The following is a 72,089-nucleotide window of genomic DNA, read 5'->3' on the forward strand; positions in this document are numbered from 1 at the left end:
CACTGAACAATGAGACAGCACGAAAATAAAAATACCAACGCAACACTAGTGACTATTAGAACCTTCCATCCCCACGCAGATAACAGGCTCCAGAACCATCCCATTAATGACCAGTCACCTTCCTCTACGTGAATAGAGTCAGAGATTTTGTGTAACTTAGAGATGGCCTTGTATACCGTTGGCGCATTATCTGGGATAAAAACACAGCAACTCGATTGGATCATCTTACATACTCCACCTCGATCTGCAAGTAACACATCAAGGACCATACGGTTCTGTAACGTCATGAGGCGATCCGCTTGATCTGAATGTGACTTGCCAAAAGCGTCAGCTCATAGCCTGATAGTCTAGCACTGGTGAGGTGCTGAGTTTTCGTTCGATTCATGAGTGTATCCACAGCATGTGGAACCATGACTACTAACATGTTGTTCATGACTAGTCCAGCAGACTGTCGGATAGACACTGCAGCTGCTGCTGTAGCTCTCAAACAACTTGGCAATGCTCTGGCTACCGGATCTAATGTGGATGAGAAATATGCACAAGGCTGCTGTTTGTCACCAAATTGTTGCGTTAATACACTCAACGCACAACCTTCTCTTCCATGGACATATAAAGTAAACGGCTTACTGTAGTCAGGAGTACCCAACACAGGAGCTGAACACAGCGCATTACGTAAGTCGGAGAAGCTCTGTTGACATTCATCAGACCATGGCAAAGGGCTCGGAACACCTTTTCCAGTCAGGGCTACCAATGGTTTCGCCATGAGAGAAAAATTTGGGATCCATTGCCTGCAGTATGACGTAATACCCAAAAACGCACGTATTCTCTCTGTGTGCTTGGTACAGTCATCTGCGAAATTGCTTTGATTCTCTCTGGGGTCAACCTTCTTCCCTCCTTTGACAAAAGATGACCTAAGTAGGTCACTTCTTGGCAACAATATTGCAGTTTAGAAGGTGAAACCTTGTGATGTAAGTCTGACAAATGACGTAATAAAGAAATTGTAGCTATTTTGCAGGTTTCCTTGTCATCAGCAGCCAGTAAAAGATCGTCTACGTATTGGATCAGAGCAACACCAGGAGGAAGCACAAGAGCATCTAATTGACTCTTCAATGCTTGGCTGTAAATTGAAGGGCTCTCACAATAACCTTGTGGAGCGCGTTTGAATCTGAAACTGCGACCTCCTAAGGAGAAACCAAAAATGTCTCTACTTTCCTCAGCTATCGGAATGCTGAAAAAGGCATTCTTCAAATCGATCACTGTAAACCATGAGGCTGAGGCAGGAATCAACGTCAATAATGCAGTGATATCTGGTACCACAGGAAACTGCGGAATCACTATTTTGTTAACTTCTCTGAGGTCAATCACAAATCTGTAGATTGGAGGTTTGGACGGGTCAGTGCGTTTCAAAATCGGCAGAACAGGACTATTGCAGACATTTCCTCTAGTTTCCTCTATCACATCTTTTTGTATTAAGTCTTTCACAATCAGCAAGAGTGCACGTTCACCTTGATTCGAAATCCGATACTGTGGGATTCGTGGGAATTTAACATTTGCTTTCAGACTTACCACATAAGGGGGAATTTCCAAGAGGCCTACATCGTTAGGACCAGTCGCCCAAAGAGTATCAGGGAGAGAACGCAGCTCCGGTGGGAGCTTATCCATCAACATATACATTGGAGAGATGACTCTTTTGCCTAGTGTGAGCTGTACTCCTGAAGGAGAACAGTACAGTGTCGCATGCAGGCGTTTCAACAGATCTAAACCAAGCAGATTCTCATTACAACCGGTTGTTAGAATAAGGGGTGCTTCTAGTTCGCATGGCCCAACAGATATTGATAAAGGACTAGAAACAGGATTGTGAACAGGGGCGCCTGAGAAACCTACTGAAGTGTTCGTTAAGCCAGACAAAGGTGCGCCAGGGAGTTTCACATGCATAATTGAACTTTTTGCCGCACCAGTATCCAACAGAAACGGTTCGACCACACCTGATGTAACTACTGCGACATAAGGTCCATTCTGATCAACTGGAACTGATACTACTCCCTCTCTTTGCCTGTGGCTGTCCTAGTACTCGCTTCTCTGAATCTCTTCATTATGATCATAATAATCTTCAACATGATACTGTGGAGATCTACCTGGTTGCGCAGGTTGTACATTTCGCTGATCGAAATAATTTGAAGGGCGATCAGCCTGTGGTGTCATTGTACCACGTCCTCTACCTCTAGGAGCTTGCATAAACCCAACATTACCTCTATGAGCTGGGACACCACTAGTCTGTGCGTGCAGTACCGGACACTCATTCTTATAATGACCCTCCTTTTTACAATAGGCACACTGATTCCATGCTAACTGTTGTCGGGAAAAACCATAATTAAATATTTGGGACGTCCCTTGCTGGAATTGTGGCTGTTGCTGAAACTGGGGTCGCTGCTGTGAATCTGACTGATTCGAGCGAGGCGGATACGCCTGTTGCAATAGAACTTTAGTCTTTAAATCTTTCGTTTTCTTTTCTGACTTTTCCTTCTCTTCTTTCTCTCTATTCTCGTAATACTGAGCAGTTGCAAGTATCTGTGCTGTCGTCGACACTGCCCATGCACTTTCAGAATCCTTTAACTTGTTACTAAGCTCAGGTAGTAAATTAAACACGAACTTGTCGACAAATAACCTCTGGCCTCCCTCAGGACTCATATCTTGCCCACTGTGGTCTACGAAGGTCTCTTCAAATCTAGTGAAAAAGTCAGAGACGCTTTCGTCCTTCTTTTGCTTGCATGCCGATAGTTTATCCCAATTTACTCGTAACGCTGGCATCAGCGTTTTCATCAGATTAATTATTCTGCCAGGTAAGGCAGCAATCAGAGGTTCAGGTTTAGCACCGCCAACTTGTTGCCCATCTGCTGCTACAATAGCTGGCCAATCACCTCCTAAGGCGACTGGGTGGTTCTCTTGCCGAATCTTGGCCCATATGGGCTGTGGCACTACATTGCCAAATAGCATTTCAATGTCTGCCAGATTCATGACACACGCTTGAACTGTCTGCGTTAACTCTTTATAATAACCAGTAGGATTTTTACGCGGGTCCGGCAACGCCTGTTTTACTGCTAATACTTCGGCCCGCTTCCAAGGGATGTGTATCCACACTCTCTGGAATTGTGCCGGAGCAGCTAAAATACCCTGAGCCGCATCAGCTTGAACTGCATCACGCCATATCGGTGGAACTTCCCTCATCGGATATTGACCTCGTCTTTTCCTAGTAATCGGTGAACCATCATGGTCCCTTAGCGTTCGAAGAGGGGAATCATCCCTATAAGCTAAAATCAGTTCTATCGCTCCTTTTACCTCTGAACCTATCACCATTCCTGCGGCGAATTTCTGATGAACATTTATCAGATCAGAGGGGACGGAATCTAAGTCATCATCTTCCCATTCTTCACGCACAAGAGAACACATCACGTCAAAAACGTAACGTTGAGTTGGCTCATTCCATTGCATAAAGGTATCTAACACTCTTCGTGCATCATACTTCACAGCTTTCGACATCCACCTAAGAGCTGTCGAATCTAACATTTCTCGTTCCTGGGGACCAGGAAGCTGACTACGTCTCTGTATAGAGTCAGAAACGGGGGTCCCAATTAAAGACCTGTAGAGAGGAGTTAAGATATTAGTTACAGAGTCGGTTATTTTCCGACGAACGGAAAGCGGAGTCAGAATGTTCACAGGGTTCGGGGACAGGGCAGCTGAAGCAGATGAAATAGTAAGGGTGGGAGTAGCAGGTAAAGCAGTTTGCGAAACGACAGGCAAAGGCGGAACAGGCGACCCAGGAAGAGGGGGTGCCGAAGGAACATCAACCACGGGAAAGACAGGAGCTGGAATCAAAGGAAGTGGAGCAACTATTCCAGGCTGACCAGCAGCTGGCTGTACAACAGGTAGTAACTGTGGTGTTGTAATACCCTGTGCATACGGTGGAGGTGAATTCAACAGGTAAGACAACAGAGGATCCTTTTCATGATCCTCCTTCGGCTTAGTAGGACAAGATGGCAATACGGGGTAACATTTATCAATTGCCAAATTATATTTTCTATTCGCCATCTCCATTGCTTTCTCAGTCTCGTTGACATGCAGCTGCCTAGCAGACTCCATTAAAGTCAACCCTTTCTCTTTCTGTTCTTTCTTCGTCTTCCTAATTTCTTTCTGTTTGGCTTCTTTGCGCCATACGCGAAAAGAATCAAACATTGCCGGCCGGGCTTTTTTCTTAAACAACTTCATTTCTAGATTGTCTAGTATTTCGGTTTCGAAGCTACCATGCGGTGGCCAACTAAGGACACCATCTTTCCTGGTATAACGGACCCATACTTCATTATACGTAATAGGACCCACACCATGTTTACAATAGAGCTCATATGTAGGAGTTCCAATCGGAGGAACCGAACACGAATCCTCCAACCGGGAATCCCCGTTGCAACGTAACCAGGACAGGAAACAATTACTACTGGTAGTCATGACGAACAAAAAAAATTCCAACAAAATGCGCAGAGAACTTAGGCCTATCAAAATAAACTAATACCAAAACAAAGATTATCTAAACAAGAGCAACCAATGATAATCTACGAATTAAACCAGAGCAACAAAGAACAACCAAACTGAGCGTAACCCACTTAACACTTAACTGAAATGTGGAAGACGTCACCAAGGAGAACCCGTCTACGTCTCGCCGTACTAAGGTCTGCACCTCGGGTCCAAGACAGGGCGACAGTCAGGGCAGCGGTCCTCTGTAGCCGTCTGGGAACGGGAACCCTCATGGAAGAGATCGTCGGGCCACTTTTACGACATGCAGGGATCGATGAAGCGGGGTACCTCCCTCCGGAATCTTCACACGAAACTTCTCGAACTTTTCAGGCTTTGGACCGGTACCGGATGACGTCGCCTCACGTTGGGCGCCAATTTGAGGTTCTGGACTTTTAAGAGTCCAGAGGTGTCAGGGAAACAACACCCGAAGACCCCTGAGTTCCTTCCTGTCTCGGTGCACAAATAAACAGAGACACGGGTTTCTCGATGGTGGCGTCAGAGACCAAGATTTATTCACTGCAGGGACACAGAAGTCATAGGAACCACACAGGGGCAGAATCTACGAGACTGTTCAAATTGCATTAAGTGGGTTGTTCCTTAAATACACGAAAAATGTCTTTAGGCAACATTACACGAATATTTCTCATGCCCAACCCGGTATCCCAAACAAACAGTAAATAGATATCAAACAAAAACTAATCATAGGTTTTCGGTATTCGATCAGGTCCCCTTGTCAGTTTTCCATTCTTTGCCCGATCCTCCCCATCATAAAAATCGTTACCTCCCCATTGTAAAAGCCCAGAAGGAGAGGAACAGAGCCAGGTGCAAAGGATTGAAAGAGTAGGATAAGAGGTGTTTATGGATCATAAACGGGCATGGCTACCGTCTTCGGCCTTTCAGTAAGGACAACGGACACGGGAACCAGTATAGCAGGACTGGCCTCAGGCAAGGGCGGCAGCTTGATTCTGCCTAGTCATGCAGCGTCAGCCTTTTTCGGGGCTCGAGCTTACGTGTCCTTAACAAAGTGACTCTGCTGGGGTCATCACCCGTTCATTGACTATGTGAGGGCAAGAAACAAAATGGATGCCGTAACTAAAATGGATGCCATGACTTTACAACAGAATGCCCTATTTCTCAGTGAATTCATGCTAGTTGCGTAGCGAAAACACTGTCATGCATATAATGGATCATTTGCGGTTCATTGGTACCGAAATTGTGTCAGTACTACGATACCGAAATCACGGGTTCGGATCGCTACAGAACCTCAAACTTGCCCAAAGATTCTTTACTGTAGTTGATGCTACCATTTCCAACGCCTAAATAGTGCCATACCTGTTTTTAATCTAGCACTTCAAGCACCACTTATGTTGCTCCTAAGCACCGAGTTCAAATATACTATTTTTACAGTTTCTTTTTATTCAGCGTAACTGAACTGAATACAAAATCGTGACCTGCTTACCACCACGTGTTTTAGAAGCAGATATTCAAGCCTTTCAGCCATGATTCTACTGACATCCAGGGGCAGCTGTAGTTGGTGTAGTTGGCAGTTGACTTTTGTGTATTCTTCTTAGACAGTATCACCTCGTGCACTGGGCCTGCCTGGACCCACAACAGGACCTGCCTGAGCCCTGCTGGTCTGTGTCAGAATCAGTTTCTGATCCCCAAATGGTGTCTCCCAGGTCATGGACCCTTGGTGTGACCTCAGTTGAACACCTCGTAAAAGAAAAAGAGAAATTCGGAAGTGTGGGGCTCTTTGCAACAGCGAATGAGCCATTCACACCAAGATCTTGCAGCCTATGCTGACTGCCAAAGTGACGGTTCAGTGAACCCAACATTTCACGCTTCATAAACTGTGTAGTATCCTAGTATCCTTTCCATGTTAATGTCATACCAATTTAAGCATCTACTCAGCCAGTGGAATGTTGCAGTGATGATGCGCCTAGGAATGTTGGGAGCCTGTGAGGAGAAGTCACAATTGAGAGTGGGCTGAGCAGCATATTGGCTGCTACTGGTGGGGCATATCTACATATCTTGTAACTTACTTTAATAAACATCTTGAACCTCATCTACCCGCGTGGACTTCATTATTACAAACTGCCAGCGACTACCAGCATTCCGGGATCTGCGGGATCCGTACTTCACGCTACAGCATCGACAGCCCGTTGTGACCACCAAAACGAAGCTTCAGCAACGACCGTCTGTAACACCCAACAGTATTTTCGGGCTACAGCCATGACTATCCACAATGCCTGGCCTGCTCTTTTCGCTACACTGACGACCACCTGTGACGCTGTTCCTGCTCCTCACGGCATTCTACACCACAAACTGAGCTCTTAGAATGGGAAAAATGTCACTTTTGCAGCAGAACTAAGCTGGTCCCTGTATCTGGCTGTGCTACATCGTGGTTGGCCTGAACTTTAGACTTTCACCCTCCCTTTCACGACAAGATAATTTTTGTGCTTTGTGCTTTTAGGTGTTATACATACCGTTAATCTTTGAAATTACATATCTCTGTTTCTATTGGTTGGATTTTTGACATTTTAGCATCAAATGATATATTAAATTCTACTCTATTTTTCTAATTGTTGCTGGAATTTTCTTCTGTTGTGTTTTCACTTTATTACTGTTTGTGTGCTGCATAAATACTTTACACATTTCCTCTAAGTTAAGCCTGACTGCTTTTGTCCCAAGCTACCAGAGGGTAAAGCATGGGCCAATTTAGCGAATTTTCACGGATCCCGCTGACAAGGATAGTGGCTGTTGCTTGAGCAGTGTTTCACCCCCCTCAACCAACAATCCAATTTCTCACACCGGTTGACTGTTGCCCCAGACACTACAGCTACCCACATCCTAAGAACTTGTGTGCGTTCAAGGGCAAATTCTTGTCATTCCCGCATTGTACTTCTGGGCATTCCCATTCCAGGACACAGACTGACCCACACAAGTGGAAGATGTTTGTTATCGGTAGTGTTGGAACACTGGGTGTGAGGAGTTTTGTCATATCCTGCAGATTCCTGAACTAGCAGAAACAAAAGCAGAAACAATTTCCAGATACAAAAGAGTCTACCATAGCCGCTCGCTTAGCAGTCACTGCAAGATCCAAAGTTATTTTTTTCATTTTAGAAACAAAGAATTAATTAGAGCTTCACACAGCTGCACTGAAGGACTGAATGCAGGATAGCAATAGGAAATCATAGTGATGGAGGCCAGTAGGTTTAAAGAAACCTCTGGATTGTTCAGTGACTTAGACATAGCACCTATCAACAATATCTCTTTGCTTCTCTGATAGCCTTTGTGTTCAAGTTAAAAGAATGGAAATATTTATGTTGGTTGTTTGGGTGCTGATGTTTCCTCCATCAATATTCAAGGTATTAGTTATGGTTTGCTGAGTTATGAGTCTCTAGCCTACAATACTTTCCTGACTAAACCTTTGACTGCTTTGCTTCTCTTCTTTATTTCTTTAGTTTCTTTATTTTGCCATACGTAGCCCTAAAAGACCAAAACTATACAGAGCAGTTAAATGATTATAAAACAAATAACTCCATCAACCTCGGCATAATTAATAAGATAAATGATCCAATAACCATAAGGCATAATAACTAATGCTCAGTAACAAAATAAAACTACAATACATGAATTCTTTAAAACAATGTGCTTATCTGCATATAAAGTGCATAGTGCAGATGACAGCACGATCGTCATCTCACTGAGCAAGGACGGCATAGGAATATCCTCCAGATTCTGTGACTGCATGATGGCAGTCAGCACATGGATAAGTGGAAATTGCCTCAAACTGAACGAAGGGAAAACGGAAATGATGCTGTTCGGAGAACAAACATCTTTCTGGTCCCTTTCATGCTGGCCAGCAGAGATGGGCCCTCCCCCAACTCCTGTCAACAAGAGCTGGAACCTGGGAATCTTGATTGACAACAAACTATGCTATTCCTAACACGTCAGTGTCGTATCTTCCACCACGTTTTTTACTGTGAAAATGCTAAAAAAGATTCTTCCGTTCATTCCAGTCCATCTTCAAAACACTCTTATAGCTACTCTTATAATGACCAGATTGGATTATTGTAATGGTTTACTACTTACCTTACATCAATACATGCTCAACAGATTGCAAATTTAACAAAACATTGTGGCAAGACTTCTTCTAAAAATACCAAGACAACACTCTGTAGCCTCTGGCTTTAGGATCCTTCATTGGCTCCCTATCAGACAGCGCATCACTTTTAAGGCGCTCTGCCTTGCTTTTTCCAACAGAACTTCAAATGATACACCCCAAGTCAAACCCTATGTTCTACCGTGGCCAAACATGTAGTCATTCCCAAATTTTAACGCTCCAACTGGGGGGTGCAGGAGCTTCTTTTTAGGAATGACAATTACCTGGAACACCCTACCACTGTACATTAAGAGCACACTTAATCTTATTACCTTCAGGAAGCTCTTGAAAACATGTATTTTTAGTACTTGCTAAGCCCGTAGTTCTTCCTGCACGTCTCTTCTCCTGTATCAAAGCTAGCGCCAAGACACTCTAGCGTAATCAAGCGCTTTAGAAATAGTTTAACATAATAACGTAACAATTAACATAGTGAATCTATAAAATATAAACTAATCAAGTATAGTAAATATCTAAAATCATAATAAGATCATATTAAAACGAGGAGTACTATTCACCTATAGTTCTCCTAGCTAAAATAACTGCTTTAATGAAAGAACACACCCTAGCATAGATGATTGGGGTATCTAATGATTGCAATTTGTGCAAAGCCTGTTTACAGCTTTGATGTCCCAAGGATTTTAAAAGTGGTTTCAAAAAGTGTCTCTGGGCATAACTAAAATAATGCAGAAAAGGATGTAATGCATTGGTGATTGTGAGGAAACCCCATCACAGGGACAAGCCCTAGAGGAGCCTTAGAAGGTGCCAGTTGTCATTCTAAAACTCATAAGCCGCCATACCAAGCCTGATCTGAAATGAAAAAGAAGGGACTTTTCTCATTACGTTAATTCTAGAGAAAAATAAAGAACGGGCTCTGGACTGGTAAGGATACAAAAGTAAGTCGAGACAGTGCTCTTGGCCAGCTACTTCTGCAATCTTACCTCAGCACAATGTTCCAAAAAGAGACTGTTTGTCCTAGATTTGTCTCCTTTCTATAGCCAATAGGAGACAGGAACATCGGCGACATCGCCAGCACTTGAAAGGTTATGTCGATGTATTTCAACCACAGTATAGAACCCCAATTATCCAGATAGAGACATTCTGAAATGATCTCTTTACAGAATTTGGGGGGAGGAGTTGGCCTAACTGCTAGGGCGGTCGACCTCGAATCTGGGGAACTGGGTTTGAGTCTCTGACACTGAACCTCCTGTGATTCTGGGCAAATCACCTAATCTCCCTGTGCCTAACAAAAATGAATGTGTCCTCATGTAACGCAACTGGTGCTATGTAAAGCGCTCTGATACCCGATACCTTCGGGTCAAGTTAGCGCTCTAAAAAAATCTGTAAAACTGAATAAAAAAAAAAAAGAATGTGGCTTTGGAATTTGTCTATATACTAATCCAAAAAAGTAGAGGTGCCATTCAGACACTATCCTCAAAAAACTTTGCTTCATCTCTGTGTGTAAAATAAAACTAGAGGTTGAGGGGGCAAGCTGTAAAAACCTCCTATATAAACGATCTTCCTCACGCCGGAGGAAGAGCTCTTGTAACAGCCCCATATCCCTGTAGCTGGAGGGACAAATTGAGCGTTATAGATTTTAAATAGAGGTAAAAGTTTCCCCTTTCCCTTTGCCCTAGAGAGATTAAAAATGGCTCCTGTTGACTTACTAAGTTTAAGACCACTTTGGTTCTCTATCGTGAGGGTCTGCTGCTAAAAGGATCTACTTGGTGCTCAACTTTAAGTGCAGAAGTAAAATGGGCCAAGCAGGCGCAATGGGGACTCATATGCGAGCTATGGTCTGTAGAGAGTGTTTGGGAAACCTACTTCCCTCTGCGAGTCGTGGAATGGTACCTTGGAAGTTTAGGAACAATTGGAGCAACCAGGAAGAAGATTGAGAACTATCTGTAAACTTTGGACCTAGAACATTTTCAGCCTCCAGGAGGCTGGGTGAGGTGACAATGTATATGAAAAAGAAGTGGTGTCACCTGCAGCCGCTCCATTTGAGTGGAGGAGTGCCGCCCATCCCCCCTGCAACCACCAGCAAATAAAATGATAATAAAAAGGGTTTTAAACCATTTATTATTGTTTTATTTGAATCCCCTAGTTCCGCCCCAAGGACTCTGACGAGTCTTGGGGAAGGGTCCTGGGGATGACACTGCTGGTGGAGGAGTGGTGGGCACTCCCTTTACTGCACATGAGGGTTTGGCCATATGTCTCGGGCCGACCAAACTTTCATGCGCAGTGAAGCCCTCTCCAGCCTCAGCTATGTAGCTGTGGCTGGAGAGAGCAGGCACTGGCTCCTAGTCTTCCTGGGAGCGTAAGTTGCCGGTGCTCAAGCCAATCCCAACGCTGCTTTCATGCATCATCAGGATTGGCCGCAGTGCAGTGTGGGAGTCTGTGTCCAGAAGCAGGAAGAGGCGGTGTGGCTGGAGTCAGCGGCGGCGTTAGGTTATTTTAAATTAATACATGTTTTTTTTTGGCCCCGTGAATCCTCCCTCCGCCGACCCAGCCCGCCCCTACACTTTGGCAGGGGATGGGCCGCTACTGAGTGGCATTGACAGCCACTTTTCCCCTTGCCCCACTTGGAGCTTTTCAGCTTGAATCTCAGGCTACTGCAGCACTGTGAAAAGAAGGTATCCAACCTGGGGGAGGTTTTTCAGTGCTGAAAATGTTTCTTAGTGTGAATGTAAAACTGACAACCAGGACCAACCACTCGCCTTTAACTGACGTTTGCCTCAATGCAGTATGTCCCAAAAGGCATCTACGTTTGGGTCTACTGCTACTCACAAGATAAAATTGTCCTTAAGAGTCTCTGGGGCATATTATCAAGAACCGGCGTTAAAATTATCGCCGCTTTAGCGGCAGGAAACTGCCGCTAAAGCGGCGCTAATGGGCTTGATAATATGCCCTTGTGAACTCCAATAGAAGCCATGTTCTGGTGTGAACATGGGCTTCTATTGGAATTCTCAAGGGCATATTATCAAGCCCATTATCGATAATAGGCTTGATAATATGCCCTTGTGAATTCCAATAGAAGCCCATGTTGACACCAGAACATGGGCTTCTATTGGAATTTTCAAGGGCATATTATGAAGCCCATTATCGCCGCTTTAGCGGCAGTTTCCTGATAATTTTAACGCTGTTCTTGATAATATGCCCCTCTATATTTTCTGTACTCACTTTTTGCATTTTCTTTTGAAGTTAATAACCTCTAGTCCTCAGACATGTTTTCATATTGATATCTTTTTAATCATCAAATTGCATCTAAATGTTTGTGGGAATTTTACCTACTTTACTTCTTGACTTTAATATTGCCTTTCAGTGCAATACGTGCATTTTCTCTTAGATGCCAAATGCTGTGAAAGTAAATTCAGGAACAGAGACAAAAAACTATGGGGCATATTATCAACGGCCAGCGATAATTATCGCTGGCCGTGCTTAGCGATAATAATATTATCACAGGCTAACTCTGGAATGTATCGCCCTGGTAGCGCGTTATTAACAACGCGTTTCTCCAGGGCGATAAAAATTCCAGAGATAGCGAGGTTATCGCCCTTTTGCAGGGAACATCGCTGGTTTTCCAGCGATGTTCCCTGCAAAACTGCGATAACCTTGCTGATACGACCCACAGGGTCGTATCAGCATAATCCACCCCCTATGTTAGGGATGGCTAAGTCAGGATTTTAGCAGATGTTAGATTTTGGCAAAAACTGCAGTTTTCGCCAAAATCAAATGTCTGCTAAAATCATGTTGGCTGCCTTGTAAATATCGCAATGTAAACATCAGCGATATTTACAAGGTAGTCCATCCGGGGTACGCCCATTAACGCCCAGTTTGCATCTCATTGGAGATGCAAAGTGAGGCATTGGGGAAAAGGGTGCTAACATGCGATTATGCATGTTAGCCCCCTCTTGTAAATAGGGCGCTGGTTTTATCTCCGCTTTTTTGGCTTTGTAAGCCAAAAACAGCGGAGATAAAGCCCTTGTAAATATGCCCCAGTGAAACTGGTCAGACAACAGGGGAATGAAACTGGCAACTGAAGTAATAGCGCCCAAAGGAAAGGGGGAAATGGGGCAGCACAGCTTCAGATTAAAAGGATCGCGGGTTTCCAGTTGCTCTTGCGATAGTTATATACTGAACAGTTGATCTTGTGCAACGTTAGGAGGGGCATATTATCAAGGTCCGGCGTTTAGATTATCGCCGCTTTATCGGCAGAAAACTGCCGCTAAAGCGGCGATAATGGGCTTGATAATATGCCGCAGAGAATTCCCATAGAAGCCCATGTTCTGGTGTCAGCATGGGCTTCTATGGGAATTCACAAGCCCATTATCGCCGCTTTAGCTGCAGTTTTCTGCCGCTAAAGCGGCGATAATTTTAACGCCGGACCTTGATAATATGGCCCGGAGTTCTTTAAGTTTTAAGAGTGTTTTCAATTTTAGGTTAAAAAAACAGAGAACATTTCAACCGGGAGTCCATGGTGCTTCTGTTACTTTTGTGAGCCGTTTGTTGTACACACTTGAAGATGGGACGAGACGCTTGCCCACCGAGGCAATATATTGCAATATATGTACTTAGGTTAGAGTTTTAGGCGCAGGGTGGCTTATTCTTGGCCATCGCTTGAACATGGTGACTTTTATTAAATCTTTGCAGGTATGGCGAGATCTCAGCCCTCCTCCGTGAACAACCTAGAAGAGAATCATAGCCCTGTGCAACAAAAACCGCGAATCCCCCGGCTTTGACAGGTCCGACTGCGGTGTTCTGGCGCCAGTACTTGCTTGCAAATCTCAGCCTGACCCCGCGAGTTGCTTTGAGAAATCTGAGTGAGGCAGGTTTTCTAATACGTGAACTTGGAATCTGCCGTATTAGGAACATCCTACAGAACCCTGCGCCACTGCAAAATAAAACGTGGCTGTTTCTAACCCCTGCTCTATTTCAGCAATGCAGGAATGTCTGTCGTAAAAGCACATACTGTAACTAATACACTGGAAGCTTCGGTGGAAGACCCAGATTTAAATATGACACCTTTACTGCGCTCCTTTAGGCGCTATTACAGCAGCACTTCGCCCTTGACTGCACCATGCTGGTATGTAGCTGCTCTGTGTTTCATCGTGGATCCCCATCACGCAGTTCTCACAATAGCGCAAACATCCTCGTGCAACCTCGCCTCTAAGGAATCCCGAGAATAAAAACCTACAGTAAGCCGGAAAATCGCACATACAGACATGAAGGCAGATTTACAAGCCCCTTGTGCCACTTTTGCGTCACTTTTAACGTGGGAAAAGTGATGCAAAAGTGGTGCAAGTGGCTTGTAAATCTGCCCAATAGCATCTAAATCAGAAGCACCTGGGCGCCTCAAGAACCAGACAAATATCGTGGCATATCATCAAGGCGTCGCAATAAAATTATCGCCGCTTTAACGTCCGTTTTCGGGCAAAAAGCGTCGATAATTTTATTGCACTATCAGCAAGGACACGCTATCGCGTGAATCCATGCCTCAGCGCCTGTTTCCTTAACGCCCAGCATCTCAACGCTAATGAGATGCATAGTAGGCATTCCTCACTAAAATAACGTGAGACCTGTCGCTAACACAACTTACTCCTATCAGCAATCTGTCAGCAAACCCGTGTAGAGATGATAATAATAGCGCTAACCGCGCTTATCGCTGCTTTGTTTACGCCTGCTTTCAATCTGACTTACCCATTATATCCAATGGGAGGTGGATTGTAGGGATGAGTCCGCCCTGCCCTATCAACAAGGATTTGACTATCGCTGTGCTGTTATCGCTGGGTTTCCAGCGATGATCGCACACTTTTGCCTCTATCGCTGGATTTCCTATTGCATTGGAGATAAGCGTTGCTGATATCGCGCTAGCTCTGTGATAAAATCCAGCAATAGCCGGCGTTAAGTTAAAACAGGGAGCAGCAGGGGAAGCACGTAGCGACAGAGGCCGCAAAACTGCACAGGCCACAGGAGCCCACAGCACCAGGTGCATCCAGGGAGGCACGGCTGCAGCCGAACCCCCAAATAAGGTCAGAACAGCAAAGACCGGACCAGGCGCCACCGGAGACACGTCAGGGAAAAAAACAGCCCCGCACCCAACACGAGGGAGACCACACAACCAGGGTGTATTCGAAGCAGGTGAGGAGACCTCGGAAGGCACAGCTTGCATCTGCAGTCCTGCACGAACCCACATAACCCAGCACCAAGGCCAGCAGGCGAGCCGAGAGCCATATCCACACCAAACACACGCAGGGAGAGAGGGAAAACTGCTATGCGGAACTCACCCTGAGTGGGGGCCGGGATACCACCAGGAACAAGGCCCCCACTCCAACAGCCAGCCCAAGGCAACCACCGAGATACACCAGAGCCGGAAAGGCAAGGAACACTGCAGGCGCGGTGCAGCATCCACCTGGCCAGGCCTCAGGAAAATGCACGCGCGACCCGGAAGCAACTGGGAGGCCACGCACCAGCCGCAAAGGGCCAGCCGGCCAGACAGCCCTCCAGCCACGAACAGTCCTGTCACCCAGCAAGCCTGGCAGGCCAGGAGACAGTCCAGGAAACCCCCCGCCCGCACAGCCAAGCAGCTGGTCAGGGGGAGAAGTAAGAAACACCACCCCATCCCAGCAGGGGCAGCACCAGCATCCACGTCCATCCTGTTGACAGGCAGGAAAAAAGAACAGGGAGAATGCTCGGTAAGTACGCCTTATGTACTCCGGGTGGGAGGGGCGGGGTTAGGATCCCAGCATTTTTCTGCTCTTTTTTTCTGTTGGGAGATGGTTATCTCCACTTGTTATGAATGGGACGAGGACATAAGGGACCTGGGGGTAATAGCATGTATGTGTGTTCTTATATGTGTGTGCGCACACAGGGACTTGTATGTGCTGTATTTGTGTGCGTTTATGTATGGGTGTAATGAGTCTGTGCTTGGGGGAGGGAATGCACGTGTGTGTGCGAGAGAGAGAGAGGTGCAATGAAGAAGAGACAGAATGAGCGAAAATAAAGAGGTGACAGACACCAGAAGTCGAAAGCGATAAAGACACACAGGAAGTCTGACTGAGTGAGCGAGACAATGTGAGAGACAACGAGACTAAACCGGAAGTAGAGGAGTAAACTGCAAGAGAGCAGCAGTGGAGAGAAAAATGCAGTGAGAAAAAAGATTAGCAGAAAGTGTGTCAGACAGGGGCGTTATAAGGCATGGACAATTGTACAAGGCCCCCACCTCTGGAAAGTGAACATTCTCTCTATGTTATCTCTGTCTGTCATATTTCTCTATCTAAACCTCTCTATGGGGCATATCAACAACAACCGGCGATAAGTATCGCTAAGCGCACTTAGCGCTAGGATAATTATCGCCGGCTAGCGTTGATTTTTATCGCTGAGATAGCGTGCTATTAGCAACGCTTATCTCAATAGCGATAAAAATCCTCACGCTAAGTGGCTAACGTGAGATTATCGCTGGAAACCCAGCGATAATCTCACGTTAGCTTGTTGATAGGGACAGACAAACTTAGCCATGATATGCTCCTTCCATAGGATATCATGGCTAAGTCAGAAAAATACCAGACGTAAAAAAGCAGCGTTAACCGCGGTTAGCGCTGCTTTTTTTGTCTCTAACAGGGTTAGCGATATTCTTGATAATAGGAGAAATGTCGCTTAGCGACATTTCTCCTATTATTTTACTCTGGAACGCCCCTTTGCATGTTAGCACCCTGTTGTTGATAGGGTGCTAGTTTCATCTCTGCAGAGATAAAGCCCTTGTTGATATGCCCCCATGTACTCTACCACTGACTCTCTCTTTCTACCCTGTGTCATTTAAAGGATTGTTGAGGTCCTGGGCAAGACTTATTTCAACTGCTTTTGTGCGACCCTGTTAAAATGTGACATTATCATTTTGTATTGTTTAACATCATGTGGGATTGAATTAGCAGAAAATGTGCAATGAAATTCAAATTTGTTCTGTACACGAGGACACCCAAAATTGCCTTCCTGGGTCCCCGAAATCCTTCAGATCACACTGAGCATGAATGTGAGTGAGAGTGACAAAAAGACTGAGAAAGGGAGAGAAAAAGAGAGGCCCAGAGACACGAGAGGAAACACGAGATAGAGAGAGAATAAACATTTACAAGGTCTTAGGGATAGGCTGAGGTAAAACCAATATTTTCTTTACAATAACCAATATATCAAAATAATCTGCCTGCACTCTGACATTAATTACTGAAAATAGCTTCTAGACCGCTGTATGTACTTTGTTTCCTAAACACACCTCCCAATCGCATAAAACACTGGAAAATAAAGAAAATAAATCCTTAAAACCATATTTTTTTAGCGAGAGTTACGTCAATCAAGCTCTTGGCACAGCAATGAAGTGGGCCTTCCTCAGAAAACGTGCTCCAAGGAGTCGACCTGCTGCGCTAGGCTGGCATCTTGGAGCAATCAGTGGCATTAAGGAGGACGAAGCAGCAGCCTGGGGTTAGAGGGGGAGTCTGTGGCAGCAGGGCAGCCATTACAGGGAACCCGAGACTAATTCATAGGGCTTAAGGGGCGGGGGGGTTCCTTCCAGTCTGGCCTGGAGACCTGACTGGAACCCTCTCGTACCCATCTTAGACTTGCCACTGGGAGGCCCCATGTGGGGGATGTGGGGTGCCACCAGCAGCCATGACCAGTGACAGGCCTTTCTGACTGCTTCAGTGCTTGAACCAGAGCCTAAATCATAGGGTTGCTGTTGGTTGGCAGGGGTTCCAGGGTGGTGGTAGGGGGTGCTACCTGTCTTGTTTCTTACTGGTAGATGAGGCTTGAATGAAACAGGCTCTGTCACACACTCTGGTACCCAACCACTGCGAGGCAAGACTCCTGATGACAGCCGCCCTACATTCTCAAAGCTAATCTTCCATGAGTCAACATGCATGTCTGAGTCATGGTATAAATCTATTACAGCTGAAAAAGGCTGTGTGTGAGGGTTGCCCGGGGAATTGGTGCTTCACTGCAACCCTAATACTGCGAAAAGGGAGGCGCTGTGATTTTGAATTTCCACAGACAGGAGCAGCAGAAAGGGTCATCGGTCACACCTCAACACTGCACCATGGGAGAGAACTGGATGTTGGAAGTCTGAACTTTCCTAAAAAAAATGCAGAGGAGAACTCCCGCTGGAGGCTTGGAAGACACATGCTGTATTTTACCACAACATTAACCTGTATGTTAGTACAATAAAATGTACCACAAACAACAACAGTGTTGGCGGCCGCGGAAAGAATACGCAAACGCTTCCCATTTAAACATGTCTTCTCACTTTCATGGGGGCCAGACAGTGAGCTCCCAAGTCCACTTTGAATGGTGGAGGGGCACTCAGTGCCTAAGAGCTGCAGCTGTGCTTCTATGGCAGGGCCACTGGAATTATGCGTCAGGGGAGGGCCAAATTATGTGGCAGGGATGAGTAAATTATGCAGCAAGAAAATGCAAGTGATGCAACATAATGCAGCACATTTTGTGATAGTATTACTTCAATATTTTGTCATTTTAACACTTGTTAAAACTGTCTGGGCATTGGTTCCACCTCATTATAACCAGTTTAACACCTAAATATAGGAATAAGCAACTGAAAGGTGACCAGTCAACCTTTCCAAAGAGCCTTCCCCTGAACAGCAAAACAAGTTGCTGCATTTTAGCAACAGTTTGAGCTAGAAACAAATTTATTTTTTTGTTAAAATCTGCAGATTATGCAGAAAATGGTGGATTGTGTGGCAGACGTGGCAAATATATAATTATGCGAAAATCACAGCTGCAGCACAATCCTATAATTCCAGTGGCCCTGCCTAATGGCAGCCATCAAAAAGGGAATGTGCCACAGGAGCTCATTGGCGAGATCGGTTTGAAATTGCACTGTCCATATAAAAAGCATGTGGCAGTGCTACGGATGAGCCGCTGTTTTACCATACGAAAACGTGCAGGTCTAATATTGGTCAGTGATTATATAATAGCAATTATCATGAGGCCTAGTGAACATGACCTTGCTGCTCCCTCTTTCCTAGGACCCAATCTGTGAGACAAACCTCTAGCTGGTTCTTAAAACTGTAGAACACTTTTAGAAAGGAGAACTGATTTCGTCCTCAGATGTGGTTCCATATGTACCCAACCTAAGACTTTTTGTAGATATATATATATATGACGAAGGCTGACAAATTGCCGAAATGCATTCGCCATACAAGGAATAAAGTTTGCTTCCAAGGTCTTCCCCTGTGTGGTCTCTGCTCTCTCGCAAGTTTGAGGTTTGTTGAATATATATATATATATATATATATATATATATATATATGCTGTCAATGGCGTTCTACTTCCGAACCATCACACAGCGGCACACAGACCCTTCGGCAGCCAGGTATTTAAAGACTTTGATTTTATTAAATATGTAACCAACTTTTCTTCTTGGCAACAAAAAGTTAGGATTAATGAAACGACAGACACATTTCGGATGACGCTTTCAACTGGGTCTCCTATATATTTATATAAATATATATATATATATACATATACATATATACATACATACGTATGTGTGTGTGTATAGGTAGATACATACATACATACCTATGGATAGATAGATAGATAGATAGATAGATAGATAGATAGATAGATAGATAGATAGATAGATAGATAGATAGATAGATAGATAGATAGATAGATAGATAGATAGATAGATAGATAGATAGATAGATAGATAGATAGATAGATAGATAGATAGATAGATAGATGGATGGATGGGTAGATGGATGGATAGATAGATAGATAGATAGATAGATAGATAGATAGATAGATAGATAGATAGATAGATAGATAGATAGATAGATAGATAGATAGATAGATAGATAGATAGATAGATAGATAGATAGATAGATAGATAGATAGATAGATAGATAGATAGATAGATAGATAGATAGATAGATAGATAGATAGATAGATAGATAGATAGATAGATAGATAGATAGGTAGGTAGGTAGGTAGGTAGGTAGGTAGATAGATAGATAGATAGATAGATAGATAGATAGATAGATAGATAGATAGATAGATAGATAGATAGATAGATAGATAGATAGATAGATAGATAGATAGATAGATAGATAGATAGATAGATAGATAGATAGATAATGTGCAAACTCCTATCCACGTCCCACACACGCATGCATTATTTACAAACCTAGCATCACATACACACACATACCTCCCCAAAGTACATATATTACATTCCACTCCACCAAAAACACACTCCCACAGGCAGAAAACACACTACCTGTTACTGCTCCCCCCACACAAGCAAACTATGCATGCACTATTTTGATTTAGCATGAGCATGATCATTCTTCAAATAAATGTGTTTTAAACTTGAAAAAGATGTGTGCTCTTCTTATTACTCCCGATAATATTTCACCATAGAAAATATATATATAGAAAACAACGAAGATTTTCTCTGCACCTCCAAAACGATGGCGAACAGAGACGCGAACCCAACGAATGAGGTTAGATGGAGTTTATTCTTTTTGTTAACCTCGAACCTGACGCGTTTCGGGCTAGAAAAGCCCTTGCTCACAAGTCAGAAAAAATATATATATATATATTGCACTAAACATCTCCCGAAATATAAGCAAATTGAAGCTTGATACTTTTAAAGCTGTAACTTAATCAGCATGCCAGTAACCCTCTATGCATTTTAATCTCAACAGAGACCTTGTTCACGAGACTGGTAAATCGACATATACCGGAATTTTTTCTCTTTATACATATATAGATAGATATATAAATATATGGATATATAGATATATTTATAGATATATATTTAACAGCACTGCTGTCGCGGGTGTCATTCTACACAGAAAAGGCATTTTTGGTGCACACACATATTACATGTTAGTGGTGCTTTTATTGAAAAACATGCAGTGGTTTTAAAAAAACATTTCACCAAATCTGCAAAATTCAGAAATATTTCACTGGTCAATGCACAATATGAGTTTCAATATCATAATGGCAATCCCCAAACCACCATATAGGTCTTTACCTTTGTCAGGGCCATTAGGGTTATAAGACAATGAAGGCCACATTGGCCCACACAGTCATCTAAATGATATGGCAAAAAAGTAAACAGCGTGCATTATGTGGCACATTCCTGGTTAGAAGCAATCTTTGTTCAAATATGCAAATTATGCAGATTTAGTCCCCTTCTTGTTCTGATTTGTTTATAAACCTTTGTTTATAACTGTGGCTCATGAAAAAACAGCATGGCATAAACCATGAATGCAGATGTGCTTAGTGTTATATGCAATTAATTTCATGTCTTGAGAGATGGGAGGGGCAGCCTGACCCACATGAGGCTTCACCTCCTGAATCATGTCTCCTGACACTCAACTATGGTAATTAAATAGCATGTTAAAATCTATCTATATATCAAACTACACTTGCTTTTTAGCAAACTGACTATGGTTTGAGAAGAGGAACATTACATTACAAATAAAGGGGCATATTATCAAGAACAGTGTTAAAAATTATCGCCGGTTTAGCGGCAGAAAACTGCCGCTAAAGCGGCGATAATGGGCTTGATAATATGCTCTGGAGAATTCCAATAGAAGCCCATGTTCTGGTGTCAACATGGGCTTCTATTGGAATTCTCCAGTCCATATTATCAAGCCCATTATCTATGCTTTAGCGGCTGTTTTTTGCCGCTAAACAAGCGATATTTTTAACGCCGTCCTTGATAATATGCCCCAAAGTGTGTAACTTAATATGCCTCACGCACAAATTGTTAGGTCTAATTGTTTTTGCCATGCTCCAGAAAGGAAAACAAATAACTAAGAGATATTGGGACCGCTATGTGGAAGGGCTTGAAAGACAGAAATGTGGATGGGTGGACCTTGTTCTGGATGGGTGGATGCATGGATGGGGGAGCAAAGGACAAATGGACAGGTGGGTGGATTTGTGGATGGCTGGATGGATGCCTGACTTTGGCAATGAATAGTCAAATGGATGCCTTAATCGTTGGAGGACTGGGAGAAATTATGGTCCAGTATACCTTCTCTCATAACATGTAAATTTCAACAAAATATGCCATTCCAATGATAGTCCAAGCTAATATATTAAATACCCAGAACCAAATCAGTCACTAGGAGCATCAGCTCGTAGGGGCACAAGCCCTCACCATCCCAAGAGTGGTATGCTTCATCATAGGGCCGTGCTCCTCGTTGGGCTTGCACTGCAATGCCGAATGTGCCCCTCTAGGGGACACTTAGCTGGAGATCTTTTTCTCACCAAGTGGGGTTGTGCGTGCACAAAGTAGTCAACTGGATGTACAGACAGATGGATGTTATGTTTTATGTTTTTTGTGATTCCACATACTCAGCCCAAAGGCTTCTTTAACACAGCTAATATGGATGGATGAATGGATAGATTGATGGACGTTTGAATTGGCACCATGGATGGACAAACAGACAGACAGAGGGATGCTGGTCTGAACACATGGCTAGGTAGATATCTATGGAGGGACAACTGGGCATGTACTGGCATCCGAACAGATGGGTGGGTGGGTGAATTGGGGAAAAAAGATGGGATATACAGACTGAGCATGCTGTTAAAAGTGGTGGAACGAGTGGAATGATTAATGAAAATGAATTACATATTACATGCATTTAAATAAAACATTGATTACATGCGTTCCAACAGCCATTGAAAACATTTCAGCACGATGACCCGATTTTTTCTTTGCTCTCCTAGTAAACCTCTCCTCAGTGGATCCCTGGGACCCGAGTAAACCTCTCCTCAGTGGATCCCTGGGACCCCAGTAAACCTCTCCTCAGCGGATCCCTGGGACCCGAGTAAACCTCTCCTCATCGGATCCCTGGGACCCCAGTAAACCTCTCCTCAGTGGATCCCTGGGACCCCAGTAAACCTCTCCTCAGCGGATCCCTGGGACCCCAGTAAATCTCTCCTCAGCTGATCCCTGGGACCCCAGTAAACCTCTCCTCGGTGGATCCCTGGGACCCCAGTAAACCTGTCCTCAAGGGATCTTTACCAACCGCACATCCATGTAGACATACACAAAACTTTGGGGCAAATTTACAAGCCCCTTTCGCCAGATTTGCGCCGCCATTGCATCACTTTTGTGACGCAGAGGCAGCGCAAAGCCAGCGCCATGCTGCGGGCTATTTACAATGTGACACATCTAGGGAGATGCGTCACGTTGTAAAGCCCTGCCCCACATGTGGCCGTTCCTGCAGGGGGGGCGTTCCGGTGCAGGAACGCCTCCGAAAAGTGGCTGAGATTTCACTTAGTCACTTTTACGGCCATGCTGCGTCAAAACCCTGCGCCTGCTTGAAGCAGGCGTAAGGATTGATGCAGCATGTTATGGATAGGGGCACCCCAGCCTTGCTGGAGCTGTTCACGCTTGCGACGCAACTCCAGCAATGCGCCGCCTTTCTGCGGGCGGGGGTAATGATGCGTCGCAACACTTCTGGCGCATCCCTGCTGATTAGCAGAGATGCGCCAGAAGTAGTAAATCTGCCCCCGTAATATTTAACAAAATAAAAACCAAATAGCGACTCTGTTGGTATCATCCACATACAACACAAGAAAACGCCACTAAGTTGTGAACAATTGCTGCAAACATATCTATCTGTTCTAAGTGTTAACAATGATGTCTCAGAAAATTAAATACAAGTATAGCCAATTGACCCCGTCTAACACAAGTGACGGGGCGTCTTCTTCCTGGGTCTTTAACTAAGCGCCTAAGAATTTCTCAGACCTTCCATGAGCGGAAGATCCCCTGGTTCAGAAAGTGAGGCTGTAGGCCACTGAGCCCTGAACGGGTTGTTTCTACCTTCCTTAGGCTGAACAAAAATGATCAAATACCGAGCGCTGTTAGTATAAGAAGTTTTCACATCCTGCTTCCGGCCTACGAAGAAAAGCTGAGCTCTTGCGAGCCGAAATCACTGCACGAGCTTCACACGCGCACACTCACAAGCAGATGAGTAAATGGGCGTCAGCCTTCTAATGATACGAGCTCCTTTCAGCAACACAGGGGGGCGCGAGCTCCTTCAGATAATGGAGGGGACACGGCCTCCTTCCGAAAGTACAGAGGCGAAATCTCCTTTCAACAACGCAGAGGCACTATATCACTCTGATAATATGAGGCGCGCGAGTTTCTTCCGGACTACAGGGGCACGAGCTCCTTTCAGCAACAGAGGGGCGCGAGCTCCGGCTTCAGGCTATACAGAAGCATCGGCCATTTTCAACAACACAGGGGCACGAGCTCCTTCCTATGAGAGAGGAAGCACGGGTTCCTTCCGATAATAGGAGTGGGGGAGCACGCCCCCTCCAGGCCTTTCACAGAGGGGCACAAGTTCCTTCGGATAATAGAGGGGGGCACGCTCCCTCCAGGAGTACAGTGGCACAGGGGCACAAGCGCCTTCCGATAGCAGAGGGACATGAGCTCCTTTAGGCAGTGCAGCTTTACTGCTCGTGCTCCTTTCAACAACACAGGGGCGCGAGCTCCTTCTGATAATGGAGGGGAGACAGCCTCCTTTCGGAAGTACAGAGGCTCAATCTCCTTTCAACAACACAGGAGCTCCACATCATTCTGTTATTATAAGGGCCACGAGCATCTTCCGGGAGTACAGGATCCGAGCTCCTTTCAACAACACAGGGACACGAGCTCCTTCCTATAATAGAGGGGACTAGAGCTCTTTCCGTTTCTACATGGCCACAAGCTCATTCTGATGACAGAGGGGTTTCGAGATCATTCCGATAGCACATGTCCACAAGCTCCTTCCAATCAGAGGTAGCACGAGCTCCTTTCAACAAAAGAGGGGGGGGGGGCAAGCTCCCTCCAGGGGCCCAGGGGCATGAGCTCCTTCCGATAACACAGGGGCACGAGCACCTCGCTATAACACAGGGGCACGAGCTTCTGCGCTGAAGCATCTTCCTATAAAAGAAGGGGTTACATTACAGCACTCTCCGTTAATACATGGCCACAAGCGCATTCAGATAACAGAGGGGGCACGAGCTCCTTCCGATAATATAGGCACGAGCTACCTCCGATAATAGAGGGGGGCGCAAGCTCCCTCCAGGAGGCCAGGGGTACATACGCCTTTCAAACAACACAGAGGTACGAGCGCCTTCCAGCAACGCAGGGGCCCCAGCTCCTTCCGATAACAGAGCGGCACGAGCTCCTCCAGGAAGCACAGAAGCACAGCTCGTGCTCCTTTCAACAGCACAGGGGCACGAGCGCCTTCCGATAATAGAGGTGGCACGAGCTCCCTCCGTGAGTACAGAGGTGCGTGCCCCTTTCAACAACACAGGGGACATTGGGATTTTCGGGGAACAGAGGGGCGCAATCTCTTTTCAATAGCGTGTTAGGGGGTTTGTAAAGAGTTTGTTTACTCCATATGGGCACAAACTCCCTCCTATAATAAAGGGATCGAACCCCTGGCAATACCACCCGCTGAGCTCTGTCATACAGGGGCGCAATCTTATTTCAATAACACGGCGGCAGAAGCTCCCTCGTATATAAATGGGCCGCAAACACAATCCTCTACCAATACCCCAGGTCCTGCAATACCGCAGGTCCTGGGTTCCTCTGGTAACACAAGGTCACCGGCTCCTTCTGAGAGTACGGGACGCCGGCTCCTTTCAATTACACGGGGGCGAGATCTCCATCATGTAATGAAGGGACGCCAGCTTCTGTCCCACAAGAGCCAGAGCGCCTCGGGTAACACAGGGGCACCAGCTCAGCGCAGACACGTCTGGAAATACTCTGTGGGGACAAGCTCGTTCCCGCGACGCAACGAGCTAAACGTCTTAACAAAATGGCAGGAATACAAACTCGTTTCACTAATAGAGGAAACAAACTCATTTCACAAATACTGACCACAAAGTCCTGCAATTATTGCAGGACAGACGCTCTGTACTACTGCACAAGACTGTAAAACCCACACAGCTGCGCGGTGACACAGGCTGCTTCCAAAACTAAAGGAAAGACTCATTCCACAAATACAGCACACAAGCTCCTTCCAATAATAAAGGAAGCACTCATTCCACAAGCAAAGTACCCAAGCTCCTTCCAATAATAAAGGAAGCACTCATTCCACAAATATAGTGCACAAACCCCTTGATTAATACAGGAAACACTCATTCCGCAAATATATTACGCACAATCCTTCCAATAGTACAGAATATACTCATTCGGGAAACACCCATTCCACAAATATAGTACACTAGCTCCTTCAAATAATAAAGGCAGCAAACAGTCCACAAATGTAATGCACATGCTCCCTCCAATAGTAAAGGAAGCACTCATTCCACAAATATAGTGCGCAAACCCCTTTATTAATACAGGAAACACTCATTACACAATTCAGTGCACTAGCTCCTTCCAACAATACAGGAAACACTCATTCCGCAAATATATGACACACAATCCTTCCAAATTTCACAAATATAGTACACTAGGTCCTTCATATAATAAAGGAAGCACCCAGTCCACAAATGTAGTGCACATGCTCCCTCCAATAGTAAAGGAAGCACTCATTCCAAAAATATAGTGCACAAGCTCCTTCCAATAATACAGGAAACACACATTTCACAAATACAGTACACAGGCTCCTCCCAATAATACAGGAATGACTCATTCCAAAATTATAGTGCACACGCTGCTCCTTCCAGTAATACAGGAAATACTCATTCCATAAATATAGTACACACGCTCCTTCCAACAGTAAAGCACATACTCATTCCACAAAAACAGCGCAGGTGGTCCTTCCAATAATGAAAGGAAGCACTCAGTCCACAAATATAGTTGCACATGCTCCTTCCAATAATAAAAGAAGCACTCAGTCCACAAATATAGTTGCACATGCTCCTTATAATAATAAAAGAAGCACTCAGTCCACAAATATAGTGCACATGCTCCTTCCAATAATAAAAGAAGCACTCAGTCCACAAATATAGTGCACATGCTCCTTCCAAAAATTAAGATAAGCACTCAGTCCACAAATATAGTTGCACATGCTCCTTCCAATAATAAAAGAAGCACTCAGTCCACAAATATAGTGCACATGCTCCTTCCAATAATAAAAGAAGCACTCAGTCCACAAATATAGTTGCACATGTTCCTTCCAATAATAAAAGAAGCACCCAGTCCACAAATATAGTTGCACATGCTCCTTCCAATAATAAAAGAAGCACTCAGTCCACAAATGTAGTGCACATGCTCCTTCCAATAATAAAGGAAGCACTCAGTCCACAAATATAGTGCACAAGCCGCTTGATTAATACAGGAAACACTCATTCCGCAAATATATTACGCACAATCCTTCCAATAGTACAGAATATACTCATTCGGGAAACACCCATTCCACAAATATAGTACACTAGCTCCTTCAAATAATAAAGGCAGCAAACAGTCCACAAATGTAATGCACATGCTCCCTCCAATAGTAAAGGAAGCACTCATTCCACAAATATAGTGCACAAACCCCTTCACTAATACAGGAAACACTCATTACACAATTCAGTGCACTAGCTCCTTCAAACAATACAGAAAACACTCATTCCACAAATATATTACACACAATCCTTCCAAATTTCACAAATATAGTACACTAGGTCCTTCATATAATAAAGGAAGCACCCAGTCCACAAATGTAGTGCACATGCTCCCTCCAATAGTAAAGGAAGTACTCATTCCAAAAATATAGTGCACAAGCTCCTTCCAATAATACAGGAAACACACATTTCACAAATATAGAACACTAGCTCCTTCAAATAATAAAGGAAGCAAACATTCCACAAATGTAGTGCACATGCTCCCTCCAATAGTAAAGGAAGCAAACATTCCACAAATGTAGTGCACATGCTCCCTCCAACAGTAAAGGAAGCAAACATTCCACAAATGTAGTGCGCAAACCCCTTTACTAATACAGGAAACACTCATTACACAATTCAGTGCACTAGCTCCTTCAAACAATACAGGAAACACTCATTCCACAAATATATGACACACAATCCTTCCAAATTTCACAAATATAGTACACTAGGTCCTTCATATAATAAAGGAAGCACCCAGTCCACAAATGTAGTGCACATGCTCCCTCCAATAGTAAAGGAAGCACTCATTCCAAAAATATAGTGCACAAGCTCCTTCCAATAATACAGGAAACACACATTTCACAAATACAGTACACAGGCTCCTCCCAATAATACAGGAATGACTCATTCCAAAATTATAGTGCACACGCTGCTCCTTCCAGTAATACAGGAAATACTCATTCCATAAATATAGTACACACGCTCCTTCCAACAGTAAAGCACATACTCATTCCACAAAAACAGCGCAGGTGGTCCTTCCAATAATGAAAGGAAGCACTCAGTCCACAAATATAGTTGCACATGCTCCTTCCAATAATAAAAGAAGCACTCAGTCCACAAATATAGTTGCACATGCTCCTTATAATAATAAAAGAAGCACTCAGTCCACAAATATAGTGCACATGCTCCTTCCAATAATAAAAGAAGCACTCAGTCCACAAATATAGTGCACATGCTCCTTCCAAAAATTAAGATAAGCACTCAGTCCACAAATATAGTTGCACATGCTCCTTCCAATAATAAAAGAAGCACTCAGTCCACAAATATAGTGCACATGCTCCTTCCAATAATAAAAGAAGCACTCAGTCCACAAATATAGTTGCACATGTTCCTTCCAATAATAAAAGAAGCACCCAGTCCACAAATATAGTTGCACATGCTCCTTCCAATAATAAAAGAAGCACTCAGTCCACAAATATAGTGCACATGCTCCTTCCAATAATAAAAGAAGCACTCAGTCCACAAATATAGTTGCACATGTTCCTTCCAATAATAAAAGAAGCACTCAGTCCACAAATATAGTTGCACATGTTCCTTCCAATAATAAAAGAAGCACTCAGTCCACAAATATAGTGCACATGCTCCTTCCAATAATAAAAGAAGCACTCAGTCCACATATATAGTGCACATGCTCCTTCCAATAATAAAAGAAGTACTCAGTCCACAAATATAGTTGCACGTGTTCCTTCCAATAATAAAAGAAGCACTCAGTCCACAAATATAGTTGCACATGTTCCTTCCAATAATAAAAGAAGCACTCAGTCCACATATATAGTGCTCATGCTCCTTCCAATAATAAAAGAAGCACTCAGTCCACAAATATAGTTGCACATGTTCCTTCCAATAATAAAAGAAGCACTCAGTCCACAAATATAGTTGCACATGTTCCTTACAATAATAAAAGAAGCACTCGGTCCACAAATATAGTTGCACATGCTCCTTCCAATAATAAAAGAAGCACTCAGTCCACAAATATAGTGCACATGCTCCTTCCAATAATAAAAGAAGCACTCAGTCCACATATATAGTGCACATGCTCCTTCCAATAATAAAAGAAGCACTCAGTCCACAAATATAGTTGCACGTGTTCCTTCCAATAATAAAAGAAGCACTCAGTCCACAAATATAGTTGCACATGTTCCTTCCAATAATAAAAGAAGCACTCAGTCCACAAATGTAGTTGCACATGTTCCTTCCAATAATAAAAGAAGCACTCAGTCCACATATATAGTGCACATATTCCTTCCAATAATAAAAGAAGCACTCAGTCCACATATATAGTGCACATGTTCCTTCCAATAATAAAAGAAGCACTCAGTCCACAAATATAGTTGCACGTGTTCCTTCCAATAATAAAAGAAGCACTCAGTCCACAAATATAGTTGCACATGTTCCTTCCAATAATAAAAGAAGCACTCAGTCCACAAATATAGTTGCACATGTTCCTTCCAATAATAAAAGAAGCACTCAGTCCACATATATAGTGCACATGCTCCTTCCAATAATAAAAGAAGCACTCAGTCCACATATATAGTGCACATGCTCCTTCCAATAATAAAAGAAGCACTCAGTCCACAAATATAGTTGCACGTGTTCCTTCCAATAATAAAAGAAGCACTCAGTCCACAAATATAGTTGCACATGTTCCTTCCAATAATAAAAGAAGCACTCAGTCCACATATATAGTGCACATGCTCCTTCCAATAATAAAAGAAGCACTCAGTCCACATATATAGTGCACATGTTCCTTCCAATAATAAAAGAAGCACTCAGTCCACATATATAGTGCACATGCTCCTTACAATAATAACGGAAACTCATTCCAAGAAAAGAGCGCCCAAGGTCCTTCTAATAATAGTGCACAGGCTTCTTCTAATAATAAAGGGAATACTCACTGCACACATATCGTACACAAGTTCCTTTCAATAGTAAAGGAAACACTCATTCCACGAATATAGTGCACAAGCTCCTTCCAATAATAAAGGAACATGTATTCCACAAATGTCGTACACAAACTACTTTCAAAAAATGCAGCGAGACCAATTCAATTCACTAATGCAGACGATAAACAAAATCCAACAATGCAGGCACACAAACCTCTTCTAATATTACAAGAAACAAATGAATTCTATGACACCGAAACACACTCCTTTCGAAGTACAGGACGCAACTCTCACCTTCAAATCGGGAGCTTAATACTATATGATGGTATATGATACTAATCATATAGAAGTGAACTCATTCAAAACACAGGAAACAAACTATTTCTAATGCACAAGGGCATTCTTTCATTCAGTACTAAAACACAGACTTCGGTTTCTAAGACAGGAGCACAAACTCTTTAAAAAGTCGCTAAAGCTTTTAGAACATTCCCAAAATGTACTAAAACAATGGACTATATTAACTCAGGACACAAGCCCCTGATGCAAACCTATCACAAAGATACAGTGTCACAAACTAGTTCAAACAATACAAGCATAAAAATCGTCTTTCAATAAAAAAGGGAAAACGCATTAGTAACACCAGACTGAAATTCCTAGTTACACAGGACACGAACTCTGTACAAAGTACGGGACGGAATCGCAGTCTAAAAACCCAAGAAACGAATCTCTTTCAAAAATAGAGGCGCACACATTCCTTTAAAATAACACAGGGGCACAAAGTCATGTAAGAATTACAATGACACAAAATCTTTCCAAACAGAGAGGGTCAAAATAGCCTCCAAATAACAAACAAGACACTTCCGCTAGCACAGGACACATACGTATTGCAATATATAGTGACATCAATTCACTTCAGTAATGTAAAACGCACGTACTTCCCACCAGCGAGGGGCACAAACTCATCTAAGTAACACAACGGAATATATTAACTCAGGCCAGAAGCCCCTAACAATGATGCAAACCTATCACAAAGACACAGTGTCACAAACTAGTTCAAATAATACAGGCAACAAATCGTCTTTCAACAATAAAGGGAAAACGCATTAGTAACACCAGACTGCAACTCCTAGTTACACAGGACACGAACTCTGTACAAAGTAAGGGACGGAATCGCAGTCTAAAAACCCAAGAAACGAATCTCTTTAAAAAATGGAGGCGCACGCATTCCTTTAAAATAACACATGGGCACAAACTCAGGTAAATATTACAAGGACACAAAATCTCTCCAAACAGAGAGGGTCAAAATCACCTCCAAATAACAAACAAGCCACTTCCGATAGCACAGGACACATACGTATTGCAATATATAGTGACATCAATTCATTTCAGTAATGTAAAACATACGTACCTCCCACCAGCGAGGGGCACAAACTCATCCCAGTAACACACCACCTAAACCTCCTCGAATAACAAAAGGCAAAAGGAAATGATTATATTGACACAGAAATACAGTTTGTCTTATAATACGAGACAGAAACACGTACCAACAGCACAGAACAAAAGCTTCAAACAGTGCACAAGCGCCGTTCAAAAATGGTATCAGACAAATGTAAGGTGCAACTGTACTAGAGACGGGGTGTCTCTTGTGCGGTAAAGCCTGCATTTCACACGCACGAACACTGCTCATCATACCGTGACATATGGGGTTGTGTGCAAGAAAAATAAGATGCGTTGTGGGTTATGGCTGGTAATGGGAAATTGTTTTTATAACACCCCATAGTTTCAACGATACTAGTGACAATCCGCCGTTCCATTAGTTTTGCGTTGGCAACACTAGATGCAATGCAGCAAGTTTAAAGGTGCTTGTAGACTGTGCGTGCTGAACACATGCACCCTCTCTTCTTCTAAAGGTGTAATCGTGCTATTTGGTGTATTACTTATCTACAGACCTTGCCATGAAGGTAAATACATTGAAAAACACGCGCATACACCTTCGAGTTCAGAACGAAGTGCAAGGCTTTTCGCACTTGAAGTAAACTTGGAGAAATGAACGGTACAGGTTTCCTGGACAGAGCCCCTAGCGCCTAGCTGGTTCTCAGCTCCCGGCGACGACTGAGGCGCGCCCGCTGCTCCTCGGCCCCTGGTGGTCTTCTCACGAGCTCTCTGTGCACTTCTGCTCTGGTCCGAGGCGCTGCGGGTATCACTCCAAGACTCTCCGTGCCTCTCCGTGCAGGGTGCACTTCTGCAGTGTTGGGGTCGAAGCCAAAGGTGCATTCCCATGCCGCCCCGGCCTGGCTCGTGTGAGGGGAATGCAGTGCTGTAAAACACACCCGCTCTTCCTACGGAGGCCCGTGACTCCCACTCACCACTACTCCAACAACAGCCTCATATTCTCCACATTAGGTCGGGGTGCACGCAGAGCCGTTCTCTGCTTGCAGACCCTTCTTCCATCACTCCCGCAGGGTGCAGCACTAGGCCAAGCTTTGCTCGTGTTCCCATTCGTCCCATCACTCCCTCGGAGTGCAGCGCCCTTCCGTGCGCCTCTCACAGACCCATTCCTTCAATAACTACCTCGTGGTGCAACACCTTTTCCTGCGCCCCTTCAGACCCCCCACTCCCTCGGGGTACAGCACCCTTAACTGCGCCTCTCACTGTCTCACTCGTGCCATCGCCCCCTCGCGCTGCAGCACCTTCCCTTCGCCTCTCACAATGAGCCTCAGCCTCCTCGCCGTCCTGCGTCCTCCCCTGCCCTCCAGCTCCGTCCGACAGACCGGACTGTCCGAGCGAGTGCAGCACTCCTGGCCCCCTCGGAGCTCCCCTGATCCGGATGTGATGCTGAGAGCAATCGCGAGGCCGCTCACGCGGCCGCCGCCGTCTCTCGGGACAGCTGCTGCATCCTGCAGGGGCAGCGCAGAGGCACCAGCTCCGCGAGCAGCAGCCCCCGGAGCCACGCGCTCGGATCGATTTCACGACACCGGATCCGACTCCGCACTCGAAGCACCCTGGGAGAAATCACAGGCACAGAGGGCAAGGGCGGGCTACCATGCACACACCATCACTAATGTAAGAAAGCGAGGGTTCCTGAGCAGAGCGGCGGTGCCATCAGCGCGCAAACTTTAAATCGCAATAACTGAGATCCTTAATAACCGAGCGGAGTTTCACGTTCAGAAGTCATTTTAAAAAGTTGGGCAATAAAAACATTTGGGGCTAAAACATGAATCTTTCTCCCTGCACGTGGATAGTATGGAGGAATGAATGTATGTATATTTATTAATATTAAAGGCTTGCACGTATCATATTTATTATTATTATGTTGCTCTTGTTGTTAATACTATTAATATTAGTCATTATTATCATTAATCGTTATTTTTTATCATTGTTGTTTTGTTGTTGATCTAATTGCTACTGCTGTGGATATTTTGTTTGTATATTCAGTGTCCATTATTAGTTATCAAAGTTTCAATTATTACCGCCATCTTCATGATTTGTTTATTTTCGATCGTATTAGCGCGAATGTTGCTCACCTGCATTCAAGCGCTTCCTACGACAGCAAGAGTGCAATAATAGCATCTGCGTTTTTTAATAGCTATCAGCCCAAACGTCCACCTGGACGGTGTTGCATTTACGAGACATGCATATTTGCATATAATTGCACAGTTGTCAGAAAAGTTTCCTTTACTGGAAGGGTACGGTAACAGCCATATCCATACATCTGCACTGGACAGTGAAACACTGAGGCGCAAAGACTGACAGATGTTTGAGTGACATCAATCAGCGTGTGGAGAAAGTTCTGCCCTCGTCCCTGGGGCGCTCTACAGCGCGGCCTGGCCTGTGAGAGGTCTGGCAGGAGCTCCGGGACAGGGCATTACCCGTTACCACAGCGCCCCCATCAGCCTTAGGAGGCGCAGCGCTCCTTGCTCTCCCCTCCGGCTGGCCGCCGGTCACGGCTCAGGTTTCCTGGCTTTGCTGCTAGTCCAGGGAGCTGTCAACCCTGGGAGGAGGGGTCCCGCCCACTCCCGGATCGGGTTCCCTTGACTGACAGCGTCTCCGCGGCAACCCCATCCCCGGCTCCCACCACCGCCTCCCGCCCGCCCCGGGGTCAGGTGTCCTACCAATCAGCGCGCGTCCGGGCCCTTCTCATGGCCGCTTAGAATAATATTATGAAAAAGCTGCTGGGGCAGCCTGAGAGAGCGAGCAGAACGCGGCACTCTGTCACCGTCAGCCCCACGCTGCCGAGAGGCTTCAAGTTAAAGGGTGGGGGTGCACTCCCAGCGCCGCTGGAACGCTGAGACAATAGACACCCAAAGTCAAGTTCCTGCGCAAGAACTTCACAAAGTTTTTCCAATTTTCCTGGTGAAGGGATTGACTTGTTTTCTAATTTTGTAAGTTTGTTGCAGCTGCATTTTAAAGATAAAGGGGAGACCGGTGCATTTTTTGAAAGGATTTTTTTCTGCATGGATTTATGACAGCTATTGTGGCTGTGAACGACAGGGGGACCCTTAAAATTGCACCCAAGGACCACTTAGCCGAGTCCGCTGGTAATCAACAAACACTACCGACCACAGATTTACTGTACTAAAGGAGAGGACAACGAGGGACTGCTATCGCTGTGTACGTCCTCACTCTCCTCCAGGTGGGACCGCTGCACCACCCGTAGAAGGAGGACTGGGAGAGCAGGGGGACGCCCCTGTGCCCCCCCACTCTGCTCCTCCGTGGCCGCGCGGGAGGGGGCGCCATGTCCATGCTGCCCACCTTCGGCTTCACCCAGGAGCAGGTGGCCTGCGTGTGCGAGGTGCTGCAGCAGGGCGGGAACATCGAGCGCCTGGGCCGCTTCTTGTGGTCGCTGCCCGCCTGCGAGCACCTGCACAAGAACGAGTCGGTGCTGAAGGCCAAGGCGGTGGTGGCCTTCCACCGCGGCAACTTCCGCGAGCTCTACAAGATCCTGGAGGCCCACCAGTTCTCGCCGCACAACCACCCCAAGCTGCAGCAGCTCTGGCTGCGGGCGCACTACGTGGAGGCCGAGAAGCTGCGCGGCCGGCCGCTGGGCGCGGTGGGCAAGTACCGGGTACGCAGGAAGTTCCCGCTGCCGCGCTCCATCTGGGACGGCGAGGAGACCAGCTACTGCTTCAAGGAGAAGTCGCGCAGCGTGCTGCGGGAGTGGTACGCGCACAACCCCTACCCGTCCCCGCGGGAGAAGCGGGAGCTGGCCGAGGCCACCGGCCTCACCACCACCCAGGTCAGCAACTGGTTCAAGAACCGGCGGCAGCGGGACCGCGCGGCGGAGGCCAAGGAGAGGTATGAGTAAGTACTTGACTCGAGTGTCTTGGGGCAGTCTGATGCCCTGTCACCCTCTACTGTCCCGTCATGCCCTGGTCTCCTGTCTTGTTCCCTGGTCCATCTCCGAGTCTCAGTCTGGTCAGCATTCGTCTGTTTGATGCCCTGGCACAGCCGCCTCCTTGTTAGACGCCCTAGCTGCTCCTGTTACCACTGAAGGTTCCCTGGTCCCTTCCTGATGCCCTGTTTTCTCCATGCTCAGTCACATGTCCAATATCTTGTCACCTGTTTGATTCCCTGGTGCCGGGCTGACCTCCTTTCTTAGCGGGGTTCCCTGTATGAATACAAAAGTTAATGCCCTGTTTCCTGCCTTGTGCCCCGGCGCACGTCTGATGCTCACGATCAGACTTGGACAGAAAATAGGCCTCAACAGCAAAATAAAAGAGGCCTCCATTAGGTATCAGATAGCTAAAAGTGTGGCCCCATTTGCAAATCAAAGCAGTTCTAAACCTGTAAAGACAGGCTGTACAAGTGTTTTGGAAGACTGCATACATTTGTGCTTGCTCCGGGCAATAGTTAAAGTAATATCAGAGAAATCAGAAAAAACGGTTGACCAGACCATTAAATAGTCCCCTAAAATCGCCTGCCACTCTGGCCTGTCAAACCAGCCCTTCCGGCACTGCCTGGTTGCCCTATCGACCAGTCCAATCTCGATGATGCTTTGCTATGGTCAGGGCCACTAGAATTATGTGATTGTGCTGGCTATGCGAATTTCGCATAACTACAGATTTGCTGCATTTGATACATATTCCATCCTTTGCCGCATATTGTGCAGGTTTTATCAAAAAAGGATTTTGTTTCTAGCTCGGATGGTTTAAAAGTTACTAAACATGCAGTGCCACGTTGCTGCATAGTGGAAGGCCCGTTGCAAAGTTTTTCTGTCCCCCTTCCTGGTGCTTATTACTATATTTGGGTATTAAACTGCTACTAATGAGGTGCAACCAATACCCAGACAGTGTTACCAAGGTCAAAAGTGACGAAATTGAAAAGTAATACTATTACAAAAGGTGCCACAATATGGCAACGTAATTTGGCTTTTTGCCGCATAATTAACTTGACCCTGCTGCATAATTAGACGTTCGCCTGCCGCATACTTCCAGTGGCCCTGGCTATAGTCTGGTTTCCTGTCTGATGCCCTGACCCCTCTACAATGGCTTGTATGAAGTGTTCCTATGTGTGACACCGTGGCACACTCCCCATGCCCTGTAAGATTGCATGTCCCATATCTGACGCCCTAGTCCCTCCTCAGTGCTCTGTGTGATGTCTTGTCCCCTGCCTGGAGCTTCTACCCCGCCTGGTTCATTGACTGATGTAATGTCCCTTGCTGAGGCCCTGCCCTCTGTCTGATGGACACTCCCCTCCCTGGTGCAATTGTCCCTGTCTGGTTTCCTGTCTGCGGTGTTTCACCAATCTGGCTCTCGTTTACCCATCAGCTACCCTTGACGTGTCTGACACCCTGTCCTCTGTCTGGCACCAGCCTTGTGCTCGTTTTACCCATTAGTTACCTTGACCTGTCTGGCACCCTGTCTCCTGGTGCTCTATTACCCAATGCTACCCTAGACTTGTCTGGTACCGTGTCCTCTGTCTGGCAGCAGCCTGCTTCTCGTTTTACCCATCTTCTATCCTGACTTATCTGGTACCCTGTCTCCTGCGTAGCACCGGCCTAGTGTTCCTTTACCCATCTGCTATCCTGACTTCTCTGGTACCCTGTCTCCTGCGTAGCACCGGCCTGGTGTTCCTTTACCCATCTGCTATCGTGGTCTTGTCTGGTACCCTGTCTCCTGCGTAGCACCGGCCTAGTGTTCCTTTACCCATCTGCTATCCTGACTTCTCTGGTACCCTGTCTCCTGCGTAGCACCGGCCTAGTGTTCCTTTACCCATCTCCTATCCTGACTTCTCTGGTACCCTGTCTCCTGCGTAGCACCGGCCTGGTGTTCCTTTACCCATCTGCTATCGTGGTCTTGTCTGGTGCCCTGTCTCCTGCGTAGCACCGGCCTGGTGTTCCTTTACCCATCTGCTATCCTGACTTGTCTGGTACCCTGTCTCCTGCGTAGCACCGGCCTGGTGTTCCTTTACCCATCTGCTATCCTGACTTGTCTGGTGCCCTGTCTCCTGCGTAGCACCGGCCTGGTGTTCCTTTACCCATCTGCTATCGTGGTCTTGTCTGGTGCCCTGTCTCCTGCGTAGCACCGGCCTGGTGTTCCTTTACCCATCTTCTATCCTGACTTGTCTGGTACCCTGTCTCCTGCGTAGCACCGGCCTAGTGTTCCTTTACCCATCTGCTATCCTGACTTGTCTGGTACCCTGTCTCCTGCGTAGCACCGGCCTGGTGTTCCTTTACCCATCTTCTATCCTGACTTGTCTGGTACCCTGTCTCCTGCGTAGCACCGGCCTAGTGTTCCTTTACCCATCTGCTATCCTGACTTGTCTGGTACCCTGTCTCCTGCGTAGCACCGGCCTGGTGTTCCTTTACCCATCTGCTATCCTGACTTGTCTGGTACCCTGTCTCCTGCGTAGCACCGGCCTGGTGTTCCTTTACCCATCTGCTATCCTGACTTGTCTGGTGCCCTGTCTCCTGCGTAGCACCGGCCTGGTGTTCCTTTACCCATCTGCTATCCTGACTTGTCTGGTGCCCTGTCTCCTGCGTAGCACCGGCCTGGTGTTCCTTTACCCATCTGCTATCGTGGTCTTGTCTGGTGCCCTGTCTCCTGCGTAGCACCGGCCTGGTGTTCCTTTACCCATCTGCTATCCTGACTTGTCTGGTACCCTGTCTCCTGCGTAGCACCGGCCTGGTGTTCCTTTACCCATCTGCTATCGTGGTCTTGTCTGGTGCCCTGTCTCCTGCGTAGCACCGGCCTGGTGTTCCTTTGCCCATCTGCTATCGTGGTCTTGTCTGGTGCCCTGTCTCCTGCGTAGCACCGGCCTGGTGTTCCTTTACCCATCTGCTATCCTGACTTGTCTGGTGCCCTGTCTCCTGCGTAGCACCGGCCTGGTGTTCCTTTACCCATCTGCTATCGTGGTCTTGTCTGGTGCCCTGTCTCCTGCGTAGCACCGGCCTGGTGTTCCTTTACCCATCTGCTATCGTGGTCTTGTCTGGTGCCCTGTCCTCTGTCTGAGGTTGGTTTCTGCCCCCTGTTATACCTGATGGCTTTTGCCTTTCTTGCTCCGCCGCCCCTTCCTAGAGACAGTCTCTGCCTGGGGGCTTTCACTTTGTCTGGCGGCCCCTGTGTAATGCTCTCTTCGCCCATGCACTAGCTGGTGCCATATTTGTTTATCCAGTCCCGTTCAAACGCCCTTTTTGTTGCCTGCCCTCCTGGCAGGCGCCTGCCTGAGACCCGAGGCCCAGTTTAACGCCTCCCACCTTTTGGGTGCAAATCTATGCTTGCCTATGCCTCTGACGTTCACACGTTGACGCTCAAGTGTGTCTGTTTCTTAGATCCGCTTTCACTCTCAAGACTCCTTTTTTCTAAGAAGGTTTGTCGGGGACACGTTGGAATCCATCTTGGTTCCGATTCTGTACGTATTAATAACACATCAAAAGTATTAAAGAAAACAATTTCATGTCCTGCGAGACTCTGTGGCGTTTTCCTGTGTGTTCGTGTGTGGCTCCATCTTGACTGGGTCAAACGGACATTGAGCCCCAGCGCTTTGGATGAAGGCACGTGGGTCCACACAGTGGAACACGACCTTTTATCCTGGCTCTAGGCCCCCCTCCACCCCGGTCTACTTCCATCGTTGCTTCCGCGCTGTACCGTGCCTCGCGTGAGGTGTTCAGCCTGTCTCCATTGACACCAGGAACGGCAGTTTGCAAGTAGCAGATTGCAGGGTGGTGCTGCCAGAATGCCAGGCCTGCGACCTTCGGACACCTACTAGGGGGCGCTGTTGACATGTGCCTCGACCCCGGACCTCTTTATCTTACTCACACCTACTGCTCTTCCGCAGCCGTCCCTGCATCCTAACTATGGGCGGTGTGCAGCGTTCAAGCTGAACACGATAAGCCCCAAATCACATGCAGCTGCTGCATGATGTAAGCACTATTGTTTACATCTGCTGTCATTACTTCCGAGAACAGGAACACTACTGCACGGAAAGTGGCTGTTACTCCTGCACGACCCGTGCTCACAAAGGACGCACTTCACAGTTTAAAACTGGCAGTAGGGACACTGAGCCTAATGCACACTACTGACAGTATTTACGCAGCCAATCTATACTTCATTAAGCGCAGCACTTACTTCAGCCACAGTGGCCTGCGCCGCATCTGTAGTCACCTATACTGAGCGCAACGCACACTGCGCCTGAGCCACTCTGAGCGCAATACAGACCCTACACACTGTGGCCTGCGCCGCATCTGTACTGTCACCTATACTGGGCACGACGCACACTGTGCCTGAGCCACTCTGAGCGCAGTACAGACCCTGCACACTGTGGCCTGCGCCGCATATGTACAGTCACCTATACTGGGCACGACGCACACTGCGCCTGGGCCACTCTGAGCGCAATACAGACCCTGCACACTGTGACCTGCGCCGCATCTGTACTGTCACCTATACTGGGCGCAACGCACACTGCGCAGGATCTACGCTGAGCTCAGTCCACGACATAAAATATGCGGCCCAGTACCACAATTATTCTGTATTTAACTGTTGCCCTACAGCAGACGTTGTTAGTCTCCAGCAGCATTTGTAGGCGCCCCGAGTCCTGTCATGTTCGCGCTGATACATTTTTCATAAAGTAGGTTTTTCCCGGTTGAGCTCATGATCCAGTTTATGAGCAGAACACACGTGCGCGTGCTCCTTCGTGTGTGCTGTGTCTGCTCCCGTTTCACGTACGAAGGGCGTCCTGGGTTACGTTAATTCTGCTCTCCCTGGTTGTCTCTGGCCTGGCTTCCTGCTTCGCCTGGATCCACAGTCCGTCTCGCGCCGCCTCGATAGTCTGTCCATTCCACTGAGAGGGAGAAACCACTTTTCATTGCAGTTATTTCAAAAACGATTTGAAACGCTGTAGGGTTGAAATCCCGAGTCTCCCAAATGATTTCTAGAGCCAGTACTGTTATGGAGTGCTCTTTCGATCCGACCCCATTTTAGGGTACACCAGTGTTTTGCAGGTTTTCCTTTCTTGACTCCAGGCTGTCAGAATGGCTTGGGGTGATTTACCTCCATTTTGCGCTGGGTTTGTATCATAAAAGTGAGGCTACCAGCACAGATTGATTTTTTAATTATTTTTTTCTTTCTGGAAAAGTGACCAAGATAGCATCAAGTGGGCATTATATGGGCGTGCCTATGCACTCACTCATCATTTTTTAGGCAAAACACTATTTACCAAAAATGTGAGACAAGGATTTGTGCACAAATATTACTCCTTTGGAAAAACGCGTTAAACAGAAATGTTTTCATTTCTTCTTTCCTTTCTGACTGTGCATGTGTGCTCCACTGTACACCACACATGCAAAGTTGGAAAAGTTTTAGAAGTTGTCTAAGCAAAGTTTTTTGCACTGTTAAGTAACGCTGCCTGCTGGTACAGGGCAGCAAAATTCTGCAGGCGCTAGGGAGAGGGGAGGGGAGAGGCATATTAGTAGCCTCGTGCATTCAGTGCCACTTGGGCGCCCCCGTTATAGTACGATTCTAAGCACTAGCACTGCCTCTGGGCCCGTAGATGCCTGGTTATGGTGGACTTTACAGAGAGAGCCGAAGCACCCGCTTGCAACCAATCACCCGGAGGGAGCGTACGATAAGCACACACGCAGAAAGCGCGCAACCATCGAGGGAAGGGCAAATAAACCGTCCGCAGACAGGGATGAATTAATGACGCGCAAAAGCCAAAACGTTTATGGGGACATCCGTGCATCGCAATAACAAACACCCGAGTGTCCAAGTGAAAAAAATAAAACGAACTAAAACAAAAAAGAACAGTGGTCAGGCACAAATTGTGCAATACAAACTCCACAAAGACAGCGGGAGGTACACCGTCGGTAGGCATGAGATAGTAAGTAGGATTTGAAGAAGTTAATAAGAAAACTGTTTCTAACATCTGAGAAGCTTAAAAAGGGGGGGGGGGGGTGGGATAGAAAACACGACAATAACTGGCAAATGAATATGCAATATATAGCGCCTGAAATAGAGTGTCGTTTGCTAAACTGAGTGATGACTACTTGACTGCCTATTTTTTAGCTCTTCATGTGTCCCTGCTGGTCCCTTAGCCCCCTTACTTAAGGCGCTCTAAAATGCCATACGAGCGGCGGCCGACATCACAGAAACCGCCAGTCACTAAACAAAGCCACATAAGTAAACAGGGACATCTGCAAACCAAAATCCGTTTTCTGTCGCTCTTTCCAGGAGTACCTGGTGGTTTCCCGCAGTGAAACAACACAGCAGGGAGCCTTCCATCTTTTGCTTACAGTGGGTGGGGGGAGGCGGCAGATGCATTCTGAGCCACTGGTTGGAGCTCAGCGTTTTTCAGGCGTTTCTTACTTCTGCGAAAATATAAGTCGGTTCACGTCTTCATTGTTGAGACCTGTCATTTCATGTGTCCTTAAGTTAGCATTAACTGATAAAAATGCTTGTCCATGCCTATTTCGATATATATCCACCGTCACTATATACGACATTAACAAAACAAAAAAATGAAACAATTAATAATCCACAAACTTAAAAGGTAAAAAGGTTTTTGGCAGTTTTTACCTACAGGGCCTCTTCACTGGAAAGTACCGTGATTAATGGCTGACACACCAATCAACCAATTAGCGTCTTGGGCGAGTCTTGGAAAGTTCGACTTCCTGGAAGGGTGTGGCCTACATCATGGTCGGCCTTCCTCATTCTAAGAACTAAACATAGGTACACGGGAACGGATAAACATGTAATTGTTTCTTTTTGCTCGGTGCATCAAAGTTCTACTTCTAGACTACCACTCTTCCGGGATGGAAGGCCCGCTGCGCTGACCTGGAAGTGGTTGTCTGAGTTAGGGTCGTCAGATCCTGCAGTTGACCTTCATTACCAGCCTTAGGGACAGGTTACTATGAACTCGACATGGTTGTCCCTCGTTTGGCTGGTTCGCCCTGACAGAAATTCCTCATTGCCTGTGTCTGAGAGTAAACGTCAGAGAGCAACACTCCCCGTTGTACGGTATACGTATTAAGTCTCCCTCTGAGGGGCAGGTTAGCTTTCACCCGGAAGTGGATGTAATGGGTTCGACGGATTAGACTATTAATACGTCCTTGATTTTTCGTGTTTTAGAATATTCAAAGGAGAAAACTCTGCTGCTCCAGGGAGTGCAACAACTCCCCCTAGAGGTGCAGGTTAGAGCGATTGTGTGTGGTTTGGTGAACAACACTTGGAACTTCAACTGTCGCTGAAGGGGAAGATTAGCGATGACCCGGAAATGGTTTTGGTGAGATTGGTGTATAGACTTGAGAGGCGGTCAGCTGTCAGCATTTGAGTTTAAGCCACATAGAACACATTGCAGCCCACGGAATAAACTGTCCCTATAAGGACAAGTTAGCTCTGACCCGGAAGGGGTAGTGGCAAATTTGATGTTTTCGACCTGTCAGGACGGCCCAATGCTCTGTTTGACAGGGAGTGTTGAGGATGCGTCACTGAGGTTCCCTTGTATACTTGAAAGACCCCACACGTGCCCCCGTACTGCTTTCCTACAGCAATTTGCAGCAAAACATAAACATCAGGTTATAAACCCCATACAATAGTTAAATATACAGCGCGTTTAAAACTATACTGAAGTGTCTGGTGAAAGCAGTGCCGCGGAGCTAGGCTGCTGGAGGCCTGCGCGTGCTTCCTCGAAAGCCTGTCACATATACACTGCTTTCATGACACGGGCCTCGTCAAAGTTCAGAACGTATCTATTCGGCTTTAAGCAACTCTAAAAGCCACCGATTGGCAGTCGAAAGAGGCCCCCTTGTTTCTCCACCATATCCATAGACTGTGGGGGAAGCTGAGACCCGGCACGCGGCCTGGGGGAGTTTATGGGCCTACAGAGTTGCATTACGGTGTCCAGTAATGACACACACCCGTCTTGTCATAAAAGTTTATCGAGAACAATTGACGAATTCACGGGTACTGGCAGTCCGTATGAGCAGATGAATGTGATCCGGGCTGTGATGTGTTGATCTATTGAACTGTGCAAATAACACCGACCCAATGCTTTTCAACGGCGACACTTTACCGTGCTTTGTGGACACGTCACACAAGACAAACAAAAAAGGAGGCATTGCGTTGTAAACGGAACGCGGTCGCTGCTGCCAGAAACCTCTGGTTGGGTCATCGCCGGGTTAGCGATGCGACGGCTATGTAATTATCACGCCCCTAGTTAAGCAGAATGTATATTTAGCGAAAATTACACAGTTAACATAGGTCATTCCCGGGGCCGCTGACACCTGCGGTGATATACAGCTAGTTAGGGCCAACTGAGTCATCAATTCTTCTCGGGTCTGTAAATGACCATTAAATTGGGTAATGGCGATATATGATATATCGGGGTTAGAAACGGCAGGAGTGCGTCATGAAGCAACGCGGCATCCGGTACACGCTGGCGGTACTATCTTCATGCCACAGCGGGGGCCGCCTGGGGTATGTTTACCTGGGATGCTAACAGCCATTGCACATATCAAAGGCTCTATTTCCAGGGTGCTGTCGAGCGCGTGCACTCGAGGCCACTTACCGGATGGGCGCTCCTCTTTCTAATACTGCCCTCGCGCTATTCACTGTGCGCTGAGGTGACTTGCCAATCTAACACCGGCTGCTGTTCTGAGACGCGCACAAAAGTGTTACATGCAATAATATATGTATCTGGGTATAAATGTGGGTTAATGGCTCAGAGCGACAGTAAACTAATGAAGTACAGGAAATACGGGGAGGCGAAACCACAGAGAAACAGAGGAAATAGAACACATGCATGTGGATGTAAATTTGGAATTACACGATTATTAAAACAACCAGCTAAACCCCCCCCCCGCCCCCCCCCCCCACCATCTAAACAAAGTTAGTAAAACCGCAAATAAAACTCTTTGCGAAAACAGTTAACAAGAAACCCTCAACTACGAACCACCTGACCACAAAAAAATAATAGAATACAAAAACTGAACCAATAGGCGCGGGACAAATAATTCCACTGACAATAGAAACTTGTAAAACAATCCCTGGTCAATAAAACCGGGAACTGTAAACCAGATCGGAGCCGCAGAAAGCACCAAACCTGAGGCTTTGGTGCTTGCGTTTCCCAGACTGGCCACTGCCCCGAGCCGCTGTTCGGAGCTGGCAGTACGGAGGGGCAAACCTTGGGCATTGGTGCTTGCGTGTCCTGGGACTGGCCAGTGCACAGAGCCGCTGTTCGGAGCAGGCACTACGGAGGGGCAAACCTTGGGCATTGGTCCTTGCGTGTCCCGGGACTGGCCACTGCCCCGAGCCGCTGTTCGGAGCTGGCAGTACGGAGGGGCAAACCTTGGGCATTGGTGCTTGCGTGTCCTGGGACTGGCCAGTGCACAGAGCCGCTGTTCGGAGCAGGCACTACGGAGGGGCAAACCTTGGGCATTGGTCCTTGCGTGTCCCGGGACTGGCCACTGCCCCGAGCCGCTGTTCGGAGCTGGCAGTACGGAGGGGCAAACCTTGGGCATTGGTGCTTGCGTGTCCTGGGACTGGCCGGTGCACAGAGCCGCTGTTCGGAGCAGGCAGTACGGAGGGGCAAACCTTGGGCATTGGTGCTTGCGTGTCCTGGGACTGGCCGGTGCACAGAGCCGCTGTTCGGAGCAGGCAGAACGGAGGGGCAAACCTTGAACATTGGTGCTTGGGTTCCCGTATCTGGCCAGTGTCCAGAGCCGCTGTTCGGAGCAGGCAGTACGGAGGGGCAAACCTTGGGCTTTGGTGCTTGGGTTCCCGTGACTTGTCCGTACCCAGAGCTGCTGTTCGGAGCAGGCACTACGGAGGGGCAAACCTTGGACATTGGTGCTTGCGTGTCCTGGGACTGGCCGGTGCACAGAGCCGCTGTTCGGAGCAGGCAGTACGGAGGGGCAAACCTTGGGCATTGGTGCTTGCGTGTCCTGGGACTGGCCGGTGCACAGAGCCGCTGTTCGGAGCAGGCAGTACGGAGGGGCAAACCTTGGGCATTGGTGCTTGCGTGTCCTGGGACTGGCCGGTGCACAGAGCCGCTGTTCGGAGCAGGCACTACGGAGGGGCAAACCTTGGGCATTGGTCCTTGCGTGTCCGGGATTGGCCACTGCCCCGAGCCGCTGTTCGGAGCTGGCAGTACGGAGGGGCAAACCTTGGGCATTGGTGCTTGCGTGTCCTGGGACTGGCCAGTGCACAGAGCCGCTGTTCGGAGCAGACAGTACGGAGGGGCAAACCTTGGGCATTGGTGCTTGCGTGTCCCGGGACTGGCCGGTGCACAGAGCCGCTGTTCGGAGCAGGCAGTGCGGAGGGGCAAACCTTGGACATTGGTGCTTGCGTGTCCCGGGACTGGCCGGTGCACAGAGCCGCTGTTCGGAGCAGGCAGTGCGGAGGGGCAAACCTTGGACATTGGTGCTTGGGTTCCCGTAGCTGGCCAGTGCCCAGAGGCGTGTTTGACTACTCCCTCAAGGGCATTGAATGACCCGACACCGGTCCCGGTCAGCCACTGGGAAGAGCACGTCCCTTGATGACGTCAACGCTCCTCTCTACTGCGCGGCAAAGATCACAGATCTATCACATTTGCGGTTATTCAGATGACTAGGCGTCTCTGTTTAATTCAAAATAGTCTCTAAATACCTGACGAGGAAATATATTGTATAGTGGTTAGGTTAACAAACCCTGTAGGCGCACATTAACTTATTTTGGGAAGTCGGTGGCCGTGCAATTTCTTCTCCAAATGAGTTCAGGAGTAGTACCCCACTCGCCCCCATTCTGAAGGTCACTGCACTTAATTCCTCGAATAATCGTCACACTATAGAACCGAATATATTTAACAGAAAGCACTTCCTGAATTTGCACTTTTTTATTATGGAATTCGGTCAAATGAATGTTTGGTTATTTGGTAGACTGCCGTCGACCTGTTCAGCAAGAAAAGTTAAACGCCATCCATCAGATATGAATGCCCTTTTCCCACGGCTCGCCCTCCCCCTTATTTTCACATTTCCTCTGCAGCAGTTGTCCACGTTTGCTTGTCTTTACCTGCTCCTCGTTATTCCTTATCCTGCTTCTTTGTGATTTCCAACCCTGCTTCCTTTTAGTATGTAACTCTAGAGGTTTTTTGCTTCTCCCCATCTCTAAATGTATTGCGTGTTTAGCCTCGTCAGTGGCCCCTTTTCCCTTCTGCGTTTTCAGTATGCGTCTCTTCTCTACTCTCCCGACTAAACATCCCATGTGCCTCCAATCTGTTTTCGTGCCTATTCCTCTGAGGTTTTTCGGTATTTCTCGTGTTTTTTGCCTTTCTACGTTTTTCTCTATGCGGTTCTCTTTTGTTCTGCTATGTTTCAGACTCTTCGTCTGCTGATTTTTCACGGTTTCCGTCTGTCCGCGTGTCTCTCCCTGTCCTGCGTTTTCAGCATGTCCGTGTCTCTTCCTCTGCAGGTTTCAGCCTCTTGCTGTGTCTCTTTTTGTACAGTGTGTGCCGCCTGCTAGTGGCTGTAGCTCTTCAGTGGTTTCAGTGTGGCCACCCTCTCCCCTGTTTTGAGTACGTTTGTGTCTCTGACTCTGTCGCTCCCCTTTTTCTCACTCGAATGTCTCTGTCCCTTCCATTGCTGTGATTTCAGACTGCCCGTCGCTCTCCTATGTTTAATATCTGTGTGTCTCTTCCTCTTCTACTCTTTAATTATGTTGTGTCTCTTTCACTGCTGTGATTTCAGACTGCCCCTCGCTCTCGTGTTTTTTAATATCTGTGTCTCTTCCTCTTCACCCCTCCTACTCTTTCATTCTGTTGTGTGTCTCTTCCATTGCTGTGATTTCAGCCTTTTTCTCTGCATCCTCTGTGTTTATGGCCCAGTGGCTTTGGTTGCTCTCTTTCGGTTCTCTTTTAGTCATTTTCCGGGCTTCGGCTGCATGGTTTCTGGCTGCTCTTGCGTCTGTCCCTACTGCTCCTTTTTCAGTCTGTTCACGTGTCTCTTCCTGTGCTGTAGTTTTAGCCTGGTTCATATAACCCTCTCTGCTCATGTTCGAACTTTTTACCCCTTCTATTGATGTACTCTCCTTACAGTGTGTTGCTCTGTCATTTATATTCTCACATCTCTTAGCCTGCTGCTCAGTGTTTTCTCAGTTTCTGCTTTCTGTTTCTGTTGCCCTGCATCCAGTCCTGTCACCCCCACCTCTCTGCCCCTGTGGTTTTGTCCATTGTGAGCCTCCGTGCCAGACACAGACAGTAACGTCTCTGCCCATTTTCCTCTACAGGGAGAACAGCGAGAACTCCAACAGCCACAACGCCTTATCGTCCTCCATGAACTGCAAAAATAAGACAGTTTTGGGGAGTTCCGATGAGGAAAAGACGCCCCTGGGAACCCCGGAGCACCGGTCCTCGAGCCCGGCCATGATGCTCTCCTCGAACCCTGGTCTGCACCCCCTGCATGGCATGGGACACCCCCAGGGCCCTAGTGCCATCCCCGTGCCCGGACCAGACCCCATGCACCACCACACTTTACAGGACTCCATCTTGAACCCCATGTCCTCCAACCTGGTGGACCTCGGACCCTAATAGGAGCCCCTGGGGACTCCTGGAAAGAGCGAGGAGGGATCCTGATTGGACAATGGCAGCGTCCGGCTGGCTGGATGAATGGATGAATGGATGGATGGTATGCGGTAGGCAATGAACTGCGGAAGTGGAGTACGTGCAAAGGCAGGTCGAAGGCTGTTTTTTGGTGGATTCACTACACAGCATACGTGCTGGGAGCTGCGAACTTCTCTGTAGCCTTGTCACGTTTTAATGTTACATGTACGTTGCCAATATGCCTGTAGCAAAATACACTCAGGCCATACATATTTGGGACACCAGGCGGACAAGGTGTAATAATTCACTCCTATATCGCAGGTATATATTTTAAGTTTACAGGACTCAGCAGCAAGTCGCAGGAGCACCGCGAAAGATGCAGCTCCGGGTGTGCCCTGTGCCAGTCGGGTCCGAGCATTTGCCCGCTGCTATCTGATAGTACCCTGGCACTGTGCAGTCACCTATAGCTGGACGCTGACACGACCCCTTCCTCTACAATTGCGACCAAAAGCTGCAGAGCGAACCACCAGTCACTAAATGTCTTCTTCTTTGTTTATATTGTGTGAATACATTCTTTGGAAATATTTCTGCTTTTATTTTATAATAAAATATTGAAATAAAATAATACAGCACATGGACGTATTTAATGTGACAAAGAGCTTGAGGGAAAACGGCAGTTAGTGCACAAAATCACTTAAAAACATAACCACACCTTTGTTTTTTGCCGTTAATACACTTTGGTAAGCTATTTTTTTAAAAACATTTTTTTACAGCTGCCTGACTTTGTCTCTCCATTCCTGAAGTGAAGTGATTGGACTAATTGTTTTTACTGTTTTAAAAATATACGAGCACGTACATATCTTCACTGGAGTTTGAATACAATTGTAATCCGAGCGCAAGGCTCACAACGCTGTGTACAGTTTTACGTAGTTTCCTAATATTCGCCATTTTGCCATGTAGACTGCTGGTCACATTGTGATGTGTAATAATACAGATCAGAGCAGGACAAAACCAGCAAGAGGCTGTAGCCCACCGTCCCCCGGCATATTTAATTCAGATAATATATTTCATGGCTGTGATCAAGTGCCTCTCCTCCAGGGCAGTGTGGGATTTCCGAAATTCGCTTTGCATATCCTGTGTCAAGAAAGAACAAAACGCCAAGCCCCCATTCAGAAGTATTGCGAGAAACCAAGGAGGCTGGCCTAAAAGAAAATGTCTCCCACAAAATAATTTCTGTTTGCGGTAGTCTCCGTGAGAATAAATGTGCGAATTTTCCTATATTTCATGGAAATAAAAAGTCGCGCAGGCCAACTCTTCTCCCACCTCATGTGGCACTGTCAACAACCAGCACTTCGACATTTCAATATTTATAAGGTTTCCCTCTCAGACAACCAGTCTCTCCACGGAGACTAGAAAAGTATGCACTGTCAGCTCCTGGAAACCTGTGTTTTGTGTATGGTAATAGTGTGAGAACCGCCAGTAGGCATTCATTTTGTCACTGACTTTGTTTACAGAAGCAACACCACGGAACCCGCTTTGTCAGCAGCCGAGACACACCTCTGGTGTTAGGGAAGCCTAAACGGATATTTTTACGTTGTTGTTTTACTTCTGGTGGAGCTATAAAAGCGGACATTTTAGGATCTGACATCCATTGCTTAACCTTACTGAGCGTCCAGTTGTAAACAACAGAAATCTCGCGATAAGATGACACTTCCTAGCTGTGTAGCTATCATGAGATTCTGAACAACCACCAGCGTCCATTCTATCGCGTGATCTCCGAGGAGACAGTTTGAGTAATAAGGGCATACTCAAGGAGAAAAGTGGCAACTGACAAAACAGAGCCCTTTAGAACTGACTCGTGCACAAACTTTAATTACTAAAAGCTGTGAATACCTCTATCTCACATAGGGTTGTTATGTATTCAGCGCTGCCCCCCCCCCCCTCCCACCACCACCACACACACACACACACACTCGGAAGGTTAGAGAAGGTTTCAACATGAGGTCTATTTTGACACACAGAGAACAAAGCCCTCTCAAAATTGCTAGTCATAAACAACAGTCTGGGGCCCTTCTCAGCTCAACCCCACATCATTCCATCTTAACATCATCAGAATCCATAAAAGTAACCCGATGAAGTGAAGTAAATATAAATACGACGGCTCAACTCATATTTGCACTATCATCTTTTGTGCACAAAACATAGCCTCCATAAAATCATAACATTAATTGAAGATGGGATGAACAGAGGGAACAACACAGGTAATCCTGCATTCCAAAGGTAAGCGTTCAGTGTGTTAAAGTCGTTTTGTCTCACTTTTCTTGGACAAAACCACCTTTGAAATATTCTAGCTTTGCACTTTCTCTAAAGGTACTCAGATCACAATATTGTGTTGTCATTTGTAGTGCCCCAAACTTTTTGACCCAATGATGACACACACCATGAAGCTTCACTGTTCCAAGATGCCCCAGACATATTCCCGTCTTCCTGATTCCCTTTTCTGAGGTTGTAGATTTAACAGGCCCTGTCCCAGGATTCTGCATTTGAGGGTTTGCCTTCAGATGGACCCTCAAGGCATAAGAGGTTTTTTTGGGACGGGTAAGGGCACATTTACTATCATAAATCCAAACCTAGAATGTTTGGGGGAAATTCAAATTTCTCCCAAAAGTCCAGGAGGCTTATTTACTATTCAAACTATGGTCCTTAAATATTGAGGAGAAAGCTAAATATATCCTAACATTTTGAGAAACGTTTGAAATGTTGTAATTTTGCATTGCCGGCAAATGGTGCCCTGAGAATTAGTGCTGATTGATTGATTGATTGATTGATTAGTGCTGAAAGCAAAAACTAGGAGCATAGGAAGCCCACGAAGATGATTGCGGAGTGATCACACATAAACACTAGCTTTGTGGTGAGCTGCTGTTTTAGACATTGCCCTTTCTCCATTTTTGACAAACTTGACAAGTATCAGGCAGGACAATTGGCTCTGCCTAGTGCCCACTCTGGGCACAGATACAGAACGTGCCCTGTGCACATGACCTGCTGAGCACATCTTAAGGCCATGCCTGACGGATCCTGGGAACAGATTATTTCTGAGTATAGGACATTGCACAGTGCACAGTGTCTGCTAAGCATAGTAATGCCCAGTTTTTTCTGCAGGCAGGGGTCTTTTGCTGCAGGGCATGTCGAAAGTGCAGGAACTGTGAATACGGGGGTGCTATGCTACCATATCTACCCATTAATTGTGAAAATCATTTTTATAGGGTTGTTGTCATAGTTCTACTGTCTTATCAACAGTGGTTATGCAGGAACAATGCCACACTTACACATGATTTTGTTTCCATAGTTCAGAGAAATGACATTATCCCCATGAATGAAGGATCTCTACGAAAAACGACAAAGTATTACATTAACCTACACCATACAGCAATATTTTATAGTGTTATTTGTAAAACTTTTTTGTTTTTGTTTCAAAAGCCATGAAATAAAAAAAAATGACAAAAGAAAACATTATGGATGTTTGGTGACATTTACTAATCATAGTTCCACATGGTTAAATATTATGTCACGAGAAATTCACATTTAAATTTGATTTATATATTTACTAGGCCTCCACAGGCCTCCACGGAACTCCGTAAAGTCCTGGAAAAACTCAGCCGCGCTCCGTGGAGTTTTGCCGGCAGAGGAGTCTGTTATGTCGCGCTGCTCGCACTGATTTTTAGCACCGAGAGTTTGTCCCGCACTGTACGGCACTACCTGTCGCGCCTGAGGGTGCTGCTGTTTTCTTCCCTCAGGTAGACATTCTTCTTGAGAGGCAGCTTCCTCAAGGCGAGCAGCAGATTTCTCAACACAAGCGGTCCCAACCTGCCGTGATTGCCTGTGTTGAAAAATCTCTCTGGGAGGAGGTCTAGTACGTGATTTTTCTCATGAGCGCTCGCCAACTTAACGTTGGTGAGACGCTTGAGAGAAAAAAACTCCGCTCCGCATCACTTCGCAGAGTTTTTGGGAACCCCGCACTTCGCACGGATTAGACAAAGCTCAGTGAACTCTGCCAGTGGAGCGTACACCTTCGCCCACCCCTAATAATGACCCAGTACTGGAATGCCACCGTTGGTCTTACTGCACTTAGAAAAGGAAGTTAACAACCTTTTGAGCAATCTGGCATGTGGATGGCTGGTGACATGCTATCAGCACTGTGAAAAAGAGGAAAAAGTCTTGTTGCTGAGTACGGGTCTTTTTCGCTGCGTTTTTTTAAATGTCTACGACTTCTCACGTTGAAAGCTTCAGAATTTAAAGAGAATGCATGAACGGGAAGTGCTACTCCCTGCCAATTTGAAGAATCTTGTATGAAACCATAATACAAATTTAACCTAATTTATCCTTCTTATGTGTAGACTTATAGGGGGTCACATAGAGTCAGTAATGATTTAATTAATGATGCCATTTGAGATGTCATCAGTGATGTCATCAATGATGTCACAGAATGGGAACTAATGCTTTCTTTAAGATTGTGTTATACCTAGGTTTCCATGGGTCTAAAGGTTGCTCTTATCTAGAAATGTCAGGTTCATATCAATCTGAAGAAACTGAACCTATACTTGAAGTAAACAAAATTCAAGATGGAATTGGTAAAGCAGATAACTCTCATAATAAGCTCAGCGGAATGGATGATGGCTTTGGGTTCAGGGATGCATACCCTAAAGTTGCACTTTTTCCTCTTCACTAGAAATACCTAAGATTTGGTGTGCAAGGTCATCGCTGGCAATTTTTAGTACTTCCATTCGGGCCAACAACCTACCCAGTGGTACTCATGAAGGTGTTAGCAGCAATTGTAGCTCTCCTTCACAACAAAGGGATCCTGGAGCATTCCCACTCCGATGATTGGTTGATTCATTCATTAATAAGCATGCTTCAAGAGCATACAGAGATAATTTCTCAAGTTCTGACTGATCATCATTAGAAAGTGGTTTCTTATTAGGCATGGATTGAGGTACACAAGAAGTGATACAGGCAATATCTTGTTAGGTTCAGATACATGTTTCAGTAATTTAAACCTGGGCTCAATCCTTGGTAGCTATAGCACAGAGTACACAGGCGTAACTTCGAGAAAATGAGTAAAGTATTTAGAAATACCACAACAGTTAAAAGTCAAAAACACAACATGACAAAAATCCCACTCCAGTGTGTAAAAACAGAGAAAAAGTAATTATCCAAATGGCACTAAATGATTTCAATCAAATAAGGGGAACCTGAGATATGATTTTTAAAACATTTAAATAAAAAGTGCCAATAGCACAAAGTTCCATAGGTAGTCAATGATCGAGGTAGACCGGGACATAGGAGCAATTTGAGACCGACCGCAAATGAGCCCAGATACACCAACCAGGCATGACCAAGTTTTGACTTAGGGCCTGATTTAGATCTTGAAAGACAGGTTACTCCGTCACAACGGTGACGGATATCCCGTCTGCAGAAATATAAATCCCATAGCATATAATGGATTTATATTTTGGCAGAGGGGATATTCATCGCCATTGTGACAGAGTAACCCATCCAGTAAGATCTAAATCAGGCCCACAGTCTTTATAGAAAGTCAAAATCCTTCAGCAGGGCAAGGTAGAAGGTTGTATCCAATGAAGGTTCCATGACGTCTGATAGGTGTTGAACAAAGTCGCGGTGAATCCCTTGGTCTTAGGGGTAGGAGGGTGGCTGGATACTTTTAGCACATTCACCAAGTCAACATTTCTACATTTGGGTTTAGACCTTATTTATATGTTGGTGGAAAGGGAACTCTGGCGAAACGGCGAAAGGAGTTTACACCCCGCACCCATGTTGGTCCATCTTATCTTTTTTATTTTCAATAAGAAAATTCCATGTTGGCATTTTCTTTTTTGAAATAAAAAAGAAAATAGTTTAGTGCAAGTCTCCACAATGTTGACGGAGCAATGCACCAAACTGTTAAAAGCATTAACAGGACCCGCCTTGACGGTGGTTCCTGGAAAATGCTCAGAAATGACTGACAGCATGGCGGTCAGTTCTAAATCTGGAAGATGGTACTTCCACCAGGGGGAAGGAGTAGTTTACTCCATCGCCCTGGCAGAACAATGAGCTGTCCATCAGTATGTGAATCAGGCTCTTTGTTTATTTTTCAGAGCTCAGAATCCTCCACCAGGGCATGTGTGCGGGCTGTGTCTGATAAGGGCTCCACAATGCCGGATATCTTCTTGCCAAGGTCCATCTGACAAGGATTTTCTGCTGCGGTGAAGCGATAAGTGGAGGGAACCAGTTTCTTCAACCCAGCGAGGTCATGCCTTGCGCTGATCAGCTTGGCAGGCATGCCCCAGTTCACAGGCCTTTAGGGCCAAACATTTTCAAAGTCGCAGGTTTTCAAAGGGTTTAGGAATAGTCCAGATAGACACAACCAAGGGTCCCAGGACCTCAGGAATTGCAGTGGGGGGGGTCAAGATTACACCAGCAGAGGCAACCAACAGGGTCCGGATCAGGTCATGTTGGTACTGGTCAGTTGAGAGTTGCCTGGCTGGAAGCATGAAAGAAGAGTCCTGTCTAGGTGTAATCTGATATTTCCTTGTGACAGTGAGGCTCTTTTGAAGCCAATTCAGTTCCAGGGCACAGTCCAACGTGTCTTCCTGTGAGGGAAACACACCCAAGCTTTTATCTCTACTCTGGGAGCAGTTTTAACACCTCATCTGGGCTAAGCACTTACTTGGCCACTGCTAGAGAGCTAATGCAAATTAGTCTCCAGGATCTACAGGCAGAGAAAAGGTTATTTTCTAAAAGTTATGTTTCCTTAACATTCATTAAAAATCCAACTTCAGAACTGAGTTGAGCTTTTAATAAGTATTAAAAACGTTGACCGAATTATATATCTAGCTAGTCCCAATCCAGAGATCGCAGGATTAATATTTAATATTTCTTGCTAGTGTTTCTCTATGAGCCAGCCAGCTTTTGGTACCATGACAATATCATATGGGAGCTAGTCACTGTAAAGACATGTTACCTTTAAATCCCTATATGTTCTAATTTTAAATATCAAGCACTTTGCCTTGTGGGAAGCAAGGCCTACATAGGGTTGACTTATTAATATTTAAAAAGAAGGGCCTCTCCAGTCAAAACATTATTTTGACAGATCGTATTGCAGGTTTTACATTGCAGTATTCAGGCTATGCAGGGAAGGCCTGAAGTCATGTTTACCCTGACACTATAGCCGGTGCACAATAGGTGCTGCAGTTCACAAATGGCATTTAATTTCCAGGCCCTTGGTACTCTTTCTTTACCATATACTAAGGACTTATATGCAAGTTAAATGTGCCAACTAGGAATAGGCCAATTCAACCATGTTTTAAGGGGGAGCACATGCACTTTATCACTGGTTAGCAGGGGTAAAGTGTACAGAGTTCTAAAGTCAGCAAAGCAGATAGGGCAAAAACAATGAGGACATCATGCAAAATTTTCTTTTTTCACACATGAACCATTTGAAGACAAAACAAAATGTGCATTCTAGTCAGAATGCAATCCATTGGCAAGAGGGTTATTCTGAACAGGGGAAGTATATTCAAACTCTGCAAAGCTGTCCCAAATCTATCACATGTGGACTCTAAAGACACACTGGTGATAGCTTTCAAACCACTCATAGCAGTGTTATTAACATGAAATATAAATGGAAAAAAGGCAAAGTGAGCAAAAACATATATAGACTTCTAAAGGGTCATAACACAAGCAATTCTCCCAGTGATACACTTTTAAAAGTGTAATAAAATGGCTAATAATCAATGCTCACATGCACATAATGGTTTCACAAAATGGTGGCAGAACACATGTAAGGAAGGAGGAGGCATAGACAAGCACTTGGTAAGAGACAAGCACATGATAAGGAAGATGGAGGCTTAGAGGACAAAAAGAACATGGCTGTAGTGGAGTCCCTTCTCCCCAGCTCCAACACACACACACACACACACACACACACACACACACACACACAAGCACACACACACACACACACACACACACACACACACACACAAACACACACACACACACACACACACACACACACACAGCAGACAAAGCTTGCTGAGAACAAAGGAAAATGTACACTTGGCATGTTTTCAAGGACATCAACATGCCCCATAAATAATAAAACATATCTATAACACAGCAGCAACAACCATGTGAAGAAGCCATTATAAACCACATTAATGGCCTACAGCAGACTAAGCACTAAACAGTACAAACATTGAGGTATGATCACAAATTTGGACACAAAAATGAATAGGAGGAAAGCATGTAACCCTAGGCATGTATGTATGTAAGGGATTTAAAAAGCCTGGAATCACCCCCGCAGGGGTATCTACGCGCTACCAACGAGAGTGTAGAGGAGAGGCACAGATCAGTCCTGGAATAATTCCGTCTTCGGGAGTTTCCTCAAGCGAAAAAGACTGGGGCATTTGCGCAAGGGCTCCGGCAAGGTGTTCCAATATTTCGGGGCAAGATAGGCATCCGCCATCCAATAATGTTCCTTGCCCTTAGACTGTTATCTCTTACTTCCTCATGGGCCTGACCTGCACCCCCTAGTCCAAACTTTAGGCCATCAGTCAAGAAATACATTTAAACAAAATATTTAAAAAAGCAAAAACCTAGTGGTGTCTGCCCTCCCTCAAGCTTCAATCATTTTTCAGTGTGCTGTCTTAAACTTACTTGTTTTCCCCCTAAAAATACCACAACATTCCAAAGGGGGTGTGCTGCAATAACTTGCAAACAAAGGATGAGTGATACTGTAAGAAATTGGGTCCTTGGTTGGCTGAGGTGTAAGCTCTGGTCAAGCAGCAACCACAATCCTTGTCAGGTTATGGTGCAAGCAAGCCCCAAATTAACCTGTACTCACCCCCTTGTTATCTTGACACAGAGCAGTCAGGCCTAACTCAGAAGGCAAAGTATTTGTGCAATTCTTCCAAAACAGTGATAAAAACCACAAAAGGAGGCAACAATAGATTTAAAAAATGAGTAGTTCTAATAAATAAAACAAGACCAAAATGACAAAAATCTAAATAATAGAACTGTAGCTATTGAATTTTAAAGTGTGTAGTGAAAATAGAGCCAAAAAGCACAAAGCGCAAACTGGGGCTATCTGGTTGCACAGGACTGGGACAAAGTCACACGTTCAGGCTGACCACAATGGAGCACAGGCCTGCTACAGGGACCTAGTTAGGCCCACTGAACAGAGTACCTTAAATCCTGGATGTAGAGCACTGCGTGGATCCGTGTCAAAGATGTACCTCGTAGACGAAGCGATTAGTCAGTTCCAAGATACAGGCTGCGGTGTGAGGTCCTGTTGCATTGTCAGTGACGGTCCTGTCAACGGGGCTTGCATTGTGAAGTCCAGCACCTGGTATATCTGCGTGCGGCTCTTGATGCATTGGTTCTGAGGAGTTGTGAGGCTTCGATGTGAAATTTGTTTTTGAGGCTGCCATCGATGAGAGATACGAGAACATGGACTGTGGATGCAGCGCGCCAATGGTGTGATGAGTCATTTCTGAGGACTGCGGTGGGTGATTCTGATCTTTGCAACAGGTCTAATCCACACAGCAGTGGTGATGCAGCTCTGCTTGGGGATGTGCCCCTCAGCTGAGGGGAGGTATATGTTGTGTTCTGGATGCGTCACCCAGCAGAGAAGATGCACCGGTTCTGATGGCAAGCACCTTAGGTCCACCACCAAGGGACAAGAACTGGGGAGGAACCACTTGGCAGGGTAGACTCACAGATGGTAGAGTCCAGGTGCAGGTGCAAGGTGGTTGGAAACCTATGTCCATGCGGCTTCAGATCAGGAGGCCAGCCAACTAGCCCTTGGAGTCACTCTCGGTTCTGTGTTCAAGAGATGCAGGTCCAGTCCTTATCAAGAGGGCAGCAGGCAGCAGGTCAGCAGAGCAGTAGTCCAGCACAGCAAAGTCCAGCAGAAGGGCACAGCACTGCATCTTCCAGGCAGAGTATCCACAGGTCCAGAAGAGTACTGAAGTGGTGGTGTCTTATGTCCTTCTTTTATACCCAGCTGTGTCTCTGAAGTGGGAAGAAGCTTCTAGAGGCATGCCTTTGAAGTGCACAGATGCCCTGCCTTACTGCCCTGGGTCCAGACTAGCTACAGGGGGTATGCAGCCCTTTGTGTGGAGACAGGCACAGCCTATTCTCTAGTTGGCAAGGGCTTGCACCTTAGTAGAAAATAGGGACCCTTCTTCCTAGTCAGGGTAAGGGAGTTACACTCCTAAAATAACCCCTGCTCACCCCCTTGGTAGCTTGACACGAGCAGTTAGGCTTATCTTATAGGCAGTGTGTAAAGCTTTAGCACATAACCAACAGTAATACAGAGTAATCACTACAAACGACACCACACCAGTTTAGAAAAATATCCAATATTTTGATATACTTAAGAAAAGAACAAAACGATAAAAATCCACGATACAGTACTTAAAAAAGATCTTCAGTTAGCAAAATAACTTTGTAAAACAGTTCCTTGATGTCGTTAACTCCATCCGGGGCTATCACGGCGTCGTGAGCAAACAAATCCAAACAGTTCTGGCTGACCGCGGCGTCGCGGGCCAGCTATGGTGTCAGGAAGACCCACAAACAGTACCTTTCAGAAATGCAGGGTGTTGATGTCCTCTCGTTGAGCTTCCGAACACACTGTGTGTGCAGGCGTCGGTTCCGGAGGTCGGTGCAGGAGTTGTCGGGGTCCTCAAAGTCACACACATTGCAGATCAAACTCCTCTTTGTTGAAGTCAGGTGCCATGGCGTCGGCCGGCGTCGGGTGCTGCGGTGCGAAGTGCAGCGGTGCGGCGTGCAGGGCCCTCAGGTCACGGTGCGAGCAGCGGCTCGGTGGCGGCATCAGATGGTGTCATCAGTGAGACCAGGGTCGCGGTGTGTGATGAAGGCGTTGCTCGTCATGATGCTGGCAGGTCACGGTGCAAGCAGCGGCGTCGTCGTTGCTGAAGCACTGTCGTCGGCTGACGAACTGGAGTCGATTGCACCGGCGTCGGTAGGCCAAGGCTGCAGTGCGGGACGAGGACGGTGCGTCGTGTAACTTTACGTGCGGTGCCCTTGCACCACGGTGCAAGCAGCGGCATAAATTACGTCATGGAGCGGCGGCGTCGGAGATACCAAAGCGTCATCATGTAGCGAGGCGGTGCGGAGTGCGGTGCCCACAGGTCGCGGTGTGAGCAGCAGCTTGGTGGCGGCATCAGCAGGAGTCATGGGTGAGACCAGGGTCGCGGTGCGGCATTGCGGCGGTGCCCTCTGCGATGCCTTCAGGACACACGGGGTCGGCAGCAGCGTCATAGATGGCATCAAGCTTGAACTCTTTGCTGTTCTTGAGACTTCTTGAACAGGGGGCAAGCTCTACCTCAAGCCCTTGGAGAAACTCACAAAAGTAGATTGCAGAAAGTTCAGTCCACTCCTTTCACTGCCCAAGACAGAAGCAGCCACTGCAGGCTTACACAGCAAAGGACACAGCAAAGTGGTAGTTCCTCCTCACAGCTTCTCCAGCTCTTCTTTTTTTGGTAGTCTTCTTGATCCAAAAGAGTTCTGAAATCTTGGGGTCTGGGCCCCAATATTTATACTAGCAAATCCTTTGTCCTCTACAGGCAGAGGGTCCTGTACCTAGTTTAAACCAGTTCTGGGTGCATTCTGCCAGTGTGCACCTTCTTCCTTTGTCAGTGTGGACCAGGGTCATCAGACGCACCACAGGAGGTGGAGCCAGCATTGTGGAAGGCAGGCACAGCCCTATTTAGACCCAGGTGCTACTCCTCCCACCCATCTATGTTCAGATAGGTCTATTCAGCCCTGGGCTGACTCACCCTGTCTCCTGGAGTCCCCCCAGCCCCTGTCACTCAGAAACCAGACAGACAATACACAACCTACCAGGGGCAGGCTGGATGGCTAGGAAAGACAATACCTACTTTCTAAAAGTGATATTTTCACACACAGAATGTTAAAACCAACTTCACTAAAAGATGTATTTTATCATTCTGAGTTCAGGCATACTTAACTCGAGTTCCTACCATGTTCCCTTGGTCAGTTAGGATTATAGGATGTTTTAATCAAACTGCCCATTCTGGCCTATGGGGAGCAGGTAGCCTTGCAATAGTGAAAGACAAAGTAGGCTGTAATTCACTATTAGGACATACCACACACACCAGGGCATGTCCTACCTTTCACATACAATGCACCCTGCCCACAGGGGTACCTTGGGCCTACCTTAAGGGTGATTAACATGTAGAAAGGGGAAGGTTTTGGGACTGGCAAGTGTGTGCATTTGCTAAGTCGACATGGCAGCCCCAGGCTGCACACAGGCTCTGCAATGGCAGGCCCGAGTTACATTTTACGGGCTGTTTGCGTGGGTGGCACAATCCAGTGATGCAGCCCACCAACAACATTTGATTTATAGGCCCTGGCACTAGCAATGCACTTTATTAGGGACTGACACATAAATCAAATAAGTTAATCATAGAAACACCAATCCATAACACATTTTATAATAGGAGCACTTGCACCACTGGACAGCAGTGAGAAAAGTGCGCAGAATCATTACACCAGCAAAAACAGAGTCAAAACCGGGAGTTCAGAAAGCTCAAACTCAGGGGAAACACGCCAAAAGATGCCAAGTCTAACAACATTACATAAAACAAATTACATCAAACAAAGATTATTATTTATACCAGTCTTTTAGTTGATGAATGCTGGAGTTTTCTGTTTATAATCCCTTTTTTTGTAAAAATAACTCCTAATTTGATGCATCTACTAGGGGTTGTTACATCACCTTATTTTCTAGGCCTCCATTGTACCTTTAGGATCAATCCATGGTAGCTATAGCCTTCTCAGATAATATCAGATAAGATGGTCCCTTGTTGATACATGGTTATCAGAATATGCCCACATATTGTGAAATAGATTCCAAAATGTAATCACGCCCCGAGACCCTAGGTCGCCCTGGGGGATTGTTTTCATCTTTGTTTATCTTCGGTAAGAAGTACATTACTGGAATTCTTGGGTTCACTTTTAAAAAAAATTCAATTTCTTTTGGACCAATGTAATCATTATCAAAGGCCTCTTGTAGAATTACGGAAATTCCTCCTTGAATGGTCTTAGTCGGGTCCATTGGTATTTGATGATCAAACTCTTGGTCAAGAATTTGTCTATGTCCTTCCTTGATATAGTTATCCTTTGCCCATGCTACCACTGCACCACCTTTATCTGCCTATTTAATGACAATTGTTTTGTCATTTTTAAGGTCTTGCAAAGCTCGTTACTGATTTGTTTTATGTTGTATTAGCAAAAGTCCCTTTTTTTATCAAGTTGACTCAAGGCAGAAAGCACTACTTGTTCAAACACAATCACTTATTTTGGAGCAATAATTTGTGATGGACAAAAATTGGATTTTTTGCAGAGGCCAGATGGTTCCTCAACCTGATGGTTTTCCCAGTTGAAAAAGTAAGCTCTTAAGCAAATGTTTCTGAAAAATTCTAAAACTTCAGGGCCCGATTCACAGAATTAACTTAAGACTAAATCCTAAACTTACTACTTTGTGGTATTCACAGAATGCACTTACTACTTTTGGTATTCACAGACTGCACTTACTACTTTTGGTATTCACAGAATGGATTTACGACTACTAACTCTACGTCCGCACTCAGGCCGGAAATGCCGGCCCGGAGGTGGAGCTTCCGGCCCGGAGGTGGAGATTTCGGCCATGGCTAAATCTCCACCACCGGCCGGAATCCCCACCTCCGGGCCGGAAGCTCCGCCTCCGGCCCAGAAGCCCCGCCTCCGGCCCGGAAGCCCCGCCTCTGGCCCGGAAGCTCCGCCTCCGGGCCGGAATTTCCGGCCCGAGTGCGGACATAAAGTTAGTAGTCGTAAATCCATTCTGTAAATACCAAAAGTAGTAAGTGCAGTCTGTGAATACCAAAAGTAGTAAGTGCATTCTGTGAATACCACAAAGTAGTAAGTTTAGGATTTAGTCTTAAGTTAATTCTGTGAATCGGGCCCACAGTTTTTAAGCGTACAAAGTCAGTATGTTTTGAAGGTACAAATGATAATCCTAATTCAAGAAGAAATGTTTCCTCAGTAGTGGAAATCCTGGGTGACACAAGACCTGCTACCAAGTATCATGACTGAAATTAAACACTTTAACTGTGCCATGTAATGGTATAGACCAAAGTAAGTGAATAATAGGGGCCGATTATGATACGGTCGGAGCCTTTAGGGCTGCATCATAATCGGCTGCTTGTTTTCCTTTCCGACCACCTCATTATGTTAGAGGTGGTCGGTAAGGAAAACAGCCGGTCCTTCCGGCTGTCTCCCAATGGGCTCTGCCATTGAGATTACGATCATGGTTTCCGACATGGTTTCCATGCCGATCTGTCTGACATGGATACCATGTTGGAAACCCGACATCATCATGAGCCCCTTAATCCGCAACACAAATTCACATGTAATTACATGTGAATAAGTGCCATTTTTCTTTACTTGTTTTTTTGCCTATGTAATTGATGCCAGCAGCCACTTCAACTCAGAAAACAAGGCAGAAATAGCACACATATAAGGCCATAATTCATTCTGAGGCTTTGGTGAATGCTTCAATTCACGGAGGAGGAGAGGTAGCATCAGAGAATTGTATTTGAGAGAAATAATAACACGGACCTAATTTAAAATGTCATTTTTTCTACAAATATATTATTTTTTTCACATTTAAAAACCAGTTGAGGTCTTCAGGATAACCCAAAAGAAAGGGTTTTTTCAAATGCGTTGACCTAGGGGAACTATGGAGTTTGGGGTAAATTTACAACTATGGGGCCGATTCCAATGCAGTCGGAAATGGCTCCAACCGTCGGTTGGAGCCATTCCTACCACATCAGAATCGGCTGTTCGGATTCCTTTTCGACCAACCTATTTTAATGGGTTCGGTCGGAAAAGAATCCGACCGGATTTCCAAATGGCTTGCGACGAGTTCGGAGAGCCCAGCTACCATTCGGAAATCCTCCATCAATCCCTCGTATGGCTCTTTCCGGCCCAGGGATTACGATGGAAGATTCCCACAGCCTTTCTGTGCCGGCCTTTACGACACAGAAAGGCTGTGGAAATCTGACTTTGGGGCCCCAAGCAGGGCCCCCATGGGTGCAAGAGCTCCGGATGGACGCCTAGGGGGCACCTATGGTGTTCCCCTGTTGATCACTGCACCCCGTGGCAGGCACCTTTACACTGAAAGCATGCATTTCGGTCAGAATGCATGCTCCCAGTGTAAAGAATAGAAATGCAACTGTTAAGATGTGAGTCCAGCCACTCACCTGAAATCCAGGACCATCAGCAGGGGCAATGATAATTCTCCAGCCCCCTCATAACACCTCTCAGCGCTACTGAGGAAAACAGGAGCTTCAGCAGGTGATCCAAGAGGGAAGGGGAATTGGATGAGAGAAAAAGAAAAGAAAAGACACAGCTACGTTCTGCCACCTGGACCAACCAGGATCTGAGTTCTGGAATGCAGGAGTATCACTTGTCTGTACCTTAAAACAAGAACCGGTATTAACTGACAATGAAGGCACAGCAACACCCTAAAACCCCTGTATACTCAGTCCACACTTTTTTCAGGAATTACCTTAACATTGGTTCTGTAAAGTACTGTTATGACGGAATACACAAGATGTCTCTTGTTCATAAGTAATCTCTCATCTCAGGAACATAAGGTGGAAACATGCAGAAATAAATATCAACGGAGTCTGCATAAGACACAATTAGGGGAACATATTATATTGCCATGTACATTTCTTTAGAACGTATTAGCGTGCCCTTATTTATAATCATTCTCACCTTATACAGCATTTAGTACCCTTTGTTCATCTAGCCTCAAATCAAATCAAATCAAATCAGGTGTTTGTTAAGCGCGACTACTCACCCGGTAGGGTTTCAAGGCGCAGGGGTTGTGGGGGGGGGTTTGCAGGTTCCAGTCCATTAACTAGGGGGTCTGTCGAAGAGCCAGGTTTTGAGGTTTCTTGCGAAGATGGGGAGCGATGTTATCTGGCTGAGGTGGAGCAGAAGGTTGTTCCAGGCTCTAGCCGCGCGGAAGGAGAAGGAGCGGCCTCCTAATTTGGTCTTTCTGGTGCGGGGACCACGGCGTAGGAGAGCTGGGCTGATCGTAGGGTCCTTTGGGGTGCGTGGAATTTGAGTCGGCTATTCAGGTATGCTGGTCTGGTGTCATGGAGGGCCTTGTGAGCGTGGGTTAGCATCTTGAAGGTTACTCTAGCTTCGATGGGGAGCTAGTGGAGTGTGCACAGGTGCTGGGAGATGTGGCAGTGTCTTGGCAGGTTGAGGACCAGTCTTGCGGTGGTGTTTTGGATGTTCTGTAGCTTGCGGGTGAGGTTTTTGTTTATTCAGCATAGAGTGCGTTGCCGTAGTCGAGCCTGCTGGTGACCAGGGCGTGAGTGACGGTCTTTCTGTGTTCGAGGGGGATCCATTTGAAGGTCTTACGTAGGAGGTGGAGGGTGTGGAAGCAGAAGGATGAGACAGAGTTGATCTGGCAGTCCATTTTGAGCTCCGAGTCCAGGATGATTCCCAGGTTGCATACGTAGTCCGTGGGGCCTAGCGCTGATAATTCTAATGCACTTAAAAGTTAGGGACAAATCGCAATCCAATGCCCAGATGTCAATAACCAAAGACAAATGCCAGCCAAATCCAAATATGCCCAGAAGAAAAGATGCGAGAGTCAATGTCACAATGCCATCATAGGCAAACTTAGATCACAACAAGGGCGTTTGCTTAATGTCACCCAAAGAAAGGAGATACATACACTTCAATCTGTAGTGCACTTGTGCACATCTCATAGTACAAAATATACGTTGCAGGCTAAGTTATAACGCAGAAATGTTCACTTAGCTTTTGCACGATGTTCTTTCCTGACGCGTGCAAAGAAGAAGCCGGCTCGCAGGAAAGCTCCCGATGCACCAGGGAAACTCCGGAAGACTCCGAGACACAGCAGGAGGCCTCGCAACGAAGAAACTCCCTGAAGCAGTCCAGACACGACGAAGAAAGAAAGCCAAGTGCTGTCAGCCGGGGGGAGTGGCTATTTATAACCAATGTCAGGGTTTTGCCGGGTGCGTTGCAGAAACGTGCCTGGCAACATTGTTTTTCCAAGTGACCGGCTGCTTTCAGGTATGCTCCGGCCTCCTGTGTTTCCATGGAGACCAGGATAAAAAGCTGATGTGCGTCTTTCAGTCGTGCATCGGTTTTCTCATAAAATAAATGGGGCAAATATAATATGCTGCCAATTGGAACAATAAGCATTGGTAGCAACACTGTATACTGTGCATAACATTAACAGCAATAATATAACAACAAACCTTGGTCGCTACACTGATTCTCCATGATGTCAAGGGATATGTTCAGGCTATCACTGCAATGTGGTTTGTATAAATGTCACAAGGGTGCTGGCAAATTACACAAGCCACTGTAGCAACTGTGTGGTGCATATTCCTGACAGCGACCGAACAGTGTTCAGTCGCATCCTAATTCCTGGGTTGGGACCGCCGACAGGAGGTCGGTCAGTCCTACAACTGAATCGATGTCGGACGGGCTCCGGTCCGTCCGACATCAATATCGCCCCCTGAGTTTAGGCAATCCTACAAGGCACATTGGGGGCCTAGAAAATAAGGTGTTGTCATTTAAAAAAAAAAAAACTAGAAAACTCCAGTATTCATCAACCAAAAGACTGGTATTATGAATAATTTTAGTTTGATGTAATATGTTTATTGAAATGTCCTTTCTATCATGTGGTTTGTAATTGATGTTTTTTTGTTCAAACAGAGGGGTTTATACATTGAAAATTGTTTGTCAATGTTGTCTATTAAATTTCAACAGTGGGAGCATAATGTTTTAAAAAAACTAAACGTTTAAAATTCAAAAACAAGGTCAACACAATAAAATTACTTGATCATTATGCAAAAATAGTGTTGACTAAATAATTATCAGCAAAGATGTATTTTGTTCTTACAACTTTCTAAAAGTGGCATTTTCAAAATTGCAATTTAAAATCTAACTTCACCATAAGTTAGGATTTAAAATTGTGACTTCAGAGACACCAAACTTGAAGCAGTCATAGCTTCTTATTCGGAAATTACACTTATAACATGTAATAAGGCAATCCCAATGTTATCCTTTGGGAGATATAGGCCTTGCAGTAGTGAAAAATGAATGTAAGAGTTTTTCACTACCAGGAATGTAAAACTTTAAAGTAGATGTCCCACTTTTTAAGTACATTGCACCGTCCCCCCTGGGCTGTCCAGGGCCTACTCTGGGGATACTTATATGTATTACAAAGGAATGTTAGGGCCTGGCAAAAGGTTTATTTTGGCAAGTCGAAATGTCAGTTTAAATTGCACACACAGAGGCTCTGCAATGACATGCCTGAGGCATGCTTAAAGGGATACTTAAGTGGGTGGCACAATCAGTGCTGTAGGCCCACTAGTAGCATTTAATTTACAGGCCCTGTGCACTTATAGTACCACTTTACTAGGGACTTATAAGTAAATTAAATTTGCCAATTGGGTGTGAGACAATATTACCATGTTTAGAAGAGAGAGCACATGCACTTTAGCACTGGTTAGCAGTGGGAAAGTGCACATAGTCCTAAGGCCAGCAAAAACAAGGACAGAAAAAAGGCCAAAAGTTTGGGTGAAGACCTCCCTGAGGCTGACAGGCCTAACAGAGGCTTTCACTGCAGAACCCATATAAAAAAAGATCAAGTGCTCAACAAAAAAAGGTAGGCGTTTTCAGAAGAGGGAGAGGTAGCTGATACTGCATGTACTGAAGCCCCTCTCTCTCTCTCTCCGAGGTGCTCTTCCTATAAATAAATACATAAATATTAAAATGCTTTTCACTCTAGTTAAGTTGCCTAAATGGCCCACTGCAGTAAAAATTAAACTACAAATCAATTTTTGAGTTGACTTATCAGTGCCGGTGATAAAACAATGCCCATTCATGTTCAATTCTTTCACATTATTCCCTTGCTCCCATGAAAGTATTTTCACCTAAATGAAATTTTTTTATGCAACATGGGATAATGACGTACTCTCAGGCATTACACCTTCCATCTGTAATATGAAATGACAGAAATGATTCAAGAGGTCACCAGTGGGAAGGAAATTTCACCTGTACCAGGTTGAGCGATCTCTCCTTGACCTCTCTCTTGACTCCTTCAGCTCTCACTCCTCCTTGTCTATCCCTCCTGCCTTTCCTGAAGGGAAACACAATGAGTCACAACTGGAACCAATTTAGATTGATTATTACTTTGCCAACTGACACAATAATCATAATTGTTCTAGCAAATTTAGCACCAACCATTGAAGGGAGGCTTCCACCACAGCCTCCTTAACAGTTATATTAGCATTCAAAATGCTGGAATAAAGATAATCAAATATCATTTAATTGTTCTGGGAAATCAGTAAGCCTGGGCAAAGCAGTTTGCGAAGTTCGCGCTACTTCGCACTACGCGAACTGCACGTAGCACAGTGCGAACACGCGTAGCGTAGTGTTGCGTAGTGCTGCGGTCATTTTTTGCTTGCTCGCGGTCCTCAACGTCAAGTTGGCGACCGTGAGCAAGCAAAATGACATCCCGGCGAGACTTTTTCCTTGTTCGCAATCAGCAACAGCAAGTTGGCGATCGCAAGCATGGAAAATAAACCTCCCGGCGAGATTTCCAACGCGAGGAGGTCAGGTTTCTCATTGCGAGTGGTCGCGTATGCTCACGACCGCTCACGATGAGAAACTACCAGTTCGCGTTGAGAAAGCTGCCGCTCGAGTAAAAATCTACTCGAGCAGCAGAAAACTACAGCTCGCACTGTGCAAGATGCCATTTTCAATGATTGCACAGTGCCGGTTGCTTGTCCGCACTGTGCAATCATTGAAAACGACATCTGGCACAGTGCGAACAAGGTACTACGCAGTTCGCGAAGTGCTACGCGTAGCTCGCGTAGTGCGAACTGCACTTTGCGTAGCTTCACGAAGTGCTACTTCGTGAACTACGCCCAGGGTTAGAAATCAGTGGGTGATTCTAGCTTGTAATTAATTATTTTCATCTAATCATTTTTGGTAGGGGAAATGTCCTTTATTTCACTCAATAGTGCACCCTCGGAAGTCGTTAAAATATCTTTATCTCTTGGGGTCTGCAGTCACGAGATGGCCTTGTCTACAAGCTCAGACTTCTCTAAGCAACCTTCAACCATTGATTAATGTTAGATAATCCATCACTAGAGACTGAGTACTCTCTTGGTGGCAGGAGGGCATCTGGGCACACATCTGAATTGTCACTTTCATTGCTGCTGGCATATAGAGTTGTCTACAAGGGCGAAGTGCACGTTGTGGTTCAGACCCCGCCATACAGCGGTTGGCTGGAGACTATCCGGGTTAATATTCAGATAATGCAGCATGTGACGGTTCTGAGTATATACCTCATAAGAGTGAGGTACTGACAGCTTTGAGTATATATCTCCGAACTGTGAAGTACTGACAGCTCTGAGTATAGTCCTCAGACCAATGAAGTACCAAATGCAATCATGTCAGAAGCCTCCTGCCAAGCTCTTGCTGCACTGATGGCTCTGAGTATATACCTCAGAAGAGTGAGGTACTGACAGCTTTGAGTACATACCTCCGAACTCTGAGGTACTGACAGCTCTGCGTATAGTACTCAGAACAATGAAGTACCAAATGCAATCACGTCAGAGGTCTCCTGCCAAGCTTTTGCTGCACTGACAGCTCTGAGTATATACCTTAGAAGAGTGAGGTACTGACAGCTTTGAGTACATAACTCCGAACTCTGAGGTACTGACAGCTCTGCGTATAGTACTCAGAACAATGAAGTACCAAATGCAATCACGTCAGAGGTCTCCTGCCAAGCTTTTGCTGCACTGACAGCTCTGAGTATATACCTTAGAAGAGTGAGGTACTGACAGCTTTGAGTACATACCTCTGAACTCTGAGGTACTGACAGCTCTGAGTATAGTACTCAGAACAATAAAGTACCAAATGCAATCACGTCAGAGGTCTCCTGCCAAGCTCTTGCTGCACTGACGGCTCTGAGTATATACCTCAGAAGAGTGAGGTACTGACAGCTTTTAGTACATACCTCCGAACTCTGAGGTACTGACAGCTCTGAGTATAGTACTCAGAACAATGAAGTACCAAATGCAATCACGTCAGAGGTGTCCTGCCAAGCTTTTGCTGCACTGACAGCTTTGATTACATACCTCTTAACAGTGAGGTACCAACAGCTCTGAGTATATACCTTAGTACAGTGAGATACTGATTGCAATCACGTCAGAGTTGTCCTTCCAAGCTCTTGATGCCCTGTCAGCTTTGAGTTTATACCTCAGAACACTGAGGCACTAACTGCAATCACGTCAGAGGTGTCCTGCCAATCTCTTGCTGCCCTGTCAGCTCTGAGTGTATACCTCAGAACACTGAGGCACTAACTGCAATCACGTCAGAGGTGTCCTGCCAATCTCTTGCTGCACTGACAGCTCTGAGCATATACCTCCAAACAGTGAGGTACTGATTGCAATCACGTCAGAGTTTTCCTTCCAAGTTCTTGATGCCCTGTCAGCTCTGAGTGTATACCTCAGAACACTGAGGCGCTGACTGCAATCACCTCAGAGATGTCCTGCCAATCTCTTGCTGCACTGACAGCTCTGTGCATATACCTCCAAACAGTGAGGTACTGATTGCAATCACGTCAGAGTTGTCCTTCCAAGCTCTTGATGCCCTGTCAGCTCTGAGTGTATACCTCAGAACACTGAGGCGCTGACTGCAATCACGTCAGAGGTGTCCTGCCAATCTCTTGCTGCACTGACAGCTCTGAGCATATACCTCCAAACAGTGAGGTACTGATTGCAATCACGTCAGGGGTGTTCTGCCAAGCTCTTTATGCCCAGACAGCTCTGAGTATTACCTCCAATCTGTGAGGTACTGACAGCTTTGAGTATATTCCTCCTAACTGTGAGGTACTGAAAACTGTGAGTATATACCTCATAACAGTGAGGTACTGATTGCAATCACGTCAGAGGTATCATGGCAAGCTCTTGCTGCCTTGCAGCCAATGCGTTGCCGCTTGTAACGTTTGTTCCCCTCACTGTGCCTGCTGAACTTGTTATGCCAGCTATCTGCGCCTGCCTTTCAAGGGCCCGGTTACTGACATGTCACCAAGCCCTCCACCACCGATGAGCAGACTGGCTGGACTCCTGCTACTCCTCCAGCTCCATTGGCCGGAATGGGAAAGCTCAAAATATCTAGAAGAACGTTCTTTCTATCTTCCTCAGCCGCATCAGTAACTTGGGCAAATAGGTAAGCGGCAGGCAGAGATGTTGGGTAACAAACCTTTATTCCAGCTCTCATATGACTTTATTGTGATCTAATTTTCTCCTGGGTGTTCTTACAAACCTTTACTTGAGATACAGGGCATCATTCTATTGTTCCCTGAGCTACTGGTCAGACAGGCAACAGCAGTGACACTAATCAGGTCTGTCTCTTATGGTATTCCCCTTTCCCTCAAAGTTCCTCAGCCTGGAAAAATGGCAAGTGAATTGCGATTGGAAGAATTTTAGTCTTCGGTATGGATTAGACTGCATATCACAGTTCTTTCAAACAAAGAACTCTAATAAAGGCTGTTTTAACATCAACGAGCTGGTAGGATTTTAATGACACCCAAGGTAGTCTGCACAGCTCAGTTCTAACCATGAAGTCTCTCATGTGTCCTTTTGCCTCTCAATCCAGACAAAACCCAAGGGTTTTTTAACCAGCTAGCAAGACTTAACCTAGAGACACAACAACTTGAAAGGAAATGGAGACAGGGTTACTTGTCCAGTCTTAAAAATCACAGCCATATTCCACACCTATAATCAACACCGGCAGCAAGCAAAAAAGAATGTACTGCAGAACCTAGATTTTCCAGGCTCCCAATGATGTGGTGTGGGTAATTGAAGAGCTAAATTTACCACTAACAAGCAAGGCTTCTTCTCACATTTGAACAAACTGCACAATACATGATTTGATGTTTACAGATAAAATTGCAAAGATGTAAATAAGCATATGTATTCTATCCCAACATTTTGCCATTCAATATGCAGAGACCGGACTACAATAATAAGCTAACCCAGTTCAAGGAAATTTCCACAAATTAAATATTGGATGTCAAATCTAGTAACCAGCCATCTGGCTCCCATGCCAATGCGTGCATAGCCAAAGTAATGACGTTACTTGGCCCTGTTCTGGATCCTCTGCTTTTGATGTTAACCGTTCTTTAAAGCAATAAGACATGCCTCTATCCTGGAGGAGGTTAAACAATTATTAAATAAATTGTCTCTTGCCCCAAAAAATCAACAACATTTACCCACTTTTGCTTGAGAAACAGCTTATTTACCAGCTACAAGACTACAGTGAAAGCAATGTCCTACTAGATGTTTTCTAGACAGGTTTCCGTTCTGGGCAAAGCACTGAGATGGTGGTTTCTTTTGTCTTGGATGCCCTAGTGGTAGATGATAGATGTGTCAGGCCTTTGTTCTATTAGATATTTCGCAGCCATCAACACCATTGATCATGCCATCTTTCTTACTAGACTCCAAGAAGTGGGCATTAGAGTCACAATGCTGGCTGTATTGAGTCTCTCTTGATTGAGAGGGAGCACATTGTCACATAAAGGGGCATATTATCAAGAAACGGCTTGCTTCTCCAAGCTAAAATGAGTTGTGACATCTCATTTTAGCTTGGAGAAGCAAATTTCTTCTTTCTCACTATGGGGTCCGGTTGGCGAAGAATGACACAAGTATTTATATTGCATTCTTTTCCACTTTATTCTTTTGTTCACCTCCAAAAGACTGCCACAAGGATCATCGCTCAGCCCCACGCTCTTCAACATATACATGGCCGCCCTCGCTGCCATCGTCAGACAGCATGGACTCAGCATAGTATCCTATGTCACGACACCCAGCTCATCCTCTCCCTCACCAAAGACCAGGTCACCACCAGACTCAATTTCC

The 72,089-nt window shown here is 45.9% G+C and overlaps 1 protein-coding gene across 2 annotated transcripts; it reads left to right on the forward strand.

Annotated features, from left to right (window-relative positions):
- Positions 1–34,183: 34,183 nt before the first annotated feature.
- On the forward strand, positions 34,184–48,636 carry SIX2 (SIX homeobox 2). 2 transcript variants are annotated; one of them, XM_085612771.1, is made up of 2 exons: positions 34,184–35,301; positions 47,700–48,636. In XM_085612771.1, exons 1-2 carry the CDS (start codon positions 34,742–34,744, stop codon positions 47,998–48,000), a joined length of 861 nt encoding a protein of 286 aa, XP_085468897.1. In that variant the 5' UTR covers positions 34,184–34,741; the 3' UTR covers positions 48,001–48,636. The 2 variants fall into 2 exon arrangements, with proteins under 2 accessions (XP_085468897.1, XP_085468896.1); XM_085612770.1 differs by having other exon boundaries at positions 34,190–35,307.
- Positions 48,637–72,089: the final 23,453 nt, after the last annotated feature.

This window comes from Triturus cristatus, chromosome 6, assembly GCF_964204655.1.
Source record: "Triturus cristatus chromosome 6, aTriCri1.1, whole genome shotgun sequence".
NCBI classification, from domain to species: domain Eukaryota; kingdom Metazoa; phylum Chordata; class Amphibia; order Caudata; family Salamandridae; genus Triturus; species Triturus cristatus.

Bases quoted from the DNA above. Each gene is read 5' to 3' on its own strand.
- SIX2 (XM_085612770.1), top strand. From the start codon at position 34,742: ATGTCCATGCTGCCCACCTTCGGCTTCACCCAGGAGCAGGTGGCCTGC. The intron at 35,308-47,699 runs GTAAGTACTTGA...TTTCCTCTACAG, and splicing joins GAGGCCAAGGAGAGGTATGA to GGAGAACAGCGAGAACTCCA.